Source organism: Momordica charantia (genome assembly GCF_013281855.1).
Source record: "Momordica charantia cultivar OHB3-1 chromosome 6 unlocalized genomic scaffold, Mcharantia_2.0 BLBB01000006.1, whole genome shotgun sequence".
NCBI classification, from domain to species: Eukaryota; Viridiplantae; Streptophyta; class Magnoliopsida; order Cucurbitales; family Cucurbitaceae; genus Momordica; species Momordica charantia.
This window is the reverse complement of record NW_028275164.1, coordinates 21513437-21582132: the sequence shown is the minus strand read 5'-3', so window position 1 is coordinate 21582132 and position 68696 is coordinate 21513437. Positions and strand designations below refer to the sequence as shown.

The 68696-nt window shown below is 36.7% G+C and overlaps 3 protein-coding genes, 1 long non-coding RNA gene and 3 other non-coding genes across 7 annotated transcripts; 2 read left to right on the top strand and 5 right to left on the bottom strand.

Moving 5' to 3' along the window:
• Positions 1 to 8209: 8209 nt before the first annotated feature.
• LOC148210931 (U1 spliceosomal RNA) lies at positions 8210 to 8372 on the bottom strand. Its single transcript, XR_015792074.1, has one exon. It is a non-coding gene; the product is annotated as a U1 spliceosomal RNA (small nuclear RNA).
• A 3234-nt stretch (positions 8373 to 11606) lies between these two features.
• On the bottom strand, positions 11607 to 14367 carry LOC111022537 (asparagine--tRNA ligase, cytoplasmic 1). The gene is made up of 6 exons (XM_022299701.2): positions 13817 to 14367; positions 12883 to 13473; positions 12446 to 12702; positions 12231 to 12360; positions 12082 to 12140; positions 11607 to 12006 (listed from the first exon to the last, which is right to left on the bottom strand). Exons 1-6 carry the CDS (start codon positions 14312 to 14314, stop codon positions 11823 to 11825), a joined length of 1719 nt encoding a protein of 572 aa, XP_022155393.1. The 5' UTR covers positions 14315 to 14367; the 3' UTR covers positions 11607 to 11822.
• A 12304-nt stretch (positions 14368 to 26671) lies between these two features.
• On the top strand, positions 26672 to 28357 carry LOC148210930 (uncharacterized). Its single transcript, XM_088125250.1, has one exon. The coding sequence runs from the start codon at positions 26672 to 26674 to the stop codon at positions 28355 to 28357; it is 1686 nt and encodes a 561-aa protein (XP_087981376.1).
• A 1311-nt stretch (positions 28358 to 29668) lies between these two features.
• LOC148210929 (uncharacterized) lies at positions 29669 to 30670 on the top strand. The gene has a single exon (XM_088125249.1). It carries the CDS (start codon positions 29669 to 29671, stop codon positions 30668 to 30670), a length of 1002 nt encoding a protein of 333 aa, XP_087981375.1.
• Positions 30671 to 36024: 5354 nt separating this feature from the next.
• On the bottom strand, positions 36025 to 36190 carry LOC148210928 (U1 spliceosomal RNA). Its single transcript, XR_015792041.1, has one exon. It is a non-coding gene; the product is annotated as a U1 spliceosomal RNA (small nuclear RNA).
• Positions 36191 to 38302: 2112 nt separating this feature from the next.
• LOC111022541 (uncharacterized) lies at positions 38303 to 41846 on the bottom strand. The gene is made up of 3 exons (XR_015791753.1): positions 41644 to 41846; positions 38711 to 38814; positions 38303 to 38634 (listed from the first exon to the last, which is right to left on the bottom strand). It is a non-coding gene; the product is annotated as an uncharacterized LOC111022541 (long non-coding RNA).
• On the bottom strand, positions 41698 to 41863 carry LOC148210927 (U1 spliceosomal RNA). The gene has a single exon (XR_015792008.1). It is a non-coding gene; the product is annotated as a U1 spliceosomal RNA (small nuclear RNA).
• Positions 41864 to 68696: the final 26833 nt, after the last annotated feature.

Sequence of the window (68696 nt, the reverse complement as noted above, 5' to 3'; positions counted from 1 at the left end):
GACATGGTCAATTGTATGTTAAATAGTTCAGGTCTACCCCATAATTTGTGGGGGGCTTTGCTTATAGCAAATTTTATCTTAAATAAAATTCCACATAAGAAGACCAATAAGTCATAAGTGTGGAAAAAGAAGTTACCCACATATAAGTGTGGGGTGTTTGACAAAGATTCCTTTACCAAAAAGGACAAAACTTGGACCTAAGACAGTTGATTGTGTCTTTATAGGCTATACTATGTGTTGACACCGTATTTGGTCCGACTCAAATTTTATTATTTTTATTTATCTATTATTAACATTAATATTAATATTTTATTTTATAAAATTTTATTTTATTTGTTTTCATTAAAAATAACATATTTTACTTTATTATTAGTTTTAAGGTAAGGTTTTAATTAAATTTAAAAATAGATTTTGTTTTAAAAGAATTTGATTTATTATTAAAATAAATAAATAAATAAGATTTGATTTTAAGCAAATAATTTTGTTTCAAATAAAAAGATTTGTTTAAATTTAAAAAAAATAAGTTTTTTTTAATAAAATTTATTTTGATTCTGTTTTACTCGTCAACACTACTGTAACGTAACCTTTTCTCCTTTATCTTCTTCCTTTTTTTTCTCTCTTCAATTTTGACCCTCCCTATTGTTACCGTTGCATTTTTTTTTGCTTATTTAAGAAGAGGGAAGGGACAGATTTGGGGGACACAAAAAAATACAGAAAAACACAAACGCATGGGAGAGGGAAACAATATAATTTTTGTTTTTCACTTTTCAACATTTCTCTCTCTTCAAATTCAAACACCCATTCTCTTTTTCTTTTACTTTTTTTTTTCCTTCCTTTTTCTTTCTCTCTACAACTCATCTTCTTCCTTTATCTTCTTCTTCCTCCTTTTCATTCTCAAAAACCCCTCTCCCAAGCTCACACATTTGCCGACGATCCATTCCGATATCCACTAGTGAAGGCGCACATCCTCCGACAAAAAAGACTCCAGCGACCGGCACGGCAAATCGGCAGCGACAGCAGCTCCAACGACAAACCCGTCCAAATCTACACCTCCACGAGCAGCGGCACTCCGGCAAGGGTCCTCCATTACAACCACCGTGAATGTGGATTATGGAAAAAGAAGAAGAAGCTCCTAAATAAGAAAAATAAAACTTTGTTTTCTTAAAGGTAAAAGAAATTTACCTTTTTTGTTTAACCTTTAAAATAAGTTTTTTCTTTCTTTTGCTAATTTTGTTTTTCTCTTTAAAGAAGATTTTGTTTCAGTTTTTTTTATACAAGTCTTTTTATAAGTCTTCTTTTAAAAGATAAAAGATTTTATTTTGATTTTAAAATAATTTTCTTTTTTTCCTAAATAATGAGTGTTGAGTTTTAAAAATAAAAATTATATATTTTTTAGGAAAATATTAAAAGTAAAATTTTTATTTCAAAAGTGAATGAAAGTGTTAAATAAAAATAAATAATTACCAAATTACAAATTAAGCAAAAGCTTGTTTTAAAATAAATGATGCTATAAATAAGTTTAAGATTTTTTAAATAAAAAGTTTTAAACGAATTTCAAACTCAAAATAAAATAAATATTTTTCTTCATATTTTTTTTCCCTTCACGAAGTTTAAAAATAAAACGTTTGTATTTAAAAAAATGTATTTTAAAAAGAATCTTAACTTATATCTCAAAGTGGTGGCACATTGCTGTGATGTTTCAGTGTCAACACTCATGTCACAAGTTCAAGTCTTGATGTTCTCTAAAATTAAAATGACGGGAATTGGAACCTTCCATTATTCTCGAGGTGTCAAAATTTTTCTAATGGCCTTCGTGCCACTCATAGGTATACATTCATATTTTATTACAAAATGTGAATTAATATAATATGAGACATTTAAAATAAAATAAAAACATTTTTTTGGACCAAATAAAATAATAGGATAATTTTTGACAAAATGTGGTACCGTTTTCGGACGGGTGTCAGAGGGTACTAACACTTTCCCTACGCTCAGTCGACTCCCGAACCTAAAATCTGTTTTCGCAGACCAAGTTTTTAAAATAGGTGACCAATCACACCTCGTAGATGATTGGTGGTGACTTCAAACCCTTATCTCGAAAGAGACCCTTCAGAGGATGACGTCGGCCGCTCCGCGTCGCGATGACGTTGCGACATTATGCATATTGCTGCTTATAGATTTATGGTGATTAAATCAGAAATACCTGATATTAATAACAATACTATTATGGAATCTATTGAAGCTGAATTCTTTGAGGATATATTTTATTTTAAAGAAGAAAGACTAGAAGGTAATGGTACCAAAAGGAATCATGAGGCTAGCTATTCAAAATGTCAAAACGATCAGGAAACTGAGATCGAACATAGAAGAAGTAAAAGGAGATCTCAAAATTTTCAAGAAGTTGTGTCTTCTCCAGATGCACCTTATTGGAGAGAAGCTATCAATAGTGAGATAGAATCCATTTTACATAACAATACCTGGGTATTGGTTGATTTACCTCCTGGAAGTAACCAATTGGAAGTAAATGAATTTTCAAAAGAAAGCTAAAAGCTGATGGCACTATTGATAAATATAAAGCCTGTTTAGTTGCTAAAGGCTATCGTCAGAAAGAAGGGCTAGATTTCTTTGATATCTATTCTCCAGTGACGATGATTACATCTATAAGGAGGTTAATTGCTATAGCAGCTTTACAAAATTTGGAAATACACCAAATGGATGTAAAAACTGTGTTTTTAAATGGAGACTTAGATGAAGAAATATGTATGGAACAACCTGAACGGTTTGTTGTAAAAGGACTTAAAAATAAAGTTTGTAAATTTGTAAAGTCTCTTTATGGGTTGAAACAAGCACATAACAATGGCATGAGAAGTTTGATCACACTATGTTATCTAATGGATTTAAGATAAATGAGTGTGACAAATGTGTCTATATTAAAACCATAGATCAATATTGCACCATTGTTTGTTTATATGTGGATTATATCTTGATAATGGGCACAAGTAGAAGTGTCATTGATTCCACTAAAATAATGTTGAATTCCAACTTTGATATGAAAGACTTTGGTCTTGCCGATGTTATCATTGGAATCAAAATAACAAGAAATCCAAATAAATATATACTTTCTCAATCTCATTATGTAGAGAAAGTGTTGAGAAAATTTGGTCATTTTGAGAGTAAGTCAGTAGTTACTCTGTTTGATCCAAATTGTAAGTTGAAGAAGAATAATGGTGAATGTGTATCTTCTCTAGAATACTCTAGAGTTGTGGGTAGTTTAATGTACATAATGAATTGTACAAGACCTGATATTCCCTATTCAGTAGAAAGATTGGCAAGATACACTAGCAATCCTGAGCATGATCATTGGAATGCACTAGCAGAGTTTTAAAGTACTTGAAGTACACTGTCGACTATGAATTGCATTATACGAAATATCTATCTGTACTGGAAGAATTTAGTGATGCTGATTGAATATCTGATAGCATGGAGACTAAATCAACCAGTGGGTATATATTTATCTTAAGTGGAGCAGTTGTGTCATGGAAATCTTCAAAACAGACGTGTATAGCACGGTCTACTATGGAATCGGAGTTTATAGCTCTTGATAAAGCTGGAGAAGAAGCAGAATAACTACGAAATTTTCTTGAAGATATTCCATTGTGGCCGAAGCCAGTAAGTGCCATATGTATTTATTGTGACAGCTTAGCAGCCTCAATGAGAGCTAAGAATAATGTCTATAATGGGAAGTCACGACACATAAGACGCAGACATAATTCTACCAGGCAATTGCTCTCTAATGAAATGATTTCCATTGATTATGTAAAATTAAAAGAGAATGTTGCAAATCATTTGATGAAAGGATTATCTCGAGAGCAAGTTGCATATACATCGAGGGAAATGGGACTAAAGCCTATGAAATGAAATATATGGTGGTAACCTAACCTAGTTGACTGGAGATCCCACGATCTAGGTTCAATAGGCAAACTAGCTGGATAATTCATAGTTGACACACTAAGAAACTTAGTTTCTTCCCATTTTTATGATACCATGTGTGTGATCTATTGATGTTAAGGTCATATTGATATCTTGATTACAAGAGGAGTAGTGGCAGAATACTCTTAATCAATATCACTTATATGAGAGTAGAATTGGGTTGGTTCCTATGAGAACTTTTTAAATGACTTATGTTCTTTAAAGCTCTCATGAATTCAGAATCTTGTCCAGGACCAAAATGGACACAACCGTATAGAACTCAAAGATACAAGAATAAGTTATGTGTGATATTTGTTATCTCAATTTATCATGAGAAAGATAGTTCCAAAGCTAGTTCTCACTATTTCTTCAGTAAATTCGATAAATATTTACTAAGAAAGGTTCAAGTCCAAAATACACTTCTCCTGATGCGTAACTTATCTATTTGCTCTCAACATCTTGATCGTGTTTTGTCTGTCTCACTTTCTTTCGTGTGGGGGATTGTTGGATTTTTAATAGTGAAAGAAAGTGAAACTTGAAGATATTGAAAAAACTGTTGAGTATACAAATTTAAAATTCGGAAATTAAATTTGTGTATTAAGAATTTGATTGTGTAACAAATTCTTTTTGTTTCAACTTTTGTGTCATGTAACGTCAAATTTGTTAAAGTTACAAATATGTTAAAGTTACATATTTGTTAAAGATGAAGTTATCTTTTAAATAAGAAGTTTTTTCCTTTATTTGGTTAAAGTTACAATTGTAACTTTATATGTATTTAAGTTTCTTGGGAGATGTTACACATTTAGACAATTATATATAGTTGTTGTTTTACTTCATTTTGAGATATCCAAGCATTTCTCATTTTGAGTTATTCCTCCTCTCCCAAAAGTTCTCTCTTCTCTTGAGTTGTTGTTCTTGTTTGTGTTAAGAGCAAGTGTCTAGCTAAGAGTTCTGCTAGATCCGAGTAGTTCGAGGTTGCAGTTCTACCGGAGTTAGTCGTTGTATCCTGCTGAGACGATCGCTGTCGCCTGCTAGCAACTTGTGTAGAGCGAATAACTGTCTTCAGGTCAACGCTATTGAAGCGTGCCTCAACTATTTTGATCAAATTTTGGTGTTCATCAAGTTGTGAAGATGTATAATTGTTTATAGCCAGTTACGTTGTAAATTGTTGCTAGTATTATTCAGTTTACATATACAGCGTATATTTATCCAATAATTATAACTAGGATGATAGTTGTATCCCGACTAAAGCATTCAATTCAATAAAATTATATTTTATTATTATGTCCATGTTCATTCCTTCTTAAAATTTGTCATCATAAGAAACACTTAATTTAAATCTAAACCCATGTAGAAGATGAAATGGGGGAGAATTATAAAGGTACGCATAAATTCAGTGAAGGATTACTGAATGAACATTATTGTCAAAAAAGGAGAGGGAGAATTATAAAATCCCTTGGCCAGACAACTCCATCTACATATGCTACAAATCGGACTAAGACTTCGTTGCCATCTTCTGCTTCAATTAAAATTCTTTGATTTCTTTTTTTCTAGTCGGATACAAAACTCACTTCATCTTTGCAAAAAAAAAAGAATTCACTTATGTTTTTTAAGTAACTTGAGCACAGTAGGCTATAGTACTACATTATTATCTATAACAGGTAGTGTAATCGAGACACCATGTGATAAAAAACTAAAGTCCGTAAAAATCATTAAGAGACGTTCAAAGTGTGACAACTCTTCCTTTAAGTATAGAAAGATTGATGAAATATCACTCTCAAAGAACTAGAATTCTAACCTTATGCCAGGACAAAAGGACAATCTCAGGTAGAGAATTTCTATGGAGCATAGGCCTCCCAAAAGGTAACGGAGGTCTCCCAACTTCCAGCAAGTCGATAGGCCAACACATCCCAAATAACGGACGTGCGTACAGGTCAATAGACTGACGCATTCCAAGGCACTTGGATGCATGTGTACGACTATACAAATAAATACCGAGCGCATCTTCATCATAATAAAATCACTATAAATTGCTATATGAGGTATACAATTTTAACAAAACTGACATCGTAATTTGTGATTCAATTTCTTACTTGGGCATCAAAGTGTCATGCACTTGACACCACACCTTTACTAGATTCATTTAATGATAGGTGACACAAGAGCCAAACATAGATCTCTTGACAACGATGAAGAATAATATCCTTTGCCAAAATCACACATCAACATCATCTATCTTTTTTACGTAATATTCTCGAGTGGAGAGCCAAGAACTTAAAAAAAAACCAGGTTGTATCTCTCTTTATTTTATATGCAATATCTTAAAAGTAGGAGAATGTTTACTTATAGTTCTTCTCGGGTTATTCGACTCTCGTGACGATGTAAACGGCAACTCATAGTAGCATGTTTGCCTTCTTGTGATGTGATTAAGATCATTAGAAATTATAAGAAAATATGAATTGATTTTCCTTCAAATGTAGGATGGTAATTATAGCTGTGAACTTAAAAGATTACATTGGAGTGGGATGAGGGATGTATATAACACTATTCTTCAAAAAAATATTTTTATCTAAAACAACTTAAAACAAACGGGTAAGTTGACAAAAATTTAGAAAATTAATTAGGCTACCTTAAAAAAAAAAAACAACTCGAAATTTTTTCCCATTTCTAAATTCTCTTAATTTAAAATTTCAACTCTTGCATGACTGAATCAAAATATTTTAAATAACAAAAACTAAATTAAAAATATATATATCAAAATATTACTGATTAAAACATATATTTAGGGTAGATGATGCAGTGGGAAGAGTATAAAGAAAAAACCAAATAAAACACGTAAGAACAAAACTAAATAGATGAGAATATTTCTCCTCCCTCCAAACAGGAAAAGGAGAGAGAAGATTTCTTTCAAAAGTTGGAAGTCTTTCCACAATAGTAGCCAACATTTTGACATGGAATAGGCACAGTTTTATCTTTTATGTCAAATCAAATGGACTCGATAATAGTGTGATCATCCCAAAATTCCTTTCAAACACGCCTAATGTTTGGCAATAATATACAAGTAATTTTAGAAACTCTAAGCTAATTCAATTCAATTCTCTTACCCTCCTAAGTCGTGAGAGAGGAGAGAAAAAAAAAAAGAAATAGGTGCCTAAGATAATTTCTCTACCACACAGAAATGAAGTTCACATTGAACTAAGTAACCCAATAATCCAGAAAGAATAAGAGAATCATCTGAGAGTATAATGAAAGATAAAAGCAGATTTTTCATCTTCCTCTGCTTTGGATCTAAGCTTCCCAAATTCCTCATAGCTCCAAACCAATTCGTTCTTTTACTCCCCCTCCACCCAACTGAATTTCTCTAATTAAAGCCACACAGTAAAAATTTCATCAGTTAATTCAAATAATCTCTCTATAAATTCTCATAATAACTTTTCTCAGATTTTCTGTTCACATCAATCCATGACACTGGTCAATTCAGAAGAGAAGAGAGTGATGTTGGAAATTCTAGTTTCATTGATTGAAGAAACCACAATAACCAAACAAGAACCATTGAAAAGAGATGATAAATCAAAACAAAAACCAGTGAATTGAAATTCACTTTCATTTCCTTATGCATCAAAATTCAGAGAGAATAGAGACATCAGAGGACAAAAAACTATAAAAAATCAAATCCTTAATCTCCCCCTTGACATAACAATATTTCCTCAAAGTCCCCTCCTTCTGAAACCCCACTTTCTCAACAACTCTCTGTGAGGCCCTGTTCTCCACACCCACAAAAGCCTGCAATCTCACCACATCAGGGAACCTCTCAAACACCTGAGGAATGGCCATCCTCAACGCCCTCGTCGCTATTCCTTTCCCCCAGTGCTCTCTCGCCACTGCATACCCGACATCCGCCTTGCACCGATCATCCCCCGACCACGGATAAACCGACACGAACCCGACCGAGCGGCCGTCGATGCATATCGACCGCCGCCACGGATGCAGAATACAGACGTCCCTAATGAACACCAGTGCCTCTTCCTTGGAAGTGAAAGTGCTCCATCTGACGAACTTCATGACTCGATCGTCCCCTGCCCACGGCATGAAATCATCGACATCCGCTAATTCGAAGGGGCGGAGGCGGATACTCAATTCCATTTTTGCAAAGTCAACGAGAGAATTTGCTTGTTATGCTGTTGCCCACCAAGCGTTCGACGAAATGTTTAAGAGAAATATTTTAGGTGTGTTGGATTGGGGAGGGGCTGCGCGGTGACGCAAGCCCCCACTGCCATAAATTATGACGTAGGCTCTGCCGCAATGGCAGACCTTAGACGCGTACCCTTCCGAAGTGCAATGGAAGTCACAAGTCTAGGCCATGGCTCTTCCTGATCGGCCATCGACCCCGTCCAGGTATGTACCTTTTCAAGTCGCTCCTCCCTTCTGTTTTATACTGCCCTCTGTCCTTCCTGCTTGTGTGATTCTCCGATGTGGGATTAAAAAACCCACACAATCGCCCCAAATCTCTTGCTCTTTTCTAATTGGGGTTTTTTCTTTTTCCACGCCACCCTTGTCTTTATTATTTTTCTTTGTCCGATTAAATTGTCGATTTAGTCCTAATAATTACTGCAAGATGTGACGTGACCATGACTATGAAGTATATATTTATTATCTTCTTTCTTTTTTGAGATAAAAAAAGAAAAAAAAAAGAAAACGATTCCAATGTGTGTATATATATACAAATAAGATAATAAAGTAATATAAGAGCATTTTGCAAATTTCGTTTCCTGCCAACTGACCGAGCTTATAAGACCGATTCCAATGTGGCAGCAAAAAAAATGCAATTTTTCTTTTTCACAAACGCGTTCATCTAAATAAGTTCAAAATAGCACCTGTGTGTTGCCAAATTTTGTTTAGAAAATATATTTTAAAAGAAATTTAAAAATGTTACAGGTTCACAGTCTGCTACATATACCATTCGTTTGAGAACACGTATCCGAGTCCCTATTGGGAAATTAAGCACTCCAAACAATTTTCCTCCACAATTTATCTAGTTTTCTAAACCAATCAGACAACAACAAAGAGAAATATAGGAAAAGTAATAAATGACACAAAAATTTATACCAATGGTCTGCTTAGATGCATGTCTCGATATTGGATATAAGCACTCAAAATATATCTTCCTTCAAATCTTCACTCTAAAGGTCTCAAGAAAGCCCCATTGAAAACACTCATAGAATAATCGAGAACAAATCACCCAAAACGTCAATCTCGATATGCTATTTCTGTGTTCTGCCAACCCAAGCCACTGCCTCTGATTTGCCACACAAATCCCCTAGAAAAGCTACCGATAACAACCCATGACTGCCTCTTTGTTTCCATGGCTCAAACCTAACATGATTCCCTTTTATAAATGGCGTAGCGTCTCAACGCTACGACCATTTCAACTTCAACACGCGTGCCATTTTTTTTTTTTTGAAATTTTGTTGCAGTGTAGCGGCGCTGTGCTCACGGCCAGAAGACCCTGTAGCAAACAATCTTTCATTTTTCATTCCTTCGTCGTCTCGACATGTCCCTAGCACGTTCCAATGTCGATTTGGCTCCACCAATCCCAACAGCGCCAACTCGATCATGTTATGGACAAAGTGAGATTGATAAAATCACCTATTGTTGGCTTGAAAGAAAGTCTAGGTCAACCCAACCAAGAAAAATGGATTATCTAAGTGGGAATTTCAATGACCTCGTCTCGGGAAGCTAGATGACAGCAGGGGAAAAATTGCTAACACCAGATTCAGGCATCAGAGTGGCAAGACTGTAACCCAACTAACCTCAACTTGACACTAGTTCAACTGAGTTGAGCTTGGAGTCAAGTACAAACATTTTGTTTGTAGGTCACTAGCACATCTGAATCAACCTCATCATTGGGCCAGGCCAGGCCGAACCAGCCCAAAGAAGTAATGGCCCAAGTTTGGCCTAGCCCAAGTCCTACGGGCCTCAAGTATTATTTGGGCCGGGCTTGGACTGACCCAACTACTCAAACCTAGGCTCATAGTCCAATCCATGGGCCTAAGTTGATGAGTCAAAATTGCATCGGGCTTGAATCGGTCCGTATATTAATATAGTTTTAATTATTAAATTTTAAATTTTAAATAATTTCCAAAATAAGTTTTTCTTTTTTAATTCTAGAATATGTATCTTTATATAATTTTTGATACATTTTTTTGTTTTTTTTTTAACTTGAAATAGAAATAATTTGAGATGAATAGAAGTTAAATACAAGAAAAATTGAAAACTTAAACACTTTGAATTGGAACTTGAGAGAATTTGAGATTGAGAATTAGAAAGAAATTGAGATTGAGAATTATAATTTGAGTGAAGAAAAAGGGGAGAATGTTGATATTTATAAGAAAATTTTGTATTAAAAAATTTTAAAAATTATAACCTAAATATTAGATAGGTTTAAGATATTTTTAAATTTTGAATTTTAAAATATCATGAATTTGAAACCTTTCGAACCTATTGTACTTTTTAAAACAAAGATTTAAATAAGATATTAAAAAACTAGAGAGTTTCCTTGTAAGATGTTTCAAAACATGTTTGTATTTAATAAGGTGGAAACGAAGTTGTTGCATTCAGCCTAGCCTACCATACTATGTGTTATTTATTTTTATAATAAATAAATTAAAAATAATATATTAATATTATATAATATAAATATTAATAAATATTTGATCGAATCTTTGGATCAGTCCAATGGACCGATCCAAATATGGTTCAAACGAGCCGGCCTAATCTGAAAAACAAAGATCCATATCCAATTCAATTTATGGATAGGTTGGGCGGACCGGATCGGTCAAACGTTGACATTGGATCGGGCCTGGACCGAGCTCATCTGGTCTCAAACAAAAAAAATACTTTAATTTACTCCCCACTTAATATCGAGTCAATTAGCTCAAATGAAATTGACGTCATTTTGTATTCTATAATATTAATAAAAAATTGTTTCACATTGACATAAACTGAAGTGGTGGAAGTTAAAAAAAAAAAAAAAAACTGAAGCGGTGAGAAGCAAAAATGCAATAGTGACTTGAAACTAATGTAAAAGTTTGTAAGAAAAATCATCCCAAAGTCGAAAAAATAAATAATTGTCACTTTGTACTATTTTATTCTTTTATTTTTTTCAAATTTCTCAAATTAAAATGCAACTTTTGACCATTTGAGAAGTATCCAGAGTGCACCAAGTACTAAGGTGAATGAGCACTTGAAAGGTTCATGTTGCACCCGTTCTAATCCCTGTGGTGCACTCCTTTTCCTTGAAAAAAAAAAAAATTATTGGAACAATAAAAACATGATTGAAATCTAAGCCAATAGTTGGACAAGGTTTCACACAAATTAGCCTAAATTCAATTTAACCTTTTACAAATAATGTTTATGACTATATACAATAGAACCCAGATAAATTCTTTGAAGAATTTACAGTTCCATGGTAGAAAAATTGATTCAACGGAATGAAAAACACTATCATGAATAGTTCCAAGACTTCCTCCACCAAATTAATACCAGAAAATTTTCCTCGTATGTCCTCTTCCATAATGGAAAATTGATTCAGTCTTCATCTTCAGAAACAAATTAAAAGCTGTCAGTATCAATATCTATGACAAGAAACCCATCAAAGTTATTTCAATTGCAATAGTCTGCTATAAAAAATAAACCCACTAGTCCAAAAATTTTGAGAATCAACAAAAACCCATCAATTTAGAAAGATAATATAATACAAACAATCAAATCTCTTCATTTAAAGGTTGTTTAGTTTCGTCAGGAGAGTGGAGAAACCTAAGAACTTGTGTTTGTCACATATCTCTGTATTAATATCATAGGTCTGCTCGCCCTGGATATCTGGGGAACGGGATAACATCTCTAATGTTGTCGATTCCAGTGGCAAAAAGAAGCATCCGCTCGAAGCCGAGACCAAAACCACTATGCTTGACTGTCCCATATCGTCTCAGATCGAGATACCATTCATATGGTTCGAGTGGCAGATCCATCTCCTTGATCCTGCAGGTAATTGGAATTCAGACCTTATAGTTCACAAAGTGAAGAGAACCGGAAAACTATGTATCTTTCTTCTACCTGTCGCGAATAACCTCGTAACGCTCCTCCCTTTGGCTTCCACCAACCAACTCCCCAACCTTTCGATACAAGGCAAAATTTCAGTTTTTCGGCCAAAAGCGCAACAAATCACGGTTAATGAAGGATTATATCGAAACAAGATAAACTACCTTTGGTACAAGAACATCCATTGCAGCTACAGTCTTTGAATCATCATTGAGCCTCATATAGAATGCTTTGATTCCTTTCGGATAATTGTAGACAATGACAGGCTTTTTAAATTCTACCTCAGTCAAGTATCTGAAAAAAAAAAAGGAACATGCTGAGATTATTAGCCACTTCTATTCGAGTCGAATGAAAATAAAAAGCATGGTAATTTACAAACCTTTCATGCTCAGAAGCTAAATCAATCCCCCACTCCACTTTGTTCTCAAACACTTTACCCTTCTTCACCGCTTCCTCGAGTATTTCAACAGCTTCAGTATAGGAAATTCGAACGAAAGGGGTTGAAGAGACCATTTTGAGACGATCAATACATGTTCGGTCATACTTGTCAGCCATAAATTTCATGTCATCCAGGCAGTTGTCAAGTAACCACTGACACAGAAATCTCACATATGCTTCCGCACAATTCATATCGTCCTTCAACCATTATAGAAAAAGATGTCACCTATGGTTATATTCAATTAAAATTCTGGAAAAATAGCATACAAATCACCAAAAGAAAACTAAACCTATTGAAAAGTTCCATTCAGAGATCTGGTACCGATGAGGCAAATTTAAAGATATAACTTAGGATACAATTTCATTATAGTAACGAACCTGCAAATCTGCAAATGCAATCTCAGGCTCAACCATCCAGAATTCTGCCAGATGCCTTGAGGTGTGAGAGTTTTCGGCACGGAAGGTTGGTCCAAAGGTGTACACACTGCTAAGCGCGCAGGCATAAGTTTCAACTTGCAGCTGGCCAGAAACAGTCAAAAATGCTTGCCGAGCAAAGAAATCTCGTCCATAGTCGACTTTTCCATCTTTCTCCGGAATGCCCGGTTTAAGCTTCGATCTCTCCTCTAACCTTGCAACGTTCTCCTTTGCTTTCTTAAGTTCCAAAACAGAAGCACCAATTTCCTCCTTACTGGCCTTCGCTGCCTTCAACTTAGCAACATCTTCTCCTTTCTCCTTAACAATTTTCCTTGCTGCTTCTACATCTGCTTCTGACGGTGGTGGATTTTTAATCAACTCCTTTTCTAACTTTTCAGCCTCGCTCAACAGAGTGGTAACTTGAAACATTTCGCCCGCACCCTCACAATCGCTCGTGGTGACAATCGGCGTGTGAATATAAAGGAACCCATGCTTGTTAAAGAATGTGTGAGTGGCATAAGCAAGTGCATTTCGAATTCTAGCAACCGCAGATATCTGTAATTGTAAAAACAAAATACAAACTCATCAAGAAAAAAACTTTGTTTCGTAAATTGTTCCTTTCTATCAACATCAAGGAGAACAGTGGAATAATATAACAGGGAATCATATACACCTTTCAAATGCTAAGATACATAACAATATAAGAAATGAAATGCAGAAACGTGAAGGTGAACAGAATCATACTGAAGAAATGAAGAAATTTGGAAAATTCAATAATAGTCCCGACATGGTGTGGATTCTCGACACAGAAAATCATGGCATTAAATGCGAAAACCAATCAAAAAGATTTGATCCAGTTACTAAAATTTAATTCGACAGACGAATTTGATTTATTTACCGTGTTGGTTCTTGGGCGGAGATGGACGACATCTCTCAGAAACTCGAGAGTGAGCTTCGTCTTGGGCAAAGGATACCGCGCAGGATCAACCGGACCTACATGGACCACAGCCTCGGCACGAAGCTCAACTTTCTGTTGCTTACCCGGCGGAGGAAGCTTGAAAACTCCGTCGACAACAACGCAGGTTCCAGTGGGGACAATCTGTCCAAGATCCGCCACAGCCGCTTCGATGATCACTTGGAGATTCTGCGGGCAAGAGCCGTCGTTCAACTCCAGAAAGGCAAAAGCGTCCTTGTCGGCCTTCCTTCCCGTTTTAACCCAGCCGCCGACCCGAACCTTCTGGCCGGCGAGTCCTGCGCCGCCGTCTGGCCGAGAAACGATTGAGCGGATCGGAACGCGGTCGGAGAATTCGGCTTTGAGAGCCTTGTAAGTCGGAGCATCGTCGTTCAAAGTGGCGGCGGCCAGTTGATCGGCGGGTGGCGCGGAGTTCTCTGCCATTGGTCCCTCCGGTGTATCTTCTCGTCCCCCTGCAGTTGAATTCTAAACCCTAATCTTGGTTTGGTATTTAAACTAAAGTGTGCCCACACGGTTAAATCGGTTCGATTTTCCTCTATTTTATTCGGTTCGGGTTGGTTCTTCAATGTTATTATATTTGGAAAAAGAAAAACAGTTTTTACCACTAAATTTTATCTGTTGTGAAATTGAGAAACGAAACATGGCACTTGAAGCAATAGCATGAGAGAAAATGTGTGATTTTCTTGGTTTTTTCTTAGGCTTTGATAAGGTAAAAAGAACTTGGTCATCAAGCATCAACTTGGTACCTGGCCGTCAAGCATCAATTTGGTTCAAAGACTAAATGGCATTGGTCAACAAGTAGTTTGAACAATAAATAAAGTAAATTCTTCCTTTAGGTATCCGTTATTTATATGATATATGCAAGAAAAAAATCCAATAAGAAGAAATCTTAATGACCTTTTATATAATCTAATAAACTAAAAAATACAATGTATTTGCTCCCCATGGAAACATCACTTGAGATCTTCGAGTCGCTGCATTCCAATGTTGTGCACCAATTTTTCAAATGTTGCAATAGGTAATGTTTTTGTAAATAAGTCTGCCAAATTATCTTTCGAACAAATTTGTTATGTGGTGATGTCGTCATTTTTTTCCAAATTATGAGTGTAGAAAAGTTTTGGTGAAATATGTTTTGTTTTATCCCATTTAGTATCCTCATTTTATTTGAGTTATATATGGTGTGTTATATTCGAATAATATTATTGGAAGATTTTAGAAGACAAGCCACACGTTCCATACGGCTTGGCAGACCTTCCCTTTCCTCCGGAGCTTCATGGGCGTTGCCCCGTTCCCCAATCAAATGTTTGGATGTGAGCTATACTCCGCAAGGAGCCAAACGGGCTTATGGCCATGCCATTTGACCTATCTTCCCGTGTGACAAGCAATTGAATTGAGAAGGTTTTTTGTAGTTGACCGAGAAAGGTTGGGAGGCTGATTCCACCGATGAAAGAAGTCAGGCTACATAAGACTCTCTAGGGATGGATAGAAGATGCTATAGGAAATTTCCCTCGTCGAGTAATGGGAAGCGGGTTAGGCCCCAAAAATGCTCGTTCCTTTGTCGTTGGGGCCCAAAATCTTCCTTGTTGAGACTTGATTTCCACAAATATGCTGATTCATTAATATTAGTCATACACATTCTCGACTAGCCTACTGAATTGCTAGAATTTCAGCATGATTTGAGGAGGTCACTGTTATGGTTTGTTTCACTAACCGCTATGATATAGTAGTGTAGGATCAATATGGCAGCACTAGAAAGGAGTGAATAGGGTTGCGTACCAAAAGATAAAATTAAAAATAACAAAAATAATAAATAAAATTTAGGACAAATTGCACAAACCACCCTTAAAGTATCATGATTATTGCAATTACACCCCAAACTTTTAATTGTGAAAATTAAACCATTGAACTTTTACAAGTGAAAAAATTGCACCCTTAATGTACATAATTACACCCCAAAACTTTCCATCGTAAAAATTAAACCCACAAATAATTATATTGAAAAAATTCACCCCTAAACTTTTAATTTTAAAAGATGAAACTCTTAAAATTTCATAAAATGAAAAAATTAAATTTATTTTGTTCTCCCTCTCCTATCTTTCTACTTTCCTTCTCCTCTTTGTTCTCCCTCTCTCTCTCTACTTTCTCTATTGTTTTGCAAAGTCGTGTTGGGCGACACCAATGAAGAAAAAGACGTGGAAGCTACTACCGTCGCCATCGCAACTGAGCTCAAAACGGAACTTCGAAAACCTAATCCGAAAAGGAGAAGAAAGGGGAAGAATGGGATGAAGAGCACAAAGCAAAGGGATGAAGTGTTAGTGCCTCCAACACTGAAGAAATTATCGATGTCTAGATGCAGAACAACTATGACGAGGGAGAAAATCCCGACGAGTTCGATACCGCAATGGAGACCAACATATTTCAATCAAAATACAAAACAACTTTAGGGGTGAGTTTGTGCTATTAAAAGAGTAGGGAGAAAGAAATGACACAAGAAATTTTTATAGTTGTTCAAAAATTTCTACTTCACCCCCAAGACTTATTCTTAGATATTTTACTGTGTCAGCTGTCTTACGAGTGAGAACTAAACCGATTGACTCTCGTTTTGTCCTAGGCTAAAGAGAAACTTACGATCTTTTTTACTAGTTCAGGATCCAACCAACACGATCTTTTTCACTAGTTTAGGATCAAACCACTACGATCCTTGTCGTTAGTTCAAGATCAAACCACTACGGTCCTTTTCGCTAGTTCAAGATCAAATCACTACAATCATTTTTACTGGTTCAGGATCAAACCACTACGATCTTTTTCACTGGTTCAGGATCAAATCACTCTCACAATCCCAAGGTACACCCATACCTTAATACAAAATCCAAAATGAAGTAAAATAAACAATACAAATAAAATACCTCATAAAAGTGAATTATACAATATCGCTCAAATACATAGACTAAGCTCCTACTCTAATGTATCTCTCACAATTACAAAAATAAGAAAATTTTAATATATGAGAGAATCATAATTTAGAGATTTGGAGAGCAAAACTTGAATATGAGAAAAATATTTACTTTGATAATTAGTATGCGGAGGAAGGTGAATTCGGTGGCTTTAAATAGAATTTTGAAGATAAATTTGGACAATTGGATTTGAGGCAACAAGGATGAACGGGTGAAAAGGTAAAAGAAAAAAGAAGATTTATGGAGATCGGAAGAATATGTGGAGATTGAAAAATAATTGATGATGATAGTGGTTGTAGGGATGGAGAGATTGAAAGCGTCACATGTCGTATTCTCATTTATTCAATTATTGGATACTACGTCAGCATAAATATGTCATCTTGGTGCCACACGTCCACTTCTAAGTGGTCCACTTGTCCGTGTCACTCGCCGCGTAGGATTTTTCTCCTAACTTGTTTTTACCATAACTTCTTCGTTTGAACTTCGATTTGAGTGATTCGAAAGGTCTAAGAATCTTCATTCCGTGCTCTACACTATGGAAATTTTGAACTACCAAAGTTATTAGTGAATAAAGTTTGTTATCTCAAAACACATGATATGATTGAAGCTCGTAAAGCTAACAATCTCTCTCTTTTTTAATGATGACATACCACTTAAGAAAAATATTCTCATAAGTGACATGGGTATAATAATATTGAAAAAATTCAATCAACAAACATTTCAATCAATATCAATCATTAATATTAAGCACTTTGCTTTGTATTTTTCTCAACAAAATCTTCCCCGTTTGTTGTCATCAAAAGATAACAATTCTATGCATAAGCTCCTCTTCAAAGTAGTATTCAAACAATAGATAATCATAAGTCAATGTAAGCTTCTCTAATACATGAAGTCAATTAATTTTGAGTAAAAGATAAGATCAAGAGATATAATGCTTTCATTAACTCATTAAAACATATATAATCAATAAATATATTAAATGCATCAAAATATATAATTTCACTAAAGTAGTAATTTCAATATCATAATTCTTACAAAGAAGATGTAATATAAAAGTTATATAACAATACTCCCAAACGTAGAAACCACCCTATGTTCTATTTTGTTCTGCTTCCCAAACGTAGAAACCTTCCCGTCTTACATAAGGCAAAGGGTAATGGTAACTTGTGTGAGTCAAATGAAATTAGAGAAAAACAAAATCTAACTCATTTATTTAAAACTTTACCTTATCAATAATTAAATAATAACAATAATAAAATAAGCTTTAGTTTTTATATTTTTTTACCCAAAATAACAAATAAACTAGGTTAAAAAACACATTTTGTCCCTGTACTTTCACTAAAGTAAGAGTTTAGTCCCTGAACTTCAGTTTGTAATGATTTAGTCCCTGTAATTTTCCCAAAGTAACAATTTAGTCCATAAACTTTAACTTGCAACGATTTAGTCTATGTAGTTTAAAATTTGTAACAATTTAGTCTCTATCGTAAAAAATTTTATTAAAATTAAATGTCAAATTTTATCATATAACAATTTAATCTTTCTAATTCATAAATTTATTTGGTCCATATTTAGTTTATCAATCTATACAAACAAGAAACTTAACAAAAAAAAAATTCACGATAAGGACTAAATCGTTACCAACTTCAAATTAGAAGGACTAAATTGTTACATATTAAAGTTTAAGGACTAAATTGTTACTAATTTAAAAGTACAGAAACTAAATTGTTACAAACTAAAGTTCAGGGACTAAATTGTAAGTTTAGCAAAAGTACAGGGAATAAAAGTGTTTTTTAACCAATAAAATAAAATAAATGACTAACTAAAATAAAGTAAAAGATAAATAAAAATGAGAATCGGACCAAATACGGTATCTACATACATCATATATCATAAAATATATATACAAGTATATATTTCTAAATCAAAATATATGAGGTATATATTCTAAGTACATATACTTCTTTCTTACCTACATAGTGAAATTTTTACGGGAATAAAATAGACTAAATTGACTAAATTATTACAATGATTATAGACTCTCGCAAGTTAAGAAAACAATTAACACAAAAAAATGAAGTAACACAAGGAGTTTTTTTTATTTAATTTATGTGTGAATGAACACTATAAGTTCTCACCTTTAAATAGAGGGGTGAGAGAACTAATTTTAGGAAGTAAAACTAATGGGAGATTTTGTATTACATTAGTTATACAAATATTAACCATATAACTTGACTTTGAGAAGATTATGGAGTTGGTTGTTGGTCTACTGACTTGCACTTCGTAACATCCCCCACAAACAAGAAGGTGGGAAAAACAGCCTGAGTTTGGAATGCAGATATGCAAACTGAGAGTGGGCAAGAGATTTGGTGAGACAGTCGACAACCTGATCGGCAGAGGGAATATACCGAACATCAAGGTGGGTATTAAGGACCTGGTCATGGTAGACATAATGAACGTCGATCTCAATGTGTTTGGTGTGCGCATGGTACACTGGGTTACAGGCTAAGGCACCAGCTTCGAGATTATCACACCAAAGTATGGGTGTAGTGGAAAGAGGGAAGTGAATCTCTTGAAAAAGTTGTCGAACCTAAGTGATTTCAGCTGAGGCATGGGCTAGAGCCCAATATTCAGACTCAGTGCTACACCGAGCAATAGCATTCTGCTTATTCAAGGACCAGGATATCAACGAATCACCAAGGAAAACATAATATGCAGCAATAGACTTGCAATCGTCAATGCTGGCAACCCAATCAGCAGTGATTGGTACGTGGACACCAAAATACTCTACCGTAAGAAGAGTGTAGCTGCAGGTCTTCAGTGGAGTGACCCGCAATTAACGAATGTTGATTAACTTAGTTAATGAGTTTGGCTGATTAATCTTGCACTATTGGAGCTTTTGATTTGTAGGTCCATTAGGTCCCCTTGCTAGCTCGCAACAGTTAACACAAGGATTAAGATTTTGAGAGAATTTAAAATGTTCAAATTATAAATATCAGAGAATGTATATAATGTATATTATCATACATTATATATATATAGTTTATTTTTTCAAATAAAGATTGAATAATTAAACTATATGTTATGAGAGAAATATTTGAATAGGATTCAAATAATTAATATGAATTGGATTTATATTAAAACTATAGGTTATACAAGAGAGATGCATTTGATTATGATTCAAATATATAGTTTTAATTAAATATGTGATATTTAATTAATTGTTAATTAATTATTTATCTAATTAATATTTTGATTTAAATGGATTCATTATTAATTAGATTAATAATTAATAATTAAATTTATTAATGATTAATTATTAATTAATTTAATTAATTTGTTTATTATTAATTAAAAAGAATAAGATATCATGATGGTCTTGGGATTTTCCCTAGATTCAGGAGAAGATATCTTATATCCAAAAGGATAAATATGTTAATGGTCTTAGGATTTTCCCTTTTTAGTAAACTGAACCCTAAAGGGATGCAAAATGCAAAATGCAAAAAAAAGAAAAAAAAATCTTTCAACTCTCTTACTCTCTTAATCCCTTACAATTCGATCCCACAATCCAGATTCTCGACCGAGAGGCATAGCAAGGAAGATCAAGTGGTGCTATCTCATTAGGATTACACGAAGTAGAGTCTTCAAAGGTAAAATCCAACATCCTTCCCTGTTTTATATTTTTCTGTGTTTTAAATTTCAAAAGAAATTCAAGAACGCGTTCTACTGCTTTCACTTTGGGATTCATATCCCTTCATTCCCGTCACTGAGGGAGAGTTGGGTGCCGGTGACAACGACAAAAGGGCATAGCTTGAGATGCTGCATGTTTAGTTTGGAGAGTAGATCGTTAATATACTTTGCTTGACTAAGTAAGAGACTCATAGGCAAGTGATCAATTTGAATGCTAAGGAAGTAGCTCAACCGACCGAGATCCTTGAGGGCAAATCGACTATCCAGCATGCGAATAAACTTATCAATGAATGTGATGTCATTTCCTGCGAGAATAACGTCATCAACATAGATTAGAAAGAGAATAATCGTAGAGCTTGACTGTAGGTAGTAGAGAGAGACATCAGATTTAAAGTGTTGAAAACCCCAGGATAACAACACAGACTTTAACTCATCCTCATGCCCGAGGTGCCTGTTTGAGGCTAAATATTGCCTTATTTAGTTTGCAGATGTGATGAGGAAACGTGGAATGTTCAAAGCCTGATGGTTGAGCCATGTGTAAACATCTTTCTTGAGGGTGCCATTCAGAAAGGCATTATTAAAGTCAAGTTGCCCAAGTTGCCACTCACTAGAAACAATCAGGAATAAAACAATAAGTATGGTGGAAGCCTTAACAACTGGGTTGAAGGTTTTAAAATAGTAAACACCAAGATGTTGGTGGATGCCTTTGGCGACAAGACGAGCTTTGTAGCGCTCAATGGACCCATCAAAGGTTCGATTGTTTCTAAAGACCCACTTGCAACCAACAACATTGTGAGTTGTGGAGGATGGAACCAAGGTCCAAGTATTGTTGCGGATCAACGCTGAAAGCTCAACATCCATCGTTGTCTTTCACAGGTGTTTGAAGAGCAGAGACCCGCTTTGGTTTGGTTAGTGACCAATCCTAGGCAGTGGTGGTAGCCAATATTTTGGGTTTAATGATGCCAGATTTCCCATGAGTAATCATAGGATGAGAGTTCTGTACCGGCAAATGAGTGGAGTCGGATGAGACCTCAGTTGGGGGAGGTGTAGTAATGGAGGAGGAGGGTTGAGAGGTTCAGTGACCATTGATGGTATTGGTGGTGGTGGAAAGGAGATAGCTAGAGGGTTAATTATTGGCAAATTTGTGGCGTTGGAGAGGAGATAGCCAGTGGTTCTGAGGCTAGTGGTGGAGGTGGTGAAGAGAGGAGACAAAGAAAGGGCAATGAAGTTGGGTCTGATGGGGGGTTGGGTGACAAATTGACAATGTTAGGGGATATGTGGGATGTTGTTGGTAAGACAACAGTAGGAGAGGAGTGGTGATCGACTAAGCTAGTGGGTATGAGATATGTTGGATGGAAGAAATTGGAGGGCAAAGGTGACTTTGGGCAGGTGGGGAGAGAGGTAGAGGTGGTGGCATGGGAAACCAGGATACTATTGATAAGGCCACAGATGCAGCGGGAGGAGAAGTGGCATACTTTGTGTCCAAAGCCAGAGGTGAATGAAAATTCAGTTTCATTAAACTGGACGTGCCTTGAGAGAAACACTTTACCTGTTGGACTGAGACAGCGATGGCCCTTGTGCATTGGACTAAAACCAAGATATACAAATTTCATGGTATGGAATTGGAACGTCTAGCTGTGATATGGGCGTAAGCATGAGAAGTAGGCATACGCAAAGGTCTTTACAGATATGAGATCAAGTTACTTTTCAACTAATGCTTCAATCGGAGACTTAAACTTTAGAACGATCAAAATGTTTTGGAACAAACCGCTTCCTCAAAGACTCCTTGAACTCGTACCACGAAACAATTGGTGCTTCAAGATTCCTTCTTCTACGAGACATTAGCTTATCCCACCATGTTTGTGCATATTGTTTAAATCGAGCGACACATAATCGTACATTCTTTTCTTCACTGAAATTATGGCACACGAACACCGACTCCACCTTCTTCTCCCATTAGAGATATTCTTCTGGATCAGTCTTCCAAAAAACTTTGGAATCTTCAATTTGATGCTCCCTAGATTACGATCAACTTGAGCCTCTTTTCTCGAAGCTCTCTTCTGATAATTGTGTTGTCTTCCACGACCTCTCCTTCTATCTAAGCAATGTCCAGCACGTCTATCTCCCCGTCTATGCACGACTAACAAGGTAACTTGGTCATCCTCTAGTTGATCAGATCCACCTTCCTCAGATTCATTCTCTCGATATAAAAGATGGTCATCCATAACACGTGGTGGTGGTGGTGGTATCCTCTCCTACGCTTGGTTTTGAATCTCCAACCTATGCGTTCGTTCCGATATGTCTTCCATGGTACGAATCATTCGCTCCATAACTCTTTGTTGGGCGTCTCTCATCCTACCATTCGATATGTTACCTTCATTTTCTTCATTTGCCATGCTGCAAAAACGAACACAAAGTAAAAATGGACCTTACAAGCACTCCCTCACGTGTTTACTCTCTTGGAATATGAAGGGTCACTCGTGTTTGCACTTAAGAAAAAAATGAATAAATACCCTAAGATTTCTAATTTCTCAAACTTCAGCAAGTCTTGTAGTATTCTTATGAGAATCAAGCAAGAACACTTCAAAATAGTCTAGAATGTGAAAAGTTACAAAAATTCAGAATTTAGAAAACAAGCATTGAAAGAGGCAATGGAATGAATTTTAAGCAAAATGGTTCAAGAATGATATGATGGAAATGAATAGGAATGATTAGATGAAAAGATAAAGACATGAGAGATAAAGCGTTGGAACTATCTTCACATGTAATGCAAATGAAACAATGCTTCACTACTTGATATCTCAGTGTTTTTTTTTTCTTTTTTTTAGCACATAAAACAAGATACAATCAACATCGAATATGAAATGCCAATAAAAGATGATAAGTCTCTTCATCTTTTTTTCTTTTCTTTTTTTTTTTAACGAACTTTTTTTTAGCTAGCTTGATAAAAAAAATGAAGCAAAACGAAATTAGATGTAACGATTGAATGAAGAAAGGAAGAAAGACGAAGAACAAAGACAAGCGAAATAGATATAATCTATTTTAGAGCCAAAGCTCTGATACCAAATGATAAATGAACTATCTCAATTATACATGAGAACTCCCCTATTCAAGGTGAACCCCCACAACAATAACAAAAATAATCCCAATAACAAGATAATGAACCAATCCTAAGAAAGCTAAACAGATTTATGCTTGGTAAGATGATCAAAGATCAATAAGAAAAGAGAACTTGTTCCTATCTTCAAGATTTCAAACTCTCCACAACTTACTTGATCAAACTTGATTGAAAGTTCTAAACGTGCATTCTAAACACAAGAATACAAAGAAAGCTTAAAGCTTGAGAGAGATTAAACTCAATCTGAAATTTTCATTCATCAAATGTTGTGTTTGAAAAGCAAATGTAAATCTCTATTTATAATAATTGAAAAGACACAATGAAAAGACAAAATCCTTGGATGAAAAGACACAACCTTTGAAAAATACATAATAAATTAAATATGTGGATGAATGTGGATTTTTAGATTCATGAAGTTTCTTGGATGACAAAGATGTCTTTTCAAACTTGAAGAGATGCAACTCTTCACCAAGCGTGAACACCTTAGCTTGGAAGTGATCATTCAACTCTTCTTGTAGTCTTTTAGTTTTAGCTCTTGTGATTGGACCTTGTGACATAATGATTGACTCATGATTGGGTTGACTTTGAGCATAAGCTTCATTTGAGCTGATTTGAGCTTGCTCCTCTTGTAGGCTTTCCCCATGCACTCTATGATTACTCATTTCTATATCACATGATGTTTATCAAGAGGGTGGTAGTAAGAAACAAATCCCACCAATAGTTCAACGGCATAGATGTTTGAGCGAGAAGTGTGAGACCGGTCTCAACTATGTGTCGATGCTTTCGCTCTGCCCACCTATTTGTTGCTAAAGTGTATGGACAAGAGACTCGGATCTGAATCCCAAGATTGTGGCACAGAGAATGAATTGGTTGATATTCGCCCCCACCATCGAACTGGAGTGTCATCACCTAGGTCTTGAATTGATTTTGTATCAAAGATAAAAACTGTTTAAAAGCTACAATTGTATCACTTTTCTGGCATAAAGGAAATATCCATGTGAACCGACTGTAATAATCCAAAAAATGGACATAATAATATCAAAACCCGTCTAAAGAGAGGTGAGATGCTGCTTCCTAAAGATCTGTATGAACTAGTTCAAACATTCCTGTAGCATGAGAGTGAGAGTCATGAAACGGTAAGACATGAGATTTTCTAAACTGGCATATGCATCACAAAAACTTATTGGTTCATTAGTCTTACAAGGAAGATTACAAGTCCTAATGATGTGATCTAAGACTATGGAAGGATGTCCAAGTCGTTTATGCGACACTGTTTTGGACACCACTTCATTGATGTGTTCAGCAAACGAGAAAGAAGGAGTTGGTTTCTCTGAACTGAGAGTATTATTCGACAGAGATACAACTGTGTGAGCAAACAGTAGTACAGCCAAGGTGAGAACAATGAGTGATTACCAGTTACTTCTATCAAGACAATAGAGGCCATCTTTAACTGTTCCTATCGGCAAAGTTCTTCCCGAAGCCTTATCCTTAACCAAGCAAAAGTCAGTATAGAATTCGACAAAGATGTCATTATCTTTAGCTAATCATGTGACACTAACAAGGTGTTTAGCAATATCAGAGACACCAAGAACATCTTTTAATTTTAAAGAACTGCCCGAGGCATGGAGATTCGTGCTACCAATGTCAGAGATAGATAACTTACTGCCATTTGCGACAATTACATTTTCGTTACCTGAGTAATCAACTCTTTGCTCAACATTGTTCGGGTTGGCTGTTATTGGAGGCTAATCCTAGCCTGCCTGTGTCATGATTGAAAAGGTGAATTGGATGAACACGCAGACGAAACATAGAAACTCGGCAGGTTAGCTCGGACTAGAAATAACTTGCTCGTCGGAGTGCTAACTTTGTTTTGCAGGTCTCAAGAAGGGTTCAGGGAAGGTGTGGAACCGTTGGCCATAGTTCGTCCTGAGCATTCCGATCTAAATCGTATCCGAGCTCAATCGATTTCGAGCTCAAACATCTGGCGCCGTCTGTGGGAAAGACATATCTAGAAGTCAGCCTCACCTTTTGCAATCTGAGCCAATGGCCCAAACCTGCTCCCAGCAGTCACGATCTCAACTTTCGCCTATCCGCTCTCCGATGAGGGATGCTGTCACTTCCCGAGCCCATCCTCAACTCACGTATTCTCAGGTGGCAGGAACTCCCGTCGTCAAACAACGACCCCACGCGGGGGCGGTCAAGGAGAATGGAGGTCGGTCGGCCACATCCGATCCAGTAGCAGTCCGAGACTTCCACCTCGCCTCAGATCAGTTCCCGCCACTGCAACCTCAGAGAAACGGGTTGCCGCCCCGCGCACCTCGCCTCCACGGTTGGGGAAACACAGGTGCACGTTCCGGGGCAAGTGCTGATGCGGGCGTGGACCCCGTCATGGTAGCCGACGTGATCGCCGAGCTCAAGGAAGTCAAAGCAAGGCTTGAGGCGGTCGAGAGAGGCAGCGAGGTGTCTGGCTCTTCCGTCTCCAGGGATTCCATTCGAGGAAAGGGATCGATGCATCCTACCCAAAGAACGGAGTATCAGTTTCGACCCCGTAGGGAGGCCCGAGCTGGAGCACCCTCGTGAAAGCCGCAACGAGTGAGGACAGGCAGTGCCCTGGGAGCACAGATTCATGACCACCCTCGGCAGGACGATCGGGTCGAGGGCCGGCGTCCGAGGATCTAACCAATTCGGACTCCCTTGGCATCTTTCGATAACTCCAATGCCCATCAGGGCCGAGGTGCCGAGACGCCGAGGCGATGAGCAGTGGCACTCGAAGATCGGGAGTATTTGGTTGACGATGAGGAGGAAAGCCTAGTGGTCGACGTTCAAGAGAGGTCCTCCCACGCTGACCATTCGTTTCGGTCTGAAGTAGACCTCCTCCGGGATCAGTTTCAAAAGGAGATAGAAGATCTTAAGTGGCGGTGCAGGCCTGTAGACCCGCATCGCGTGGCCGAACAAGAGGAACCGCCTTTCTCCCAAGCGATCCTGGACGCACCTATTCCACCAAGGTTCAAGGCTCTGGTCATGAGTTCTTACGACGGGTCTGGAGATCCGATCTCCCACGTAGAGGTGTTCGAGGGGAAGATAGATTTCCTGGCCGCGAACGACGCCATGAAGTGCCGAGCATTTCAAATAGCCTTGGAAGGCTCAGCAAGATTGTGGTACCGACAGTTGAAGCCACGATCCATCGACAGTTATCAACAGCTGAGAAGATTGTTCATCAACCAGTTCTCAACTCGGCAGTTGCTGAAGTTGCCACCCTCTCACCTCGGAACAGTGAAGCAACGGGACAATGAATCCTTGACGGAGTACATCGCTCGGTTCATGGACGAGCATGTCAAAGTGGTAAGTTGCACTGATGACATCGCCATGATGTACTTCACCACGGGTTTGAACGACAGGAACCTAACGATAGAGTTCGGAAGCCGACCGCCGGCCTCCCTGAACGAGATGCTCGCTAGAGCTCGCCAGTACATCGACGGCTTGGAATTGTGGAAAGCCAATGGAGCTCGGCGGAGCAACCGTGGTAAAGATCGAGACCAAAGGTCCCCTCCTCCCAAGAAGCAGCGCAGCAATGGTTGGAGCTCGTCTCGGCAGGCCGACGACAGTAAGAATAGAGGCCGTCGAGAAGAGAAAGCCCCTTCAGACCGTCGAGGGCCGAAGTTCGACAAGTTCACTCCGTTGAATGCCTCAATTGTGGAGATCTACGCGGCGGCGGAAGACACCGACCTGGAGGCGCTTTTCGCAGCCCCAGAAAAGCTCCGCCGACCTCCAGGAAAACGAGACAAGCGGCTCTACTGCCGATTCCACAAGGATCATGGCCACAACACCTCACGCTGTTTCCACTTGAAGGAGCAAGTCGAGGATCTGATCCGGAGGGGTTATCTGAAAAAATACGTCGGCAGGCGTGAAAGGGCGGAGCCAGAGAGGTTGGCTCAGGAGGACAAGCGAGAGAAATCGCCCCCGCCGAGACGGAAGGAAGATCATCCCGCCGTTATAAATACCATCCATGGGGGCCCGAGTGGGGGACAGTTGGGGCAGAAGAGAAAAGCTCTGGCTCGTCAAGCAGCACACGAGGTCTGTACCTCGTATACCAAGAAGCCTGTGATGCCGATCTTATTCGACGACCAAGACGGCGAAGGAGTGCACATGCCCCATAATGACGCCCTAGTAATCGCCCCACTCATAGATCACGTGAAGGTGAGAAGAGTTCTTATCGACGGTGGAGCGTTGGCCAACATCTTATCGTTCTCAACCTACACTGCCCTAGGGTGGGAGAGGAAGCACTTGAAGCTCAGCCCGACGCCTTTGGTCGGTTTTGCAGGGGAGTCAGTTAGCGCGGAAGGATGTGTCTCGCTCCCTGTTACCATCGGCGAGGGAGATCAACAAGTAACTAAAGTTGCAGAATTTGTTGTGATAGATCGAAGCTCCGCGTACAACGCCATAATTGGTCGGCCCTTGATTCATGATCTTAGGGCAGTCCCGTCTACTTACCACCAGGTCTTGAAGTATCCCACCTCGGCCGGAGTTGCGACAGTCCGGGGTGAGCAGAAGACGTCCAGAGAATGCTATGCCGCTACGATGAAGGGAACATCCACTTGTGCGGTGGTCACGAGCGCGCCCAAGCCGTGTGCCGACGAACCAAAGCCGAGTCGTGGCACCCCAGCTGAAGAACTAGAACTTGTCCCCCTGCTGGAGCCAGAAAAGTAGGTCAGCATCGGCAGCAGACTAGGGGCCGACGTGAGAGAGGAGCTCGTCGGTTTTCTGAAAGCAAATGCTGATGTGTTCGCGTGGTCCCATGACGACATGCCGGGCATAGACCCAAGTATAATGGTGCATAGGCTTAATGTAGATCCTAGTTATAGGCCTGTGAGGCAAAAGCGTCGGCCTGTCGACGCCGAGCGAAGTAATGTAATTTGTAAAGAAGTCGAGCAGTTTCTACGAGCTAAATTCATAAGAGAGGTTCATTACCCCGCGTGGTTGTCTAACGTAGTTTTAGTTAAAAAGTCCAACGGCAAATGACGCGTCTGCATTGACTTCACGAGCCTCAATAAGGCGTGTCCGAAAGACAGTTTCCCCCTGCCTCGGATAGATCAGCTCGTCGACGCAACGGTAAGGCATGAACTCCTCTCCTTCATGGATGCCTACTCCGGGTACAATCAGATTCGGATGCATGTGCCTGACCAAGAGCATACCGCCTTTGTTACCGACCAAAGGCTGTATTGCTACAACGTCATGCCCTTCGGTCTGAAGAATGTCGGGGCGACCTACCAGCGCATGGTCAACATGATGTTCGCCAAGCAGATTGGACGCAACATGGAGGTATATGTAGACGACATGTTGGTAAAAAATAAGCAGACGAGCTCCCACTTAGCCGACCTGGCAGAGGCCTTCGACGTGCTTCGGAAGTAGCATATGAAGCTCAACCCGAGCAAGTGCGTCTTTGGGGTCTCGTCAGGAAAGTTCCTCGGGTTCATGGTCCACGAGCGCGAAATTGAAGCAAATCCAGACAAAATAAAAGCAGTCCTCGAGATGGAGGCTCCGAAGAATATTAAGCAGCTACAGAGGTTGAATGGTCGATTGGCAGCCTTGAATCGCTTTGTATCTCGCTCCACTGACAACTGCCACCCTTTCTTCCAAGTTCTAAGGAAAAAGGGTCGGTTCGAGTGGACCGACGATTGCGAAGCTGCACTTCGGCAGTTGAAGCAGTACCTCAGCTCAGCTCCCTTGTTGTCAAAGCCGCTGCCTGGCGATGTACTCTACTTGTACCTAGCAGTGTCAGAAAATGCAGTGAGCTAAGTACTAGTCAGGGAGGCAGAAGGGCGGCAGAGCCCAGTCTACTACACAAGCAAATCGTTGACCGAGGCCGAGGCTCGATACCCCTGTGTAGAAAAGCTGGCCCTGGCCTTGGTGACCTCAGCACGACGTCTACGACCGTACTTCCAGGCGCACAAAATAATCGTTCCGACAAACTTCCCCTTGAGGCAGATTTTGTACAAGCCCGAAACGTCGGGTAGCCTGATGAAGTGGGCACTAGAGCTCAGTGAGCACGACATCGCCTTCGAGCCGAGAACAGCGTTGAAAGGTCAGGCAGCCGCAGACTTTGTTGCCGAGCTGACCCCACCCAGGCAAGGGGGCGATGTCCGTGACCAGTGGACACTCTATGTGGATGGTTCGTCCAATGAGAAAGGTTGTGGGGCAGGTATGCTGCTCCTCGGCCCCGACGGTCTTCGATTTGGGTACGCACTCCGGTTTGGTTTCCGAGCTTCCAACAACGAAGCCGAGTACGAGGCATTGATAAATGGACTAAAGGTCGCCAGAAGAATGGGCGTGAGGCGACTTTTGATTCTTAGCGACTCCCAACTGATTGTCAATCAGGTTACCGAGGAGTACCAGGTAAAAGAAGCTCGTATGGAGAGGTATCTGGCCAAAGCCCGAGGGCTCCTCGCCCAATTTGAGGACTATGTGATTCGACAGGTGCCGAGGTCCGAAAACTCCAACGCCGACGCACTGGCTCGCCTGGACTCGGCATACGAGACCGATCTACCAAGAACGGTTCCAGTTGAAATACTTGCTGAGTCGTCCATCGACCAGCCTGAGGTAATGGAGATCCAGTCAGCTCAGCCTACATGGATGGACCCAATTAAGGACTTCCTGGTCAATGGCTCTGTCCCCGCCGATCCGAGCCAGGCCAGGAAGCTCCGACGCCAAGCTGCTCACTACTTGATGCAAGAAGGCAAGCTCTTCAAGAGGGGATATTCCCTACCATTACTGCGATGCCTCGACCCGGAAGAGGGGAGGTATGTCATGTGCGAGATTCATGAAGGGGTTTGCAAAAACCATGGAGGAGCTCGGTTCATGGCCGCGAAGGTCGTCCGCCAGGGCTACTACTGGCCGACGATTGAGCGCGACACCAAGGAGTTCACCAAAACATGCGACAAATGTCAACGCTTCGCGAGCATTTTGAGGCAACCCCCAGAGATGCTGACGCCGATCTCAAGCCCTTGGCCTTTCGCTCAGTAGGGGATAGATCTGATCAACCCGCTACCGATGGGGAAAGGGCAGTTGAAGTTCGCCATAGTAGCTGTGGATTACTTCACCAAATGGGTGGAAGTGGAACCTCTGGCGTCTATTACCGAGGCGAAGGTCATCAGCTTTGTATGGAAGAGCATAATATGTCGGTTCGGTATACCGAACGCTATCATTACTGACAATGGAAAGCAGTTTGACGGTGCCCGGTTTAATCAATTCTGTCAACAGCTCGGCATACGTCACCTCAGCTCGTCGGCTGCCCATTCGCAGTCTAATAGGCAAGTTGAAGCCATCAACAAGATCATTAAGCGTGGTCTGAAGACGAGGCTGGAGTCTCTGAAAGGTCGGTGGGCAGAAGAGTTACCAGAGGTATTGTGGTCTTACCGAACTACACCCCGCCGATCTACTGGTGAGACGCCATACAGCCTAGCCTTTGAGTCGGAGGTTGTTGTCCCTGCGGAAGTCGGCATGCCAACGCCCCGAGTTGAGAATTTCGACGAGCAAGCCAACAGTAAAGCCCTACTCGTGAATCTTGACCTCATCGAGGAGAAAAGATCTCACTCCCAGCTTCGGCTAGCAGAATATCAGAACCGTATGGCTTGGTACTACAACGCCAGAGTAAAAGTCAGAGTGTTCAAGCCTGGCGACCTCGTCCTCAAGAAGGTAATGCAATATGTCGGAGCACTCGTGCCGAACTGGGAAGGCCCGTACAGAGTCTTAAAAATACTCCGACCTGGAGCGTATTTACTGTCTGACCTAAACGGGAGACAACTCCCTCACCCATGGAATGCCGAGCATTTGCGAGTTTATTATCAGTGAAATGTGTGTAATCCGACGTGTAAAAATTTCATTCATTAATGAAAGCTGATCTCCAATGACTTGTGCAAAATTTGACTTTATCCGTTAGCGTCGCCTACTACTACTGAGATACGTCAAATGGGAGCCAAGGAAGACTACGTGGTATGACCTATGCTAAACAACCTACAATAATACAAACGCGCGAAGCAATGGTCAGCTCGTAGGAACCTGGTTATCCCAAATGCACACTGCCGAGCTGAAATGTTTGGCTCGTAAGCCGTTGTGTAAGTAAGAAATTACTAAGACTTGAGAAACTCAAACAACGAGGCCAAAACTAAAATTGAAGTTTAATTAAATTTCTCTAAGTATAGGAACCTCGGAGAGAACAACTCAAGTTCGGACGAAGATTGTTTTCATTGAATTTAAAGTTTGATGAAGAGCCGAGGTATTATTAAGGTTTAATTAAATTTCAACAAGTATAAGGACCTCGGAAAGAATTACTCAGATCTGAGCAAAACAACGTCATTTCATTTAGACTAAAGTTTAATGGAGAGCCGAGGTATATATGCCTCGGCTCAGTAGACTGTTTGAATTTAAAAAAAATAGTAAAGCAGGAGAAACAATAGAAGAAGGGGACGAGCTATTCTTGCGGGAGGTCGACAGGGCTGCTAGTTCCAACGTCGGCATCAGCGACTACGGCGGCCTCAGTAGCCCCAGCCTCCTGATTGACATCAGTGGGGCGGTCGGCCCAGATAGACTCGTACTCCAGCTCGACGGCGGCAATGGCCTCCTTCGGACAAGAGGTGTCGAGCTTGTTGAGGGCATAGAAGAAGTCCCTCTCCGCTAAATCGCGAGCTAGACCGTCGAACTCAGGGAACTCCTTTATTTTCTTCTCCAAATAAGCCCAGCTGGCCAGATTCTGCTGAGCTTCGTTCCAGCCCTTCTCCGCAATCTCAGCTCGGCCCCGGGCGTTCTTCAGATCGGTGCGAGCTTGGGCTATCAAGGCCTTCAACCTATCGGCCTCGGCCTCCTTCTCAGCTCGCGCCTGGTCGACCTCGACTTGGAGCTCAGCGATCCTACGCTCATAAGAGGCATTCGTCTCCTCCTCCTTCAGGTCCCGACCTCTGAGCTCCAGGCTCATCATTGATGCCGAGAGGCAGGCGTGGTAGTGCAGCTGCAAAGGCCAGAGGTTAGGGTAGGAAGATTAAAGAAAGAGAAGAAAGGTAGAGTGAGAACAAGCTTACCTCGGCAGCAAGAGCTACAGTCTTCCTTACCGCCTCCATCGGGTCTTCGGGCACCCGAACAGCTCGTTCTACTCGGCGAGAGCTGAAGGACCTCACCTTTGTCGCAGCCTCGTGGATGCTGAGGCGGGAGAAGACGAGCTTAAAGAGGAGCGGAAGCTCGTTGCAGTGTTGCTCTGATTCTTTCGCTTGGCAGCTTGTTGACCGTCGGCCTATTGGCGGCTGGTTGATCTTGATCCACCTATTTGGCGGCTTGTGGATCGTGATCGGCCTGGATCTTGATCAGCCTATTGACGGTTTGTGGATCTTAATCGACCTATTGGCGATTTTGTTGAGGTTGATCGACCTATTAATGGCTTGTTGAACTTGATCGACCTATTGACGGCTATATCATCAATCGGTTATTTTTTTCCTTTTTTTATTATGAAAAAGACTTACCTACGTGGCAATCCTTTCTCATTTCTAAGAAACTCTATTGTATACAAATTTAAAAGGAGGAAAAATTGGTTTCAATTTTTTAAAATATAATGTAAGAAGATGTTTGGTCAAATACATTTTTTAACCCCTTGAGTGATTTTTTTTTTAATTTATCCATATTAAAAAAAGTTTCTTTTTTATCACCACCTCTGTTATCTCTCACCTTTCCACTTTGATTGACTCATCTACGAACTCCAAGTCTTTATAATTTACTTGAACTTTGAGGCAACTAACTAATTATGAATTTCTGTGATATGTATAAACCTAATTCTCGAAAATTATATTTGATTTTTGGTTCAAAACTCATGGAAATTGAAAATCAAAGTCTTCCTGTTAATTTTGTCATATAATTGTGTATCGACGAGGATGAAGGTAGAGATAGCAACAACATAGGGAACATGTGCTTGTAAAAATAATCATGCTTTAAAATTGGAGAGATGTTAGACACTAATATAATGTTTTCGAAATACTATAATACTTATTATGAGTCTTGAGTTTGATAGAGTTCTTAGATTTTCTTTCCTCATATTCACAAGATTAAACAAAAGAAAATAGGATAATTATCGCCAGTCATTTAGTTTAATTGGTGTGTAGTAAGAAGTAAGATTTAGTTTAATTCTAGCCCATCTGGATCAATAAGTTACCTTCGATAGGTTAAATACTCCCTTCTATTTAGTTTTGTGTTTAGCTATTTTATTTGGTTCTTTTATCTTTATCTTCTTTCCATATTAACTGGACTAAATATATGTTTTAGAGGAAATATTTTGATATTTTTTCAATTTAATTTTTTATTATTTAAAATATTTCAATTTAGTCGCGAAGGGAGAAAGGTTTTGTTGGATTTAAAGGTGTGAAAGAAAGTGTAAGAAACTTATTCACATATATACGTTGTGAATATGTTTGTGGTTTTGTTTCTTTTAATATTAAATTTGGAGTTATTTATTTAAATGAAAAAGTTGTTTCTTTATTTTGTTAATTTGTAAATTTATATATGTTAAATTTACATATGTAACATATGCAAAAAGGTTACCTATGTGTTTAATTTTGTGTGATAGGTTACATGTTTGGACGACTATATATAGTTGTGGTTTTGTTTCTTTTGAGAAATCCAAGCATACCTCAATTGAGTATTCTCCTTCTCTCACAAGATTCTCTCTTCTTTTTGAGTTCTTGTTTTTGTTTGTGTTGAGAGCAATTGTCTAAGAGTTCTGCCAAATCCGAGTAGTTCGAGGTTACTGTTTTACCGGAGTTAGTCGTTGTATCATACTGAGACGATCGCTGTAGTCTGCTAGCAACTTGTTCAGAGCGAATAATTGACTTCAGATCAACGCTATTGAAGCGTGTCTCGACTAATTTAATCAAGTTTGTGGTGTTCATCAAGTTGTCCGAATTTGTATTGTTGTAGCCTGTTATGTTGTAATCTGTTTACCAGTGTTATTCAATTTACATATACAACGTATATTTACTCAACACGTTTAAATTCTTGAACTAGAAAATTTAGAAGTTGGAAAAAATTTTGATTTTTCTTCTTTTGCTTTGTTTGATACCGGATTTCATTTCAAATGAATTCCACTGTTTGGTAGCACATGATTTTGAATGAAAATTTCAAATCCTATTTTTACTTAAAAAAATTTCCAGATCAAAATGTTCGGATTTTGCAGGATTTGATAAACTTTCGAAGTAAATTACCTATTTAACCTCATCATATTTTAATTTCTAATTAATCAGTAAAATTTTTATTTTCTTTTTGTTTCCAGTGAACATCCAAACAAAGAAATCTAATTTAACTCATTTCAAATCATTCTTGCTCCAAACAAGATAAAGAATGTAAAATCAATTCTCGGATTTCAAATCACCGTATTTAAAATCGTTTCATCAACTTTCTTGACACCAAACAGAGTGTAAAGTAGCTTAATTTATTTTCTAAAATTTTGTTAACTCACCGGTGTGTTCTTGATCACATCGCAAGAAGGCAACACATGCTACAATTGTCAATATACACCATCACAAGAGTTGAATAACAAGAGAAGAACTACAAGTAAACATTCTTCCAACTTTTAAGATACGACATATAAAATAAAGAGAGATATAACCTCATTTTTATAAGTTCTTGCCTATGCACTTGAGAATGTTACGTCAAAAAGATCGATATTCTTCGTCGTCATCAAGGGATCGTTGCTTGTTCTTGTGTCACTTAGACGAAAAAATTATAGCCCTGGTGAGATACTGAGTGCACTACACTTCAATGAATAAGAAATTCGACGAGAGAATACCAATATCAGTTTTGTTAGAATTGCATATACCTCATGACTCCATTTATAGGTGTGATGAGGATGCAATCAAATTTTTATTTGTATAGCAGTACACGCACATGTAGGTGCCTCGAAATGCATCGATCTATATTGTCTTTACACTTTTCTTGTGGGTTGGTGTTTGGTCAATGTCTTCTGTTCCAAGATTGGTCTCTCTACGTTGATTGGTCTTTCTATACATAGAGTACCAGTTGTCGTACTTGGAGTAGCTCTTAATAATTTTACACTCTTGGCTTTCCTATACATAGAGTACCAGTTGTATGTATCAGTTGTCGTACTTGTCTTTTAGTTTTCTATCACGTGGTGAATGTATAGCTTAGTGTGCTCAAGTTACTTAATAACATGAAGTGAATTATTTATTATTTATTTTATTTAGGAATTTTATAATTGACCCTCTTTCTTTCTTTCTTTTTTGAGTGATTTGAATTTGTGCGTACCTTTATAATTCCCCCCATTTGAGCTTCTATATGGTACCAAGATTTAAACAAGCGACAAATGGTTGAAACTGGAGCATTTGAAAGAGGCCGCGCGAACGCAGGCCCCCAACTGCCACAAATAATGACGTAGGCTCTGCCACTTTTGGGCAGAACTTAGACGGGCACCCCTCCCCAATGTGCAATGGAGGTCACCAGCCTAGGCCATGAGCCTTCGTGATCGCCCATTGACCCCGTCCAGGTAAGTATGTTGTAACGCTGGCCATGGTGCCCTATTTATAGCACTTTCTGAGTTTCCCTGCCGCCTCCCCCGCCGATGTGGGTCTTTTTTGATCAACAAATTCATTGGCTCATTACCACAGAGAATCAAAACTTGTACATACAATCTGTATTCATTTCAACACTTCAAATTTCTTTCAAAATTCTCTATTTGCACCCTTTACTCTCTGCTTTACGCAATTTTTCATACTATACTTAGTTTGTTGGCGACAATCATAGGTATGGTGCAAGTTTAGTCCCGTTTAAATTAACTTTTTAATTCCTATAATTTTAGCTTAATTTTAATTGGATCTTTTTGGGTCTTGTTTTCTTTTTATTGTAGTTTTTATGATTTAGTTAAAGGGTGCATTGGTGATAAAAACATAAAAGATGAAAAGTGGAGATTCAATCGAAAAACAGAACTGTATTCATGTTTTTTTAATGTTTTCGAATATGTGTTTGGAAACTTGGAGATTGAATATAAATTTTAAAAAAAATTTTAATATGTATTGAGTGAGGTGGTTACCAACTAAATATTTAGTTCAATAAAAGTATTATTAATTAATTGATTAATATATGTGTTATAAATTCTGTATAATTTTTGTTTTACAATATTATATAATTTATAGTAGACTAGTATATTACTTTGTGCTTGTTAGGTAGGATATTTTAATTTGATATTAAACTAAAATCAATAAAAGATTTAAAAAACCAAAAAATTTATATAAATTAATAGAATATTAATGTAACATGAATTTAATGGTAACTAATTGGTGGAAAAATTGAAAAAAAAAAATCTACTGGGGGAAGAACACTTCACTTTTATAGTTTTAGGAGGATGCAAGAGTTATAACACCTTTGAAAATTTTCAATTAAAAATCTATAACTAATTATAATTAAAGTTAAAATATTTAAGAGTGAAATATAAAAACTTTTCCATTCAACATTTTTAAATTTCATATATTAATCAATTTAATGATACATTTAAACTCTCTTGTTGATGCATAAATTTGACTCTCTAGTATTCTTCCAAATTTGCACCAATATTCTAGAATACTAGAAATCGACGTGACCTGCAAAACCAAAATAATACTAAGACCTCTGTCGCTCCTGACACACGGACTCCGATGCTTAAGTTAGTATTGAAATAGTCGAGAGTAGAGAGTAGGGTATTTAGGCGTACCTTTAGGGTTTGACTTACTTCCCTATTTAATCTTGATCCTTCTAGGGATTGTGGAATTCGAATTCTAATACATCTACGAACTCTAGGCCAACATATCTTATTATAGGTATGTCGTCGGATCAAAAGTTGGGACGCGATGGGCTCGGACCGGCATGCATCGTGGTCAAGTCGGGTCTTCTAGAGTTCTCGGCCAAGGGGCCGAGAACTGCTCCGCGCCAAGAAGGTCTCGACGACGAGCCCTGATCAACGTCGATCACTAGTCGGTCGGGGGAGCTGGCTTGGGTTGCCGAGCACTGACCCCCTTTTTGGTTCATGCCTTCTCTTGGCTCTTCCCTGATCTTCTCTCGCTTAGTTGGATCTTCTCTTTCTCCCTGTAACATCATTTATTTAAAGTTAATTTTTCAACAATTATATTTTACTTAATAAAAATCTTATTGAATTTGTAGTCTAATTGTATTATGAACTTATCAAAGTTTTTAGAAAATAAATATTCATAATATTTCACATTCAAATTAATTGTACTGATTTGAATCCATATTATATTCATTTGTGTATTTAATTAATAACTATAGTAGATTGTTATAGTTAAAAAGTTATTTGTGTTATAGTTAAAAAGTTATTTTTAGTCTACTTTTAATTTAATTGTATTAATTTTAATGAGTTCTTATTAATTTATGACTACTGATAGATACACTTTAGAAATTAAATTAAATATATTATCAATTAATTTAATAATATTTTAAAATTAGCTTAAAATAATTTTTGTTTATTTTAAAGAAAACATTTCTACAAAAGTTAAAAGATTATTTTTTAGCTAATTTTTTAGAATATGTCATGTTCATTAAAAAAAATTCAAGAAATAAAGATAATAACATTATTTCCCATATGTTTGTAGGAGAGAAAATTGATTAAGAACTATGTTATACAAATAAATTATAAATTATATATGGTGAGGGCAAGCCCGAGTAAGACACGTGTCAAATTTCGAAAGCGACACAGCAATGCATGGGACCACAAACTATTACGCACTCTACGCAAGCAGACGAGTGTGTCGTCATCTTTGCTGTAAGACAAAGACCCCGAGCATCCACAGACTGTAGGTAACAGGCCTGCGAATGGAGGCACCACCCACTGATTGTCGGGGGCACACACTCCACCATTAGGGCTTCGTACAACTCGATGCATCCCTTCCGTCTCAACAGTTGTCCTTCCTGGTCTGCCATCCATGCAAATAAAAGGGAAGGACTCCCACCTTAAAAAAGAAGTGAAAAATCGTCATTGAAACCTTAAAGGTGTCGACTCCTATTTTCTGGACTCCGATTACTGACTTGAGCATTGGAGTGTATTAGGCGGAACATAGCACCGACATCGCATTTTCTGCACCCTCATTTCCTCCTTTGCGAAAGCACTCATCCGAGGGACATGTGGAACTCTTCGAAATTTGCCGTCAACAAAATATATATATATATATATATATATATATATATAACTAAATAAATTACAACTATACAAAAACTTTTAAAATAAAAATAATAAGAATATTAATTATGAAACAATTTATAAACATTTATGGAATAGATTGATACTTTTATTTCAAAATAATATTTAAGATTGTCCACCTTTGATTGATATTTGAGATCAAATCACTCTATAGGTTTCAATGACATCTAATTGTAGGACGACGCTACTTTGTCACTCCTATAAATCGAAATATTCAATGTAATAAGCTATTGTGCAATATAATGCTACTTTTTTTCTAGAAAAAAAGAAAATGGAATCATAAACAAAAGAAAGAGGAACAAACTCCTCTTGCACAAAGGAAGAAATATAGTCCTTTGGCCAATTTTCAAGCAAGAGACACAATGATCTCCCATCTTCAACACTAATAGAGTCAAAACAACTATCACATCGACCTTCCAATAGAGTGTGCAATATAACATTACTAAATCTATAAAATTTAGAAGAAATTAAGAGATGAAAAGAAGTAAACTAAGAAAAAGAGTAAAATTATTGTAGAAAAAGTTAGAGGGAACCTCCATATATATACACATGTGTGTATATATATACATAGATAAGTTGGAAATCTTTTGATATTCCAACATTCCATTATTAATTCTAATTAAATATAAAATCATAAATGGTTAAATATAAATATGTCAAGCTTTTCATATTCATACCTTCCACATTATTATTAATTAAAGTTATTAAAAATTAAAAATGACATGTTTAGTAAATTTAAAAATTAATAAAGGGACATAATGATAAAAAAAAAAATATTTTTCGAGATAGTAGCATTTTAATATATTGATCTGCATTTGAATGCACAAAGTATTTTTAATTTAATTATTTTATAATAACACAAATAAAAGAAAAAAGATAATACCACCAAAAGTAAAAAAATAAATAAATAATAAACAAAGATAATGAGGGAAGGAAGTTCCCCATTATATATATATAGGGAAAAGACAATTCTAGCTCTCCACAGTCCATCCGCCCGAAGGTCCAGATCGCGTGAAGGCAAAATGACTAAGTGTTTGAGTGCGTCTAGGTAAACGCACCTGTCAAATGACCTTCCAACAACCATTTATTACTACTTGGGAGCAAATTCACTCCATGTCACCACTCAAACGTAGAATAGATTGATATTTGAACAAGTTAGCACTCATCTAACCTCTATAAATGCACCTTCGCTCCTCCCAACTAAGTATGAAAATCATTTGTCTAGCTCATATCCAAGACTAACTTGAGCGTCAGAATGCTCTACCTGTTTTTGTAGGTTTTCTTTCTCTAGCTAGCTCTACATCAACTCATAGAGAGACGTTCCCTCTTGAGCTCGCTCGCTAGTAACTTGCTTGAACCTAGCACACATCATCCCACACTTGACAAATTTTGGCATCAACACTATACACTGAGCCAGTGAGCCTAACACATGGAAATAAACTAGATATCTTATAAAAATACTTTTGATAGTTATCTAAAACATTTCATTCTGGTTCCAAAATAAAATAAGTTCTTTTTTTTCAAAAAAAAAAAAAATAATGTATTGGCTGAGGTTCAAACTATGGTGGCCAACTACTCAGAATTTAAAATCTTATTATTTGTGAGATGTGTTGGGATATTCACAGATATTTTTGAAAAATACTAATAGGAAAGTGTTTCATTCATAAACACTACACTCGAAACATTCTCACACAATCTAATGAGGCAGAGTCCAACCAAAGAAAAAAAAAAAATACACCGCACATAAATGGAAGGTCGGAGAAGAATCGAAGGATCTTTAAAAGAAATTTTTCTTATGATCATATCCCTACAAAAAAATTCATGATACTACATAAAACCAAATCTGCAAATGTAGATAAACTCCAAAATCCCAACCCATTATGACAGCAAAGGTACTGATATCAAACGTTTCATATGTCTTATGTTTTCCATTTCCTATGCTAAACAGTTTTTGGAGTGAGAATTTGACAGCAATATCACTAAACTTGATAGCATACATCGACCCTAAGGTCAGACGTAAAATGCAAATGAACCAGAGATACAACACTATAACGTTGTAATTGGATAACTAATTTATTAGCACTGTGATGAATATTAGTGTGTTAATCGGAATGACTGATCTCTAAAGAATTGCTAATTTTTATAAAACAAAGTACTTTTAGGATGTTTGGGAGTGATTTTGACGTACCAAAATCATTTTTCCATTGTCAAAACCATTTTTCTTTTCTATTGATCATATTTAGCAAATTAAATATTGACTTTAGGAAAATTTTAAAATCACTTTAAACCATTACTAATAAATTATACTTAAATCTATTTTTTTAAAATTATTAATTCTAACGTCACCCCCAAATACCCCTTCAATATATTTTCCTCGGTGATTTTAGAGAAATGGTATAGGTAGAATGTAAGGACCAATCAACTGTCTCTTGTAATTCTTATCTTATTTTTGAAAAGAAGTGTTCAACTTCTCCAACTAAAAGATATGCAAAACTTACTAGCCATTTGCAATATTTTATGGTCTTCAGTTGACAAGAGGATGAACTATTTCAGCCACAATTCCTTATATATTCTTTCTACTTTCTGACATGGAACTACATTACATAATATATGATGGTTGCCTCCCTTTTCTTCACTTCCAACCAAATTTAGCTGAAGTCGTTACTAATGGATTACACAGTTTCAAGTCAAGGGCGGCCAACAAACATCGAAGAGAGTAAAGAAAGCATTATAAAATAGCAGAAGCAGATCAAGATAATACCTGAACGATACGATACGATTCCACAGCGGCAAATGGTTGAAACTGGGGCATTTGGAAGGGGCCGCGCGAACGCAGGCCCCCACTACCACAAATTACGACGTAGGCTCTGCCACTTTTGGGCAGACCTTAGGCGGGCACCCCTCCCCAAATGTGCAATGGAGGTCACCATCCTAGGCCATGGGCCTCATTGATCGCCCATTGACCCCGTCCAGGTAAGTATGTTTAAAGGCTCGCCATGGTCTCCTATTTATAGCAGATTGTGAGGTCTCATCCCATGTACTTTGCCGATGTGGGTCTTCTCACTCACTCACCTCTTTCACTTCTTTGACACATTATGAAATTAGTTTATTGGCTTCGATTTTGAGGTAAATAACTAATGTTGGGCCTGGGATGATAAATTTATGTGATGAATTAAGTTTCGTATGCTTTTGAAAAAATTACTTATTTAAGTGGCTAGCTTATTATACGAGTACTTGAAAAGGAATAAAATACCCTTTTTTTTTATAATTAGAATTTCAGATTTGTTTTTCTAAATCTAGGAGCACCCACACCTACCCAAGACCAACATTCTAGAGACATCAAATATTTTTTATATTAAGCTCACTAAAATATTTGAACGTGAAGAATAGAGACCTCAATTTCTTAACAATTGAGTGCTTTTTTGGAGGTTGATAAAATTAGTTAACTTTTTAGGTTTTTTTAATAGGATTTCTTTGACCACTTTTAGAAGAATCATTGAAATTGTTCAAAAGTATTTTTTTACAGTTCTTTAAAATTTTAGCTAACCATTACAATTTTAAAAAAAAAAAAACCTTTTTTATCATCCCTAAGGATTTCAATAGGCATGCTAGATACAAACTTAATTTGTGGCCGAATACACACTTGGGTGTTTGGTTCCCGTTTTAAAATGAGGAGTAGGACTTATTAAGACAAATCCACGTTTTCTTCACAGTTTTATAAACCTGAGTTTGTTACCGTAAATAGTAAATACTATTTCACCCTCATGTTTGCTACAGTAAATACTATTCCATTATCCAAGTTACTACACTACTTTATTCCTACTCCCCAAGTTGCTACGATGTATATTTTGTATTTATTCTTTATTCTAAAATGTATTAATTTTTTAATTAAATATATTAAATAAATAAGGAAATCAATTTAATTAAAATTAAATGTAATAAATAATTAATTTATATATCGACAACTTTTTCTCCAATTTTTTTTTCAAATGATTTAAGAAAAATCTATTTTTTTTGTTCTTGGTATCTATTTCTAGCTGTATTTTTTTCCATTTTATTTCTACCATTTTTATTTACTTTTTGTTATAACTATCACATTGGTAGAAGACGTTATAATTGTGTATAATTATTTATTTTAATTTTATATCTTCTTTTTAACTTATGAAGTTAATAGTTTTTAAACATTTAAAAGATTTTCATTTGTAATAAAATGTAATTGTTATATTGTCTAATAAAAATAAGTAAAATTTAATCATAATGTTGATGATAATTAAGTAATCATTTTTTTTAATAATTTAGTAATCAAATTTTCTTAAGATAGTAAATAATGAAAAACTAAATAAATTGTTGGTAACATTTTCTATACAGTAAGATTTATGTCGAATAAATTTGTATATTCTTGTTTAGACTTTGATTAATAATTTTAAGTATTTTAATAGATCATTGAATATTTATTTTAAAAATTAATCCTTGGAAAAAAAAATTGATGGACAAATATATTAAAAATATTTTATTTATCCTTAAAATAGTATTTCATAAATCAATTAAACAATTAGTTTATAAATTATATTTTTTAAAAGAAAATTAAAATTTCGAACGCAAGTTTAATAAAGACAGTTTAACAAAATACAAAAAACAGACCTAACAAACCCAATTTAACATCTACCAAACACAGACTTAACAAACTCAGACTTAATAAACCTATTTACTGCACCAACCAAACACAGACTTAACAAACTCAAGCTTAACAAACTTAGACTTAACAAACTCAAACTTAATAAATCATGGCAAGAAAACGAAACAAACATCCCCTAATGGTTTGTTGATAAACTTAATCAGTGTGGTAATAAGCATAATCAGTGTGGTAGGAGATAGTAAATAGGATAAAACATAAATAGAAAGAATAAACTTCAAAAAAGAAAAAAAAAATAGAGGGACACTAGTATAGCATTTGTCAATACCTTCTCATGCTCAGGGGCAGTTACAAATCTTGAGCTTGATAGAGCTAAATTAGTTTTATTTTAATGAAGTTAATTTTATTAACTTTTTTTTTTAATTTAAGATTTCAGAAACAAGAAATTAGTTTCAAAAACATTTTAATTTTATTTTCAATAAAAAGACAAAAAAATGAGAAACAATTATCGAAAACATTTTTTTAATGTATAAAAAGAAAAATAGAAATTAGTGATAAAAAAAATGTCACCAATCGATCCAATGGTTCTCTGCTCCACAATACATACAATTGATATCCATTTTTCTCTTTTGAAAAAATACGCAAATTTGATAATAATTTCTTATTTTTACGAAACATTATCAACTTTATTAGTATAAAGTTTAGAAACAAAAAATTCAAGCCCGTTTAGTAACGTTATCGTTTCCTAATTCTTGATAACCAATCTCATTTATCCTTTCTAAATTTTAAGAAATGTTTCCGAAAAAGGGACCAATTTTGGAAACTATAGTTTTGTTTGCTTCGTTTCTTACCTTGATTTGATTACCTTCTCCCAAGACTAGCCCTCGATTCTGGCATAATCCAAATATTAGTTTTTTTCCTCTCTCTCATATTCTTTATTTAAAGCTATTTTTTTTCTTAAATAAAAAGTTTTATATTTTTCAAATAAAAAATATTTTTAAATTTTATTATTTATTTAAACTAATAATTTATACTGTTATAAATTGTAAATTGTATTTTCTTTAATAAATCATAAATTTGTTTTTTCTTTTTTAATATTTAGCATTTTTTAATTTAAAATATTTTGAAAATCTATTATTTATTTAAAACCAGTATATTTTCTTACTCAAAAAGTTTCCTATTTTTCAAATAAAAAAATTATTTTTTATTTAAAGCTAATAATTTATACTTTTATATGGTAAATTATATTTTCTTTAAGAAATCATAAATTTGATTTTTTTTAATATTTAATATTTTAAATTTAAAATATTTTGAAAATTTATTCTTTATCTAAAATAACCATTGTATTTTCTTAACCAAAAAAATTTCTATTTCTCAAATTAAAAATATTTTGAAAATATTTTGAATTTAAAATGGTGCTCATACCTAACTTGAAATGAAAATCTCAAAAGGCTAAATTCAGTCATCATATACCTAATATAATGTGTGAAACAACCTCATCCCAAGACTTTAGATAAAACTAAGCCATAGATGTCATATATTCAGCCATAGCAAAAGGCAAAAATACCTCTACTTAATATGTTCATTAAAAAACTCTTAAATAAAAGTGTATTATAATTTGAAATTCTAGGCGGTTCATATCACTTGTTAAGGACAAAGTTATGGTGGTACCGAATGAAAAACAATATTAATTAGAGAAAGGATTAACTTTAAAAACTCTTACATGTTTTCATATTATTGAGTGGCATCAACCAAATCAGGTGTGTTGTAACGACTTGGCTCTTTTGGACGTAGATTGGCTAGGGAAATTATTATAAGCATGCTTTCAGCATTTTCAATCATTGAGAAAAAACAATATAGAAAAATAATAATAACTCAAAACATAATAATAAAACAATAAAAAACCTTTATTCAGGATCTCATAAAAAATTTACATTAATCATGATAGTAAAATAAATAACTTTAAACAAATAATTGAATTAAAAAGATGAAGACTAACATGAAAGCGAAATTCATACCACAGCTGGCAGACAACCTAATTATTTCCCTTTTAACTATACTTGAAGAAAAAAAGTAAAGGAAAGGGGGTGAGTATTAAAAATACTCCATAAGTAGCTATGCTAATAAGGTAAAAGATGAATACACACACATTGCCATGATGTACAATGTCATAAAATATGTGGAACAAAAATCTTTCTAGATAGTCATAGCTCACATGGACAGAGTGGACAATTAACTCATCTCAAAATTTTTTGGTCAACTCCATTGAGATGCTTCCCAGGTTCCATGCAATACCTCAACTCCAACTGATGATAGTCGGTGTCCAGTGAGCACAGACAGGCATCACCAAACAAAGCACCCCTCTTCAAATAGGATGTAAACACTACAACAAATATCACATAGGATAGCATCTAAAAACCTCTATAGTTGACTTTCCATAGTATTTTCGAAACATCGTGGTAGTTGATGTTATTGAAAGTGTTTCATTTTTCATAGCATTTTTTCAATGCTATAAAAAGCTGACTTTTAATTGCATAATTTTAATGTTATAAAAACTGATAGCTTTGTAAAAACGCTATTATAAACGTTTTATAGCTAGAAAAAAATGCTATGAAAGGGAATATATAGCTTTAAACAATGTTGTAGTAAGCATTCCATAGCATTTTCAAGCTTGCTTCTAGGCAAGAAGTCAATAACAATGGTATGTTTGATTCAAGTTTAAAATGACAAAAAAATAGGAAGAAAATTTGATACCTACCTTCAATCCAAAACATTGTAGAAATCAATAAGCTTCATTAGTGGAGGTTAGAAAAATCAGCCAAAGAAGATGACGAATGTACTGGCGATAGTGTTTGGAGAGAAATTTTCATAGGCTCAGCTAGGTACGAACGATGTCTTTAGTACTGATCTGGAAGAAAGGTCAAAACTTGTGCATCGTTGTGTGGAGGACGAGCATAGAGAGTCGAACAAGTCTCCTTGCACTAGATCTTGATTGGTGTTTGGGAACTACTCCGTGCCGATACTAGAAAACATGGCTGAGGGAGGAATGTTGTGTGCTGCATAAGAAATGAAGAATACTCATTTGAAAAAATTAAGTGAAAGAAGAGAAAATTGATGTTTGTATTGAAAGAGATTTGGGAAGATAGGAGGAAGATTGTAGAGAATGGTCAAGAGAGTTAAGAAAATGGGCAAAAGATTGAAAAGAGGAGTTGAGAACGGTGTCAAAGATTTTAAGATAGAAACAAGGGTTACATTTGCCACCATATTTTTGTTTAGCACTTTTTTTTTTCTTTTTTAAAGATCACCGCCTATCTTTTTAATAGCATAATTTACCCAAATACTATAATTATATGCTATAGAAACTAATATTTGTTGCGGTGACATAACATGGTTGCAAACTCCATTTATACTTGGTGGGCTTTTTTGAAACCAAAACCCCATCAAATGATAGTTGGTATCCATTCAATGGTAAGTTCACCCACCAATTACAATCACGAATTTCGTGTATATTAACATGGTAAGAAGAGGGTACTTACCATTCTTTTTTTTTTTTTTGAAACAGTACAACAAAAGAATTAGTAAGTGTCAACAAACAATAAATCAACTAGCCACGTGGGGCATGTCAAAACTCAAGAAGATGAAACGTTCTCCTTGCATGCCTTCTTTGCCAAACCGTGCGCCACACTATTTGCCTTCCTTGAAATGTGCCTAAACCCTTCAACTTGCAGGGTTTCCACCTCTCTCCAGATATCTTCAACAACCAGATCAGCAACTTCTGTGAGTTCCATGGCGGATTTCTTGATGAGATTCACAACTTCTAAGCAATCTTATTCCACCGCAATTTTGATTTCAATTCCACGGTTAGGTAGTCGATTCAACGCTTTAAGCCCCTCTAATATTGCTAGGCCTTCCAGAGCTTTGATGTGCCATTTCCTTTGTAGGTGAAGACACCCCGCCATGATGAATCGTGCCTCCGAGTCACAAACTACCCAACCAATTCCACCTGCATTTCACGCCTCCACCCATGTAGCGTCAGAGTTGATTTTCCACTGTTGATGCTCCAGAGGGGTCCAGTCAGAGGAGCTCGGAAATTCCTTGACCTCCTTGAACAGGTTCCTCTCGATACCATTTGTAAACTCATTTAATTTGCTTTCAATGAGGATTATAAGCTTCTGTAGGCATGCCTGCTTGTTTGCGCTATGGACAATCTGATTTCTGTACGTCCAAATACACCATAGGATAATTAATACAGCCTGCCTTTTGATGTAATCTGTGTCGCTCAAATCTAGTCGAAATAGTCCAAATCCGTCCACTCTATCCTGTCAAAATAAAACGAGCCAACATTAAAATCTAAATAAATTACCCAAAAATCTCGAACAAAGTTACACTTCCAGAACAGATGAGTGGTTGTCTCTTCTCTCCCGACAGAACAGGCACCCTTTTTTTAGTTATAATTCCTTTAGAACTGAGGTTGGGATGATATCTAGGATAATCTTCCAACAACAAAGCAAAATCTTTGGAGGAACTGGAACTTTCCAAAACCTCTTCCACCATTTACTCATTGTCTCAAAATTTGATGATGAAGCTGAATTGGGGTCATGAGCTTTGAGTTCCAGTCTATAGGCATTTTTAACCTTAAAAAGACCTGTTTTTGTCGAAACCCAAGGTGATCTCATCGTTAGTGCTAGACTTGCTTAGAGGAATATTAAGAATCATGTCAACCTCATCCTCCTGAAAACCATTCCTTATTGCCTCTTCCTTCCACACCCCGGGTTCCCTTATTAACTCAGCAACCTTTGAGTTAGACAAGGAACTATGCACATTGGTAGGCTTAAAGTTTCCCGTTCTTGACAGCCATGGGTCCTCTGCAATGTTCACATCAAGACCCGATCCTATCCTCCACCTATAGCCTTTCCTGAAAAGGTCACGACCCCACAGAATACTATGCCAAACAAGAAGGGTTGTTTCCCATCTTAGATTTAATAAAGCATTGGTCAGGAAAATAACGCCCCTTAAGAGTTTGTTAGAAGGTCGTCATGAAATTTCTTCGTCGCTAAAATCGTCATTAGAAGGCCGTCGTAAAAGGTTTTTGGTGACAAATTGTTGGCGACGAAATGAATTTCGTCGCCATATGTCATTTTTGGCGCCGAGAACTATTTCAACATGTAATCTGTATAATCTGTATTCATTTCAACATGTCAAATTTCTTTTTGATTCAAGGTCAAAATTCTCGTTTTTCTTTAGGGAATTTTTTACTCCTATAGTTACTTTGTTGGTGACAATCATACGTTTGGTGCAAGTTTAGTCTAGTTTAAATTAACTTTTCAATTCCTATAATTAATTTTAATTAGATTTTTGGGGTCTTAAAATTTTTCTATTATAGTTTTTATAATTTAGTTAAGGGTGCGTTTTGTTGGTGATAAAAAAACCTACGTTTGAAAAGTAAGGATAACTGTATTTATGTGTTTAGTGTTTTTGAATATGAGTTTGGAGACTTGGAAATTGAATATAAATTTAAAAAATTATTCAATGTGTGTTTAATAATGTAATTAACTAAAATATAATTAATTAATTAATTAATATATATGTGATAAATTTTGTATATTTATTATTTTATAATATTTATAATTTATAATATATTATGTTTTACATGTTTTAATCTAAAAAAAATGAAATGAGTTTATGACATACTATTCAATGTTTTTATTTTTGTAATATAATTATCCATTTTAAAGTTTGAAATTCAAATATAAAAACATTAAAAATATAAAAATGTTTTTTTCAAAATTTTTACTATGGAAGACAAATATTCACTCAAATCTATAAACAAAACAAGAACAAAATACACATCAACCGAACCATAAATTTTCAAAAACATCAATATCATTTTTAAACCTTTCTAAATATTAATAGTTTCGTATGTGGTATATTTTGATAGATCGAAAAGAGAGCTATTCTTATACTTGATGTTTTTGGAAGCCATTTAATAAGTATTCTTCGTGGAGCTGAAATGGAGGGTTTGTTTTAATTCTCTAGAATTCAAATTTTCCTATTGAGTTTTTGTCCCTTGCTAATTTAATTTACTCATTTGCAAACATGTCATTAATATATTATTATAAATTCTTTCTTGTGTTTTATGTGGGTGCTATTATTCCGAGGAGGCGGCCTTTCTTTTGACCATTGGGTTGTTGATAGGCCGTTTCTTCCTTCTATTCGAGCTTCTTTGAAGTCATTTCCACAGGTTTCGCCTATTTTGAGCTTTTGCTACAACCTCAGAGTGCTTAAGTATGTGTTACGATATTTGGAACCCTCTGGGTGCTATTGAGAAGGGTGTTCAGGAGGCGCGTGCCCGGATGGTGGTTGTCCATACGATGTTGAGTGATCCTTTGTCTGTTTCTACTCAAGAGGACGAGAGGCTGGCAGTGAGGGAGTTCTAGGTCTGGGTCGGGAAAGAGGAGGCGTAGCTTTGTTAGAAGTCTCGGGTCCCATTGCTTTCTCTGGGTGACAAGAATTCTGCTTTCTTTCATCGGAGTGTTTGAGGTCGGGTTGTTCGTAATGAGTTAACTTTGTTGACTGATTCTGCAGGTCAGCGAGTTATTGATCGTTCTAAGATTGCTCAGATGGTGATTCGCTTTTATCTTGATCTGTGGGGTTCTGAACCTGTGGGTTATGTGATTTGAATGATCGGCTCGCTGGTGTCATTGATTTTGTTTGGCCGGCTGATTGTAGTGCAGACTTATGTCGTCTAGTAGTGGGAAGGCTCCTGGTCCTGATGGGTTTTCGTGGGGGTTTTTTAAAGCGTCTTGGAGTATTGTTGGGAATGCTTCTATCGGACAGTGATGCACTTTTTGACACCTTGTTCTTGCCTCCCGGTGTGAATGCAATGTCTATCACGCTTATTCCTAAGGCTCTCAACCCTTTGATTCTGGGGGATTTCTTGTCTATTTCTTACTATAATGTGCTTTATAAGTGCATCACGAAAATTCTGGCTAATCGTTTAATGGTTTGACACCCTACTTTTATTAGCCTATATCAGTCTGCATTTGTGCCGGGACGCCGTATTATAGAAAATATTCTATTGTGTTAGGAGCTTGTGGATGGTCATCATGTGAATAAGGGTATTCTTCGGTGTGTGCTAAAGGTAGATCTCCATAAGGCTTATGACTCTATTCATTGGGACTTTCTCTTTGGCCTTTTGTTGGCTATTGGGACTCTGGCCAGGTTTGTGAATGGATTTAGGCTTGTATTACATCCCTCATGTTTTCGGTCTCTTTGAATGGTACACTTGAGGGGTTATTTCCAAGGCGTCGCAGGTTGCGTCAAGGGGATCCTTTTTCCGCGTATTTTTTTGTTATGGCCATAGAGGTGTTGTCTCAGATGCTGAATAGGCCGCCTACGGGATTCCGATTTCATCTAAAGTGTGATCGTGTTGGTCGACACACTTGTATTTTGCAGATGACTTGATGATTTTCTCACACAGGGATCTGGATTTTTTATCCTTTATTAAGGATGCATTGGCCCCTTTTGGAGATTTGACGGGTCTTGTTGCGAATACTCAGAAGAGCTTGTTTTTCGGGGCGGGTCTTCCTGATGTTGGGGTGGAGTGGTTGGTGGCTTTCTTATGTTTTTCGGTGGGGTCGTTTCCAGTGTGTTATCTAGGGGCTTCAATCTTTCGCGTCGGCTTTCCCATCAAATTGTTAGCCTTTGCTTGAGCGAATTGTCTCTCGTGTTCGGAGTTGGTCGGCTCGGGTGCTTTCTTTTGTTGGCTAGTTATAGCTTATACAGTCGGTTCTGCAGAGTTTTCAGGTCTATTGGGCCAGTGTGTTTATCCTTGCGACTCTGGTTGTTCATGATATTGAGTGGATTCTGCGTTCTTTCTTGTGAAAGGGGTGCGAGGGTGGGTGGTTGGGGTCTAAGGCGGCCTTGTTTGAGGTGTGTATTCCTTTGCAGGAGGGTGGTTTAGGTGTGCATCACTTTGCCTCTTGGAATTTTGCCACTATAATGAAGCTGCTCTAGCTTCTCATTACACCGGCTGGCTCTCTTTAGGTTACTTGGGTGGAAGCTTATATTCTTCAGGGGGATTGTATTTGGACCGTTCATGCTTTGCCTTAGTTCTCTTGGTGTTGGCGGGATATTATTTCTTCCTAGGATGCTTTTTTACCTCTGGTTCGGTTTGCTATTGGATATGGTCAGTGTTGTTTTATGTAGCATGACGCTTAGCTTCTGGGGGTCTAATTTATTCAATGTTTGGTGACCGTATTATATATGATGTTGCAAGTTCGTTCCGGGCGAAGGTTGCCGATTTTCTATTTCTCGATGGCTCATGGCGCTGGCCTCGGGGGTCGACTAATCTTTGAGAACTGGTCTCTGAGGTTTCATCTGTGTAGGTTTTAGTTGGGAGGGTTGACGTGCTCATTTGGATTCCGGTACCGTTAGGTCTCTTCTCGGTGCCGAGTGTGTGAGGTGTGTTGCGACTGGCTCGACCTCCTGTTCTTTGGTTTTTTTTTGTTTGGTTCAGTCATAACATTCCAAAGCTTTCTTTCATTGCTTGGTTGGCGGTGCATGATCGGCTTGCTACGAGAGATCGCTTATGTCGTTGGGACTCTTCCGTTCCTGCTACCTGTATGTTGTATGCTTGCATGGAGTCCCAGGATTATCTATTCTTTGAGTGCTTAGGTTGGTTCTTCTCATCGGGTTTCATATTGGTCTACTGAACTTGCTTAGGTTTGTCACATTAGTGCTAGGAAGTCTCCTCGTCGTCGTGTATGGCGCTTGACATAGACTTCGACTGTTTCTTTTATCTAGAGGGAGCATAATGCTATAGTTCATGTGGGTAGGGTGGGTCGGTCGCCTTCTGTCCTGTTACGTACCTTGAAAGCTAAGGTCTATATCATTGTACTACCTGATCTCAGAGGTGCTGTTTGAGTTATGATCCTATGTTTATCTCGGCCTGAGATTTGTTTTCTTGATTTACTTTTCTTTCTTATTGTTTTGTGTTTGCCCTTTGGATTTTGTGCATTGATCTCGGACTGTAATATCCTCCATTTTTTTTGTTTAATATACTTACCTTTGCAAAAAAATATATTATTATAAATATTGAATTAATTATTAATTAACAAATCTAATAAATTCATAGGATTTAAAATATTAGAATACAAAAATTTTCCTACAACATAAATTTAATTTTTTCTTTAATTATAATTTATACTAGAATTTCAAAAGTTTTTGTAACTTTTTATCCTCTACTACTATAAAGCTTTCTTCCACCATATTTTTCACAACAAAGAGTTTCAATACTTCTTTACTTTTGGTTCCTTCAAAAAATCTCTCAAAAGATTATTCAATATTGAAAACATCTCGAAATGTTGGTGGCAAATTCATTCAGTTGCAAGGATGCATATTCATCAAGTTGTAGGGGATACACGTGTCGAATCTATATATATTGAATACTAGGCTTGCGATGTCACCATTTCATAATTTTATGAAGTTTAATAATAGTATTTGTGGAGCAATTACTAAAAGTGAGCATATGTACTCTAAACTATGAGTATATAGTTAGGATTTTGGATTTTGTTTGTTACTATTGTTTTTTTATTGTTCTTTTATAATTAGTGTATTTTTTTTATTTAGAATGTTTTTATTTTAAGAAATTTTATTCATAATATTTGTTTGGAAGGTAGATCAATTACAAGCTGATATTTTTATTGTTGAAAAAAAATCATGTTAGTTAATACATCAAAAAGTGTTTAATTGGCAACAATAATTTGTATTGGATCTTAAAAGCTAGTGTATAAAACTTTTGGTATTTCATTTCTCAGTAATATAATTTAAAGATTTTTTTTAGTTTTAGACTATACCCTTTCTTCAATTAATAAATTTATAAAACATGTCATATAAAATCAATGCTAAACAGTAAATAAAATCATTAATTATCAATAACAAATTAATTATCAATCCTAGCAATTATATGGAATTTTAAAAGTTGGAATACTAAAAAATTTTTATTATTTTTTTTTAGTACAAACTAAAAGATTAGTTAAGGATTTTCACTAATAAAATTTCAAAAGTTTTAAATCTATAGTCTGTAGTGTATTAAAAAACTATTTTTTATAAATATTTTTAGACTATTTTATCCATTATCAAAATTTAAATTTCCAAAATATGTCATTAACAATATTCATAAACAGTAAATTAATTAATTAAGCCAAAACGAACATAGCTCAGCAGTAATTGGCTGAGGTTGTGAGTTCAATTCCCCACCCTCACATGTTGTATACAAAAAAATAATTAATTAATTAATAATAATAATAATAAATATATAAAATGTAAAAAGGTAGACTATGAAAATATTTGTTGTTCCATTACCCAATAATTTAAAGACTTTTTCATTTAATTTTAATTAAATATTATAGTTTCATAAGATATGGAATTAAAAAAGTTTTGAAATTTTTTTTCCAACCTCCCCTATAAAATAACGTTTTCTTCCACAATTTCTCCACCAATATTTGAATTTCATTTTCTTTCTATTATTAGTCTCTCTCAATTTGTTGCTTTCAAAGTCTTTTTAATCTTGAAATTTGAAGTAGCTCATGGCATGTGTGATATATTTAAGTTGCACGAGATTAGTCAAATCTATATTGAGATCATATAATTTTTGGGATTGGTGGAGCCAAAACGACGTTAGAATGAGCTAGAAATGAGTCGGGATCAAGTCGAGACACGTTTGGATCGAAGTGGGATGAAAAGAAGGGAAGCGAAGCGCTGTAGGCCAGAAGGGCCAAAAGGACAGCGTCGCGATGCTGCAGTGCCGTGATAACTCTCAAGAGAGTTATTCTAGTGTTTATTTGGGTGATTTTATACAAAGAAATGTCAAAGTGTGTCGGTTTTAGCTCTTAAACATCATGAAAGATCTTATAAACCGAACTTCTAGCTAAATGTCCTAGGTCTTGAATGCTTTGGCTAAAAATTGCGCTAAATGCTCTTATTCTGGCTTAAATGCACAGGTTTGGAAACAGAAGATAAAGCATGAAGAATTTAACTTCACATCTGATTGCTTACAGGCGTTCAGCACACTGAAATATGCTCTCACCCATGCTCCGATAATAACAACACCAGATTAGACACCGACTTTTGAACTAATGTGTGATGCTAGCAACTATTACGCCAACAAAACTCTGATAGAAGCATAGATCAATTACACTACCACAAAGAAGGAATTATTAGTAGTGGTGTTCGCATTTGAAAAGTTCAGAGCATATCTGGTGGGATCCAAGGTGACTGTTTACATGGACCATGCAACATTGAAATATCTGCTCACAAAGAAAGACGCTAAACCTCGACTGATTCGCTGGATTTTACTATTGCAAGAGTTTGACATAGAGATCAAGGACAAAAAAGAAACGGAAAATTTGGTTGCTAACCACTTGTCCAGGTTGACTGGTCTAAGGTGCTCCAGGGAACAATCAGAGATTAGAGGGACATTTTCATGGTTTGCTGATCTAGCCAACTATATCGCCAGTGGAATATTGCTAGCTGAATATGAACAAGCAACGGCTGAAGAAGTTTCTGCATGAGAGCAAATTCTACCTTTGGGATGATCCATTCCTTTATAGGATTTGCCAAGACAATATGATAAGAAGGTGTATTGCTAATGCTGAAGCACGCCAGGTGCTGACCAAATGCCATTCAGCTCCTTATGGTGGGCACTCTGGAGGGCACTGCACAACGGCAAAAGTATTCAAGAGTGGATACTTCTGGCCCACAATCTTCAAGGACACGTACGAGTTAGTTCAACATTGTAATGAATGCCAAAGGGTTGGAAACGTTTCCAAGACGTCTGAAATGCCTCTCACATACATCTTAGAGATTGAGCTCTTCGATGTCTGGGGCATGGATTTTATAGAAGTCTTCCCTCCGTCCAATGGTCATCTCTTCATTCTGTTAGCAGTTGACTACGTATCAAAATGGGTTGATGCAGTAGCATGCCCCAACAGTGATGCAAAGGTGGTCACCAATTTTTTACACAGGCATATATTTACAAGGTTTCGCACACCTAGAGCCATGATCAGTGACGAAGGCTCCCACTTCATCAACAAAGTTGTAGCATTGCTCCTTGCTAAATACAACATTAGACATAAGGTATCCATAGCTTACCACCCCCAATCAAATGGGCAAGCTGAGATATCCAATAGAGAAATCAAAAGCATTTTGGAGAAAGTAGTAACCACGAATAGAATGGACTGGGCAATGAAGCTAGATGATGCTTTATGGGCTTACCGTACAACATTTAAAATGCCTCTGGGTACTTCTCCGTACAAGTTCATTTTTGGAAAGTCATGCCACCTCCCTTTAGAGCGGTAGCAGGAGACATACGTTGCTTGAATTTGCTGGAGCTTGAGGAGTTTCGAAGAGACGTATACGAAAATGCCAAATATATAAAGAAAAGACAAAGTGATGACATAATGTGAGATCCAGCCAAGGCAGTTTGAAACGGCCAACAGGTGTTGCTTTACAACTCAAGGTTAAAGCTCTTCCCAGGAAAGCTCAAGTCTAGATGGTCTATGTCCATTTTTTGTGTCACATGTATACCCTCATGGAGCCATTAAGGTGCAAGAAATTGATTTAGGAAAAGAATTTACGGTGAACGGGCAGAGGCTGAAGCATTTCTATGGCAAGAATGTGGTGAGAAATGTCGGAGCCCACCACTTCGTCATAGACTGAGCATAATCAAAGAAGGAATAACAGAGTAGGATTCAGTGCCAAATTATTTTTATGCGCCCACATTTTAATTTTGAGTTTTAGATAGTTTTATTGGTTTATCTTTAATTCTTGCAAGTTAATTTTGTTAATTTTATTTTGCAAGGGGATAAGGTTGAAATCAGGTTTAGAGCGGTTTACAAGAAAAGGTGGGCAACAGTAATGCGGAAGTGATGTCCATGACAAAGACAGAGAAAAATGGCAAGTGGGAGCGCTAAAGCGTGGCAGACATGTAGGTTTGCATTTAAGGCAAATACAGCTACATAATTTGAGGACAGAGGTTAGTAATTATTATGATTTTGGGGCAAAGGAAATAATTATCATGATTTTGGGAGGGATTTTAAAAATTGAAAAATCGTGGGGAAGATTTGTGTTAATTACAAATCTTATTTTTGTCTTTTTAAGACCCACGTTCCCCACCTCCTCTCTCATTCTGTTCCATAACCGCCCCCCCCCCCCCTCCAACCCATTTAAACTTCCCCAAAATTCCTTCCTCTCTCAGTGCAAACCAGCAACCCTAACTTAACCATGCCTATAATCAAACACAAAGCAAACTGGAAGAAGGCGTATAAGCTGGAGATCTCTGCGAGCGAAGGCTCTAGCAATGAATTCCAGGAAGCCAAGGAGACAATCCCGCAGTCGGAAGCTTCAGGCGATCGGAGCCCTGTCCAGCACACTCCGACTAGTTCGTAGCACAATCGCGCTGATTCAGAACTCCCGTCGTCGCCTCCGCCATTCTACAGCTCTCAATACCTTGCTGCCCCACTCAAGCAAGTCCAAGTCGACAACCCTCTACCCTCTGTTGAAATCCCACCGTCGTTCAGCCTCGCAAAATCAACCATTCCTCCCTCCGTCCCAAACACCAAACCGCCCTCCACTTCTGAAAATCTGCCCCCTCTTCCCGCCCAAACGACCGTCTCCCAAACCCTCGCCAACCCCACTCCCATATCCACTATCCACTCACTCATTGTCATTGAGGCGATCCACCTGCCGGTGGTCCCTAAAACCGCATTCGCCGCTAATCATGGCCGTGTACCTATAAAACTAAACGCCCCTTATCCTCCCTACCCAGCCCTAACCCAGCCAAAAAGTAAAAAGCCCCAAAAGTACCTCCACCTCCGCCCGCTAAATCAAAATTGGTAAAGTCCACCCCCATCTGAGGGGAAGCCGCGCAGTATCATGTCTTATGTCTTGCACGTCCTACCGGTGCCTAGCTCCACCAAGCGCATCAACATCATGCCTTCACACTAGGCATCCTTTTAGAAGTTTGTGGACCCAACGGCGCGAGCTTACTACAAAACTATCAAGGGCAGAGGTATTTATGTGGAGAATGGTTTCGTAAAGGCAGACATACCCCGGTTCGTTAAGGAAGGAGCGACAAAGCTGAAGCGGGAGCATTTTTGTGTACCCCATATGCCAGTGCTGACAGAGCTTGTTTGGGAGTTCTACTCAAACTTTGATGCTAATAAGGTAGGCCGCACAGTCGTGAGGGATGTCGAGGTGGACTGGACACCGAAGAAGATCAACAAAATCCTCAAGCTCCCAAGCAACCCGTGCGCTGATTTCAATGAGCTTGTCCAACAGCCCTCTATCCGCGAGCTTAACCATGCTCTGTAGCTGGTAATGGTAGAAGGTGCCTTATGGAAGGTAACAGATAAAGGCGCCCGCTCGCTCAAGTCCGGTCGACTCATGACATAAGCCAATGTCTGGCTCCACTTTGTCAAGAGCCGAGTCATGCCTACAACACATGATTCATCTGTTACAAAGGATAGGGTCCTTCTGTTAGAATGCATCCTGGAGAGGTGCTCAACAGATGTCAGACAGCTCATTCACAAGGAGTTTGCCCAATGTGCATCAAAGAAAACCGACTGCCTTTTCTTCCCAGTCTCATCACCAAACTTTGCTTGCACAGAGATGTTCCAATCCTTAACGACGAGGAGCCTCTTAAAGATAAACTAGTGATTGACAAGCATACGCTAGACCGCCTGATGTTCCAAGATCCTACTAGGCGTTGAGGCCTACCACGGCCATCAATGAAATGATGGCCCAATTCGCAAAGATCCAGAAGCAATTAACGCGTAAGGAAGAGGCGTAGTCGACCTTTGCCAATCAAGCAAAGAAGAGGGAAGCTGGCATCTTGACGGCGCTAGAGCGTTTAAAGGCAGCGGCCCCGACTACGTCAATTGCACCACCTACTAGCTTAGAAGTGCTGCTAGAGCAATCTGGCAGTTCCAAAGAGGAATATCAGCCTACGGGCAACTCTTTGGAAAAGGGAGAGAGCAATGATGGAAGCTCTACTTGATCTGCAAAAAGGAAGTGCACTTCCTTTTTGCTTTAACAACTGAATCCCCCTCCCTCTCCCCCCACTCAATGTTTTTAAATTGTTAACTTATATTTAAATTTCTACAATTCTAAATTTTCACATTTTTCAATTTCTGTATTTAGTTTATATTTTCTTTTGTTATTTAGGTAGTTTACGTTTCTATTTTGTGTCAGTATGTGAATCCTCCCTCTCTTTTACTGAATTTAATGAAGAGAAGTTGTTAGAAATCCTGTGTTCTCAACATCTGTCTGTTGTCCTGCCCTTTATATATAGTCTTAATGCTAGGGCCTGCTAGTGTGTAGTTTTCCTATTGATGCTGGAGCATTTTGATGAGGGTTAGCTTTCTTTTGTTCGCCCTCCGATTCATGTTTGCTTGCCCAATACCGTAGCATCCCTCTAGTAGTACTGGCCCTAGGTAGCGCTTACCCTAGGGAGGAATTTCAATAGCTATCTATCCAACTTCAACTCTTATCTTTGTATAGCTAGCATGAACCTCTTCCTTTAAGATCCCCTTAGTTGTTAGCAATCACCCCTTACTCTTGTACGCATACACTTAGTGACCATTCCTCTCAGTCTCATATTAGTCGCGCGTTAAGTTTGGGGGTGTGCTAGAGCATTACATTCTAGATGTCATTAACTGCATTGAGGACAATGCAACCTTTTAAGTTTGGGGGAGTGACTTTCAGTTCTTACATCCTTATTAGCATTTGTATAGTACTATGAATCTTTCTAATCTTGTAATTCAGCCCTTAAAAAAAATACATCATCAATAAAGGAGGGGCTAGCAGCCCGCATCCAAAGCATAAAGAGGCTACAAGATTAGGAAGGGCTAGTAGCCCATGGTTAAAGAAGCCCAAGTTCGAAGTGCAAAGGTTAAAGGTTTAGACTAATGAAAGGGGCTTGAGAAAAAAATCTCTTGGAGAAGTTAAATTTGAGGTTAGGAAGTAGAAGGAAGCTAGAGTTGGGTAGAAATTAGCATCTTCCAGAGCATGAACAAACTTAGGATGTTTTCATTTATTGGCTTCAGCTGAAGTACTTTAGCAGAGTATGTAAGTTCTAGTATTTTTTATCAAAATGAAAGGTTGAGGCATATGGCTAGATGCTTGACGAAGTATAGGTTTCTAGCATCCTTCTTTTGTGAACAATGGTAAAATACATGTTCTTGCTTGGGAACAAGCAAGATTTTAAGTTCGGGGGTGTGATAGCTCTCCAAAAGAGAGTTATTCTACTGCTTATTTGGGTGATTAATACAAAAAAATGTCAAAGTATGTCGGTTTTACCTTTTAAACATCATGAAAAATCTTATAAACCGAACTTCTAGCTAAATGTCCCAGGTCTTGAATGTTTTGGCTAAAAATTGCGCTGAATGCTCTTATTTATTTCTGGCTTAAATGCACAAGTTTGGAAACAGAAGATAAAACATGAAGAGAGTATTAAGCCCAGAGAAGAGTGAATAGAGCATTTGCAAGGCAGAGTAGACGAAAGCTAAAGCGAAGCAACGCTGGAGCATGGATTTACTGTGCAGCTAACAGCAAGATACAAGAATTTACCATTTTCGTACAATCTTCAACTAGGTACCCTAAAAACGGGATCCGATACAAAAGGGTCATTTAAGCCTGACCGACACATACAGATCCCAATAGAGACACGCTTTTTCGAGCTAAAACGACAAGAAGGAAGAATCTTTCCATTTTTGGGGAGAAAGCTGACGACAGAAGAGGATATTCGACTGTTTCTTCGAGCTGTCATCTTCTTTCTTGATTTTCTGCTATTTTCTTGAAATGAGTTGTCTTGTTCCTTTACCCATTGTATTTTCTTCTTTCTCCCTGAACTAATCATTTCGGGGGAGAACTACATGCTGTAATTGATAACAATTAAACCCTCAAGCTGATTTCATTTGTTATTAAATGGAGATGTGTTTATTTCGTATATCTTACCTAACATTGCTGCCCCCACTCTATTTTGTATGCTAGTGGCTGTATTAACTCGGGAGGGCGTACAAGTTGCTGAATTGCTCTGTTTCTGATTAGTTACTTTTTTCTAGTAATTTATGGATGCTCAGGAATGGGGTCCCCTAATCATGCTTAGAACTTGTGTATTTTGCTTGGAAACTTAGTAACGGGAGTTGTGGGTATCCATGTTTAGGTGTCTCAGAAGGGAACCATGTCGAGTTAAGCACTAATGAATGTTGTCTTGCTAGAGGGTAGGTTGAAAAGTCAGTGAAAGCATGTTAAGTCTCCCCCACTTTCCCATATCTGTTAACCCCCATTTTAGCTGTTTTGTGCTGTAACCTCTTTCTGTTATCAACATTTTGAAGTGTGTCTGCTGTTGAGATCATTTACTACATTTGTTTATGATATTTCTTTTACATACAACACAATCATCTATATTTTATTATTTTCACATTTTTGTGTCTGCAAACATAGTTTAAAATATAATCCAAATTCCTTATGGATTCGACCTCGTTTTACGCTGCAATCGACAATTTAGTGTATATTTGCACGTGTTGTCAACACGGTTGTGTGGATGCAACACACCGCAGCGCTGTCCTGTTGTGTGCACGCGGACGATTTTTTGTCTGTAGCGCCATGGCACTGTGTCGATGCTTATATATTCGTGTTTTTGGGGTTTAGGATTTTTCCCAGCCAAAATTGGAGTTGTTTCAGCCGATTTTCGAAGGGTTTTCGTGGCAGTTTAAAGGAAAGAGGCTCAGGTATTGGCAGAGACATTAGAGTTGATCAAGAGCGACATTATCGGGGTAATTGTATCTTGATTCTTGTGAGTTTTCATTCCTGTTTCTAAGTATTGATTGTGTTAAACTACTTAGAAGCCAGGGGGCTTTTGCTGGTACCTCTAGAGGATATTTCTTGAGAGAGTTGTTATAAGTAATCTTTAACAATTATTAGTGAATTATCCACAACAAAGTGGAAGAGTGGTGAACCAGTATCATTTGTTGTGTCAGTTTCTTGTGTTTTATAGTTTTCTTCCTTATTTGAATATTGTGGTTATATTTGGATATTTTCTGTGAAAGGGGAAATTGTACAGGACCGTTGATGATCATGGGAGACAAATATTATGCACACCATTACTATGAAGAGATTCTGAAGTTCACTGGAGAGAATTTCAGTTTTTGAATGATGCAGGTAAAGGATCTTCTTACATGCAAGAAGATACACAAGAATTTGGGAGAGAGACCAGTGAGGATGACTGACAAGGATTGGAATAAGATGGATGAGCGGGCCGTTGCAAACATCAGAATGTCTTTGTCGATGGGTGTATGCAGTCTCGTGGTGAAGGAGACGACTACAAAAGAATTGCTACAAGCCTTGCAAGACAAGTATGAAAAACCTTCTACCAGTACAAAAATACTTCTATGGACGAAGTATTTCAACATCCACATGGAGGAGGGAACCTTGGTGAATTCCCACATTAATGAGTTCACCGACATCTTGAATAAACTAGAAGGGATGGGTATCAAGATCGATGAGGAGGTAAAGGCTATGAGGCTTTCGACATTTTTGCCTGACAGTTAGGAGACGATGAAGACCACAATGTCGAATTGGTTAGGGGACAATAGCTTAAAATTTTTAGCTATTTGTGATGCTGCCTTACCTGAGGAGCCTCAGAGAAAATTAGGACAAATGTCGGCATCTTCTTTAGGGACAGAAAATCTGGTTGAATCAGCTTTGGTAGCTCAAAACAAAGAGAAGACAGAGATGAATTACAACAGGAAGCAGCAACATAGGAATAACAGGGGTAGTGGAAGTTCCAGTGGAGAAGTGGAGTGTTATTACTGTCACAAGAAGGGACAAGTTAAATACTTTTGCAGGAAGTTCAAAAAAGATTTTGAGAAGGGGAACAATACTGCAAATGTTGCAACAGGAGAAGAACGGATTGAAGAGTTTCTGGCTTGTGTTGAGAGGAACATATATGTAGACCATTGGGTAATGGACACAACAACATCAGCGCATGTTGCTTCAGACAGACGTTGGTTCTCATCTCTTGCTGCAGGTGATTATGACTCAATAAGGATGGGGAATAAGAGTATCTCCAAGGTGAGAGGAATTGGAGATGTTTGTTTGAAGACAGGCGAAGGGGCTAAGTTGGTGCTACGAGGCATCAGGTATATTCTCAGCTTCAGATTTAGAGCCTCGAAAACTGAACCTTAGCGAGTACTCGAATCACAGCTCGCCTGGGTGAGAAGAAGCATTCCGACCTTACACCCTTTCTCATTGGAAGAATCGTCGACATACAACGTCCACTGTATTGGTTTTTCGAACTTCAATCATACCATATATTTTGATGATAACAAACTTAATCTACTGATGATTTTGGTATTTCAAAGTGTCCATAATGTAGAGCTTGAAAAGACGAATCCAACACATTTTGAATGGCTCAAATCGGAGTTTAAATGAAGAAGTTATGATCGAAACAAGTCGAACGGAAAATACCCGAGAAGATGACGTGGGCGAATTTTATGTTGATACATGCGAGCTGTATTGTTGGAAAAAGAAGAAACAAAGAAAGAAGAAGAAAAAAAAAAGAGAAAGAAAGATTGAAAAGAAAAAATTGAAAATGAAAAGAAATTGAAAAAAAAAAGAAAAAAATCAAACTAACCGTTACTCATATATATATATATATTTTTATTTTATTTTATAATATATTATTACTATATATTATATTATAATATAATGTAATCATTACTTTTAGAATTCAATCTCCACTTTTCATCATCAATCATTAAGATCCAATGGTCCAAATTGATTTTAGTTTCAAATCAATTTTACTCACTTTCCTTTCCTATTTAAATTTCACTCCTCTTCCACTTTTATATACCCAATTTTCTTATTTTCAAATCTTCTATAATCCATTGTTGCTCTCTCCAAGCTCTGAATTCTACTTCTATTTTTATTCTTGTGAGAGATTTTCTTGTTGTGAGGATCGATGTATTTGTGAGTTTAAACTTGTAAATCTATTCTATTGGAGAGTTTTAGTGTGTGAAAAATTATTATTTCCATACTTAGTTGGGTTTCGTTCTTGAGTCCGGTAAAAGGAACGGAGTGTGGGTTTCGATCTTTGTCCCGAGAAAAAGGTTGGGTTTAGTTCTAGGTCCCATAAAAATAGCGATTTGTAAGGTTTGGTCTTGATCCCGCAAAAGGACCGGGTTTCTGATCTTGAACCCATAAAAGGATCGTGCTAGTGGAAAATCTCGAGAGGTGCTCGAGGAGTGGAGTAGGCCAAGGGTTTGCCGAACCATTATAAATCTCTTGCGTGACGTTTTCTCTATCTCTTACTTTTTTATTTATTGCAATTTATCTTTTAAGTATATTTTCTTTTATTGCAAATATATATTGTGGTTATCTTGAATATTTGTTTAATGATATTTTGAGTTGCTATAAATATTGCATAAATTGTTTTTGTTTAAAAAGTTTACTTGGTATTTAATTTATGCTTAAATTCGAAAAAGTTTAGTAAATTGATCTTCAACACTATTCACCCCCCGCTAGTGTTGTCATACCGTTCCAACAATTGGTATCAGAGCGGGTTGCTCTTTTTTGAGTTAAAAAATATATTTAAAAAATTATTTTGTTTGATATCTATTGTTTGAGTTTCTCTCCAACAAGTGATATTGTAGCAAGATCGCTCTTATTGTTAGAGCATTATGGCAAACTTTATGGTAAATGGAATTGTTGAAGGACAATCTCCCTCTACACCTCATTTCTTTGATTTGATGGCTCAAATTATGCATATTTGAAAGCTAGAATGAAAATCTATTTACAATCTATTGACTTTAATTTATGGTTAAATATTGCTAGAGGTCCTTTTATTCTCATTAAGAAAATAGATGGTAAAGATGTGCGTAAATTAGAAGATGAGTATGATGAAAATGAAATGAAAAAGTTTTCTTTTAATGCTAAAGCTATGAATTGTTTATATTGTGCTTTATGTAAAGATTAATTTAATTGAATATCTATGTGTACTTCGGCTAAAGAAATTTGGAATATTCTTGAAGTTACCCGAGAGGGAACAAACCAAGTTAAAGAGTCTAAAATTAGCATGCTTGTTCATAATTATGAATTATTTAAGATGGATGCTAATGAGTCAATTACCGATATGTTTACTCGATTTACTAACATTATAAATGCCTTGAAGGGCCTTGATAAAGAATATATAACATCAGACAATGTTAGGAAAATTCTTAAGTCTCTTCCTAGGACTTGGGAAGCAAAGGTGATGGCAATCCAAGAAGCCAAGGATCTCACCAAACTTCCTTTAGAGGAACTTATTGGCTCACTCATGACTCATGAGATTACCATGAAGGAGCACTTGGAAGATGAGTCTAAAAAGAAGAAAAGTACTGCTTTGAAGTCCACACCCACCCAAGAGGAGTCCAATGATGAGTTTAAGCTCAATGAAGAAGAACTTGCTTATCTCACGAGGAAATTCAAAAATCACTTTAAGAAGAAGAATTTCTCAAGAAGAAATTCTCACCAAGAATCAAGAGGAGAAAAGAGCAATAAACATGAAGATATTATTTGCTATGAGTGTAAGAAAGTGGGGCACGTGAAGTATGATTGTCCACAACTAAAGTTTTCTTCAAAGAAATCCAAAAGGAAGACATTTAAAGCTACTTGGGATGACTCCGACGAGAGTAATAACGAAGAAGATGAATAAATTGCAAATATGTGCTTTATGGCATTTGGAAATGAAGAAGATGACAATAATGAGGTAAGTATTGAAAAACCCTCTTATGATGAGCTTATGGATGCATATGAGGAAATTAGAGTTGAATTTGAAAAAGTATGCTCAAAATACATAGCTCTCAAAAAGAAATATTATAGCATGTCTAATGAGATTAAATCTTTAAAAGATGAAATAGATGCTTTGAATATTGAAAATAATTCTTTGGTCGAAGAAAATGCATGTTTGAAAAATAATGTCAACGATGTTGTGAATCATGATGTAATTGAAATTTCATGTGATGAGAAGCTTGCTTTATTAGATAAAATTAAATTTCTCGAGCATAATATTTTTTATAGAGATGAACTTTGTTAAAGCTCTTAGAGAAAAATAGTCAAATATTGTAAATGAGCTTGAATGTGCTAAAGAAAGCATTAAGAAGTTGACAATAGGTGCACAAAAATTAGATAGAATTATTGACATTGGCAAATCTTGTAATGATAAAAGAGGATTAGGTTATGTTGATGAGAGTTCTACTTCATCTACTCAAAAACAATTTTTGTGAAAGCTTCCTCTAATGTGCATAATGAAAATTTTTCTAATGTTGTGCCAAAGTGTGATGTGCATAAGCATGATGTACCTAAATTTGTGCCTAATCATTTTCGTGCTAAATCTAAATTTGTGCATAATGCTAAATTTGTGCCAACATGTCATTATTGTGGAGTTAAAGGTCATATTAGACCAAATTGCTATAAATTGAAAAATGCTCCTAACTTTTATGGAAAAATAAATATATCCCATAGACCAAAATATTTTCATGCTTATAGAAAAAATTCTTACATGGAAAAGAATGTGCATAAATTTCTTGTAAGAGAAAAATTCATGCATAATATTTTGTATTTTTCTTGTGGCAAATTTGGACATAAATCTTATACTTGTTATTTGCCCAAATTGAATGTTATGAAAAATGGAACTAAAAATAAATGTGTTCCAAAACTTAATTCTACTCACCCACAATGGACCCAAGAAAGTATGGGTACTAGAATCTTCTTGAAAATTTTTGTAGGTTGGCTCCAAAATTCAAATTTGAAATAGTTGCTTGATTCAAAAAGGAAATGATCACAAAAGCAATTTTATAACTCTCTTTTGGTGCTTCAAGTGGAACATCACCTTATTTGATAACTTTGGTTATTTCTAAATGAGCATGGATATTTTTTACATTGTGATATTGAAAATATTATTATATTGAATATTTTAGTTATTATTGAGCTTAAGTAAAATTTTGAAAATAAACTTGTCTTGTTCTCGGGGGAGTTTGTTTTGTAATCAATTATTTGAAGAATTGATTTTTGTGTGGAACCATTAGTTTTGGATTTATAATGATGTATGCTCTTGAAGGAATTATTTGATTTGTTTGAAATTTTATGAAAGACCTCTATGCTTGATAATAATTTGATACCTGGAATTAATGGTTGAATTATTTTTTATTGGGGAAATTCTAATAGTTTATTTATTTCTTGAACCCTTATTGGTTGATTAATGAAATGTTGTTTTTATTATTGTTCTTTTTATCTCAACAAATTTGTTTATTTTTAGAATAATTGGTATTTTTTTTAACAATTGATATATCTTTGATTGGAACATATTGGTATCTTGTTTAGGACATTGTCTTGAGTTTCTATCATTTGGTATGTCCTTGGAAATTTGTATTTTGGTACGAAGAGTTTAAATTTGTTTAAATTTTATCTATTGAAGTTGGTATGTTTGGGTTAATGTCATATTTATTTGAGTTATTGAATGATATTTGCATTTTAGCATTATTATTAAAATCTTGAAACCATCTTGATATATTTTTTAGTATGCTTAATTTTAGGGGGAGTAATGTCTTTTGAAAAATATGAAGGTTTGATTGTTAGTCTCCTTAATTATTATTATTTTTTTAACGAAATTTGAAGCTTTCTATACAAACTATTGATGTTAAATTTTTTGATAATATATTCTATCACTCTTGTGAATTTATTACGTGATTCATTTATTTAGGGGGAGTCTCTTGTTTTACCTTTTGGTAATGAAATACTTATTGATTTATGTTGATCTCATTTTCTTTTTTTGGAAAATGAACTTTTGAATTTATATGTTTTGATGATTTGTGCTTGTTACAAATGGTATTAAAATGATATGAAAATATTCATTTATCCTTTTTGATTGATTCCAAAAGGGGAGAAAGTAGGAGAAAATGAAATTATATTATTGAATATGTTTCTTATGCCACTTTGAAGATATTTTTATTAAGTGGTTTGTCATCATCAAAAAGGGGGAGATTGTCAGCTTTTCGAGCTTCAATCATACCATATGTTTTGATGATAACCAACTTAATCTACTAATGATTTTGGTGTTTCAAAGTGTCCATAATGTAGAGCTTGAAAAGACGAATCCAACACAGTTTGAATGACTCAAATCAGAGTTTAAATGAAGAAATTATGATCGAAACAAGTCGAACGGAAAATACCCGAGAAGATGACGTGGGCGAATTTTATGTTGATACATGGCAAGCTGTATTGTTGAAAAAAATACAAAGAAAGAAGAAGAAGAGAAAAAAAAGAGAAAGAAAGATTGAAAAGAAAAAAATGAAAATGAAAAGAAATTGGGAAAAAAAAAAGAAGTTACCGTTTGAAGAAGAAGAAAAAAGATAAAAAAATCGAACTAACCGTTACTCATATATATATAGATATTATAATATTATTTTATAATATATTATTATTATATATTATATTATTATATAATGTAATCATTACTTTTTAGAATTCAATCTCCACCTTTCATCTTCGATCATTAAGATTCCATTGCCCAAATTGATTTTAGTTTCAAATCAATTTTACCCACTTTCCTCTCTATTTAAATTCATCTCCTCTTACACTTTTATATACCCAATTTTCTTATTTTCAAATCTTCTATAATCCATTGTTGCTCTCTCCAAGCTCTCAATTCTACTTCTATTTTTATTCTTGTGAGAGATTTTCTTATTGTGAGGATCGATGTATTTGTGAGTTTAAACTTGTAAATCTACTCTATTGGAGAGTCTTAGTGTGTGAAAAATTCTTATTTCCACACTTAGTTGGGTTTTGTTCTTGAGCCCGGTAAAAGAAACGGAGTGTGGGTTTCGATCTTTGTCCCGAGAAAAAGGTTGGGTTTCGTTCTAGATCCCGTAAAAAGCGCGGTTTGTAAGGTTTGGTCTTGATCCTACAAAAGGACCGGGTTTCCGATCTTGAACCCGTAAAAGGATCGTGTTTAGTGAAAAATCTCGAGAGGTGCTCGGGGAGTGGAGTAGGCCAAGGGTTTGTCGAACCACTATAAATCTCTTGCGTAACGTTTTCTCTATCCCTTACTTTTTTATTTATTGCAATTTATCTTTTAAGTATAT

Excerpts from the sequence above, each read along its gene's own strand:
- LOC111022537 (XM_022299701.2), bottom strand. The coding sequence starts at position 14,314 with ATGGCAGAGAACTCCGCGCCACCCGCCGATCAACTGGCCGCCGCCACT. Across the intron at positions 12,703-12,882 it reads TTGCATTTGCAGATTTGCAG|GACGATATGAATTGTGCGGA; the intron begins GTTCGTTACTAT and ends TAATGGTTGAAG. Across the intron at positions 12,007-12,081 it reads TACGAGGTTATTCGCGACAG|GATCAAGGAGATGGATCTGC; the intron begins GTAGAAGAAAGA and ends AATTACCTGCAG.
- LOC148210930 (XM_088125250.1), top strand. The coding sequence starts at position 26,672 with ATGAGTTCTTACGACGGGTCTGGAGATCCGATCTCCCACGTAGAGGTG.
- LOC148210929 (XM_088125249.1), top strand. The coding sequence starts at position 29,669 with ATGAAGTGGGCACTAGAGCTCAGTGAGCACGACATCGCCTTCGAGCCG.